Source organism: Urtica dioica, chromosome 7, assembly GCF_054948205.1.
Source record: "Urtica dioica subsp. dioica isolate 48M chromosome 7, U.dioica_male_clone48M_v1_H2, whole genome shotgun sequence".
Taxonomy (NCBI): Eukaryota; Viridiplantae; Streptophyta; class Magnoliopsida; order Rosales; family Urticaceae; genus Urtica; species Urtica dioica.
This window is the reverse complement of record NC_142762.1, coordinates 43665438-43737526: the sequence shown is the minus strand read 5'-3', so window position 1 is coordinate 43737526 and position 72089 is coordinate 43665438. Positions and strand designations below refer to the sequence as shown.

Genomic DNA, 72089 nt, shown 5'->3' with positions numbered 1-72089 from the left:
CCCAAAATGGACGAGTCGAGAGAAAGCATCGACATGTGGTGGAACTAGGACTCACACTCCTTGCAGAGAGTTCAATGTCTATCAAGTTTTTGTGGTATGCTTTTTCTACAGCATGCTTTCTATTAAACAGATTGCCCAATTCAGCTCTAAACTACAAGACACCATATCAACTAGTGCATAAACGAAACCCTGACCCTAAATTGCTCAAGGTCTTCGGCTCTGCTTGTTTTCCACACCTGAGAGCATACAACAACAACAAGCTTGATTTCAGATCTGATTTGTGCGTATTCTTAGGCTATAGTGACTGTCATAAGGGCTATCGCTGCCTTCACTCTTCTGGCAAAGTCTACATAGCAAAGAGTGTCGTGTTCAATGAGCTGAGTTTTCCTTTCAAAGATGGCTTTCTGTTTACAAAACAAATAGACACTCAAACTCAACCACAGCTATCCCAAAACACAATTCCCTTGCCTATACCCACTCCAACTATCTCAAATCAGTCACTCCTGAACAACACAATCCCAAACCTAGAAAATTTCTCCACCAATACAATTCCTACACCTAACCCATCACCTACTACAGAGTGTCAACAGTCTCCAATTACAACAAATGACACTCACTCCAACTCTGAGACCACACTACCACTTGCACGATATTCAAATCAACCCACAAACAACTCATCTCTTCCAAAAATGTTTCGACCAGCCACATCATCCACACACCAAATGTCAACACGAGCCAAATCATCCATATACAAACCAAAATCCTTACCAGACCATATTGCTCTCATCAACCATGTCTCTGTTGACGAGCCTTTCACTGTTAAAGAAGCAATTACTGACTTGAAGTGGAAAAATGCCATGAATGAAGAGCTCTCAGCCTTAGCCAAAAATAATACCTGGAAGTTAGTCCCCTATCACGCAGATATGCCTCTTGTCGACAACAAATGGGTATTTCGTGTCAAATACAAACCCGACGGATCGATTAACAGGTTCAAAGCTCGACTAGTGGCCAAGGGGTTTCAACAAACACCTGGCGTGGACTACTTCGAAACTTTTAGCCCGGTCATCAAAGAACCCACAATCCGCATCATTCTCATTCTGGGGGTCACTCGAGGTTGGGACATTCAGCAAATCGACATCAACAATGCGTTCCTGAATGGAGAGCTTCAAGAGACGGTGTATATGCGTCAACCCGACGGATTTACATACCCAAACAAGCCTACCATGGTGTGTAAGCTGATCAAAGCACTGTACGGTCTCAAACAAGCGCCGAGGGCGTGGTACGATAAGCTTCATCGGTATTTGATCTCGTGGGGGATGCTTAACTGCAAGTGCGACACGTCTCTGTTCTTCTACAACAAAAATGGAGTCACCTTGTTCTTGCTCGTCTATGTTGACGATATTCTGGTCACCGGCAACAATTAACAACACATCCTACGTCTCATTGAAGACCTCAATTCAGCGTTTGCCCTAAAATCTCTGGGGTCTCTGGGCTCGTCAAGTCACTTTCTTGGCTTCGAATGTGCACGTGATTCAACGTCACTTCGACTGTCTCAGACAAAGTATGCCTACGATCTCCTAGTCAAAGCAAATCTCGCAGAGTCACAACCGTCACCCACACCAATGGTCTCTTCCAAGTCTATCAGCGCGACCGATGGAAGCCCACTGTGCGAAAATCCCACCATGTATCGCAGCTTGGTCGGAGGGCTTCAATACCTTACCCTGACTCGACCTGATCTCGCCTTTGCAGTGAACAAGCTTAGTCAGTATCTTCACGCTCTAACTGATACCCACTGGAAGGCGTGCAAGCGAGTTTTGTGTTTTGTAAAAGGGACACTTGTCCATGGCTTAACATTTCGACCAGCCTCACGACTCACCATCGAAGCATTCTCCGATGCGGACTATGCGAGCTGTCTTGACAATAGACGGTCCACCACTGGCTACGTATGCTACTTTGGTGGAAATCTAGCAGTCTGGTCAGCGCGAAAACAGAAGGTTGTGTCTCGCTCAAGCACGGAATCTGAATACAGAGCCTTAGCTCAAACCTCTACTGAGGTTCTCTGGCTTCAGTCATTACTCGCTGAGCTCAACGTTCCTCTGGACTCTCCGACGGCAGTGATCTGGTGTGACAATCAAGGAGCTGGGTCTCTGGCGTCCAATCCGGTGAACCACGCTCGAACGAAACACATCGAAGTGGATGTACACTTCATTCGCGACCTTGTGTCCAACAAGACGATCGACGTCCGATACATCCCGATCGAGGAACAACTAGCAGATATCTTCACGAAGCCTCTGCCTGAGATGAGGTTCCATGAACTCAGTCAACGGCTAAATCTTCAACCCAGAGAACGTTCAGCTCACATGGGCGTATAAGGAAGAAAGAGCGATGGATATATTGCTGGTGTGTACATTACGCTTAAATTCACGTGCAAGGCATGTGCCGACTTAACTTCACACGCTCAAGCATGGGAATGCACATATCAGCAAAATATCTCATTGTTGTTACATATTGTTATATCAATTAGATCTAAATAACTGTAATATATATACCTGAAGATTTTCAGTCTGAATCAATGAGAATAATATTCACTCATTCAACAAATCAAGATCTCCAGATTTCTCTCTCTCTCTCTCTCTCTCTCTCTCTATCTCTCTCTCTCTCAACAAATATCTTCCGCTTATATTTCTTCACTCTGCTTAATCCGCGGGTGTCAGATTCGAGGAGGTGGTCCTCTGTTTGGAAGTTGGACGCCATACATTGACGGGTCCTTGTTTGGTTGATGTTTATGGTCGTTGATCTTGGGTTTGTAGGAGTTATTCTACAGTTTCGAGATAATGAGATGCTTCGGTGTATTTCAACTTGGTTCACACTTGCGATTAGGTCTCGGTGATTTTTAGGCAACACCTCATTAAAATGTTCTAATCGGTTTAGTTGTGGGGTTTCATTTTTTTTTTTTTTTTTGTAATTTGGTTTTAAGTTAGTAGCTCTTTATTTTGAATGAAATATCTCTGATTAAAAAAAAAACACCAGTTTGACCCAACCAAAGTCCCAAAATTATGAAATAAATCAAGTTATTTATAATAATAATATTATAGATTAAAAATTATTATATTCTAGATTCTAATAAATTAATCTTGATATCTCACTTTCCAGAAGTAATTCTTAGATTCTTATATCTACCACATATTGAAGTCGACAATTAAATAGTATAAAGCAAAGAAGGAATGTGTTTTTATAAATTTATTTATCAAGGATATAATATATTATAGAATATAAGATACCAATTGGCAATCATATATGTTGGCTGCTCTTTCATACGAATCGTGCATCTGAAATAGGATAATATTATTGTTATTCATATCTGTCGTAAGAATACTATAAAATTATATACTCAAGCAACAAGCCAACAAGCATATATGCGCTTAGACACATATTTATATATAGGATATAAAAGAAAAGTAGAACTTATTGTTCGCAGAAATATTTTAACTGTTCATGGTAAAGAAGAATGACGTTTTTGTCCTTGAAATTACAGTATGTTTACGATATTTGCCATCAGATATTATAAAAGGAAAAACAAAAAGGAAAAGTTGAAGTAAAATGTCATTTTAGTCCTTAAATTATAATACATTTAAGATGTTTGCCATCAGATATTAATATCTATGATATATTCTTTGATTTAAAATACAACTTAAAATATCTTGTTATTTTTTCTGTTTTCCATGATTTTTAAGAATGTTGATTATGGTCTTTTCCATAACATAGTAATTATATATGTAACATGTCGTTAATTAAATTTATAGAACACCACGCAGCAACGCGCAGATATAGGACTTGCATTTATATATTCTTGGATAATAAGATTTCAGTTTCATCATGATTCATGAATGACATCAAAATAAATTATATATAGAAAATAACTCAAAATCACCCTATTCCAATTGGTACATATATATAATAGCCGAACCTTCCCAACCTACCATGCCGTGTTCGACAGTGACCTTCTTCAACTTCTTGATATTACGGTATTACCTGGTGTGCGCATATTAACGTCATGCTAGCAAAAGTTGCTAACATAAGCATGACATGACATAGCCTTAAATGGTTGAAGAAATGACTTCTAATATCTTCTTAAACTTAATCTCTCAAATATCTTATTTAGCTCTTTATTTCATAAATATCCTTTCTTACAGCTATTCCTTTTTTTTTTACAGTTTTATTTTACTTATACATTTTTACTGTTTATTGCTTCATTCACCGTTTTATATATTATCTTATGGTCTCATTTAAAATAAGGTAAAAATTGTATGAAAATTGATGGTAAAAAGATATTTATGAAAGTTCTAAAAATTTAAGATATTCAGAAAACTTAAATATTAATCCCTACATGTTTCTATCAAAGCTAAATTCAAAATCGGATATAAATTTATTATAATAATAATAATAAAAATAAAGGGACTCCCTTTTCAATGTGGTCCAGTTAGCCCGTACCCGTTTGTTTCATATTAGTTCATTTATCAACCTCTAACCCATGTCGTTTTATGTCTCTCTCAATCTCAATATTATTTAGATGACGTGTTATAAAAAAGAAAACAATTTTATATTGATGCTGGCAAGCGTTTGATTGCCATTGTATGTTTTCTGTCTGGTTCAACGTACCTCAATTGATCTCTTCTTTTGATAAACAACAGCGACGGATTAAAATCTTGCACGAGATTGGGGTATCTCGCATGAGATCTCGTGTTTTAAAAGAGTGCGAGAGAGGTACATTAATATCTCGCGAAGTGTGTTAAATCTCGCGATATCTCGCGCCATTTCTCGAGTTCTATTTCTCCTCATTTCTCGTTCGTTTAAAAGCTTTGTCTGTTCGTTTATCCCTCATTTCCGCTTCCTTTCCGCAAGAGAAGAAGGAAAGTTGCTGCTGCATTTCTCGCACGACTGACGACCAAATCTGCGTCAATCTCCTCGGATCTCGCGCGAGAGCTTCATTTCTCGTTCAGTGGATGCCATTTCTGCTCAAATCTCGTCGTGTACCGCCGACTCCGCGACGTAAGCTTCCAAAATCTGATTTTTTTTTAATGGTTGTTAATGAAATTATAGTGTACGAAGAAAAAGACATAGATTTTGATTTTTGAGTATTTGTTCACTTGATTTGATATGGATTTATTATAATCCGAATTTAGGTAGTAATTTGAATAATTAGATGTTTTTGTTAATGTTGATGTTGTTGTTTTGAAATGGTTTTTTTTTATCCGAATTTATATATTTATCTTGTTGATTTAGATGTAATTTGTAATTAATTTGATCTAAATGTAATTAATTTCATGATTACTGATTACTTGTTTGATCTAATTCTCAATTATTCGTTATTGTTAATGTTATTTGAATAATTACATGTTGTTGTTAATGTTGATGTTGTTGATTTGAAATTGGTTTTTTTTTATCCGAATTTAAATCTTTATTAGATGTAATTTTTAATTAATTTGATCTAAATGTAATTAATTTCTTGATTATTGATTACTTGTTTGATTTAATTCTTGATTATTCGTTATTGTTACGTTGTTCATTATTGTTAATGTTGACATATTTTGTTACTTCAGATTTACTACTTGAAGAATGAGTTTGGATCCGGCCCGAAAATATTGTACGCCCATTGAGGGAAAGACGAACGCTTTTGTGTGCAATTTTTGTGGCAGAGATGAAAGGTGGAGGTGTTACTTTTGTGACAATGACTGTGAACTCTATTTTTTTTACTATGCTTTGGTTTGTAGTACACTTATTATATTTTGTGTTGTTTTGTGTGATAACTCTCTATTACGTGTATCTTTATTTTTTTTTCTTTATTTAGATATTAGTGTGACTTTGTTTGAGAATTCTCTATTACATGTGTATTGATTTGTACTCTATTTATAATTCTATGTGTGAAATGTTGAAAATTTTATTTTAAAATTTAATATTCAGTAAAAGTGAAGGTAAATCGTACTGGTGAAATTATCGTTACGAATGTGATTTACCGGTAAATACCAGACTTACCGATGGGGTATTTAGTGAATAAATAAATATAGTGCTACAAAATAAGATTATCAAAGCATAATAATAGTAATTATCATTTTTTAAGAATTATGTAACATATTTTAAGAAAATATTTTACGTGTATCCTATTTAGTAACTCTATTTAGAATTTTATGTGTGAAATGTTGAAAATTTTATTTTAAAATTTATTTTTTTGTGTATCCTAAATTTATACAAAATACTAATTAAAATGTTGTTCAAATACCACGCGGAATACCCTTTTTTGAGCAGTATATCTCGCGAAATGCGGTTTACCACACGGTATGAGATACCCCGAATGTTCATCAAATACCACCATACGAGACGAGATATCCCAAAAATTAGAAGTGCGGTACGATCGCGAGATGCGAGATTTTAATCCTTGGTACGAACATTGACGAAGTCAGGAATCTCATTAAGGTTTTGCTTGAAAAAAAAAATGAGTGGATGAATTAAGTTCAATGGAAGAGAAAAGAAAAAAAAAAGTAATAAACTATAAATTGTTAAAAAATTATTTGATATAGTATAAAAAAAATATTATGATTCATATTTTTATTTTGTTATAGATAAAAAAAAATGATTCATGTTTATTATACTAACATGATTATATTATCTTTATATGTACATAATAATTAGAGATTAATTAAGATTATCTTTGTAATTTACTTAACTTTTTTTTCATCCATCCAAATTGAGAAGAATAGATTTTGGTGGTTCCTTGGAAAATCAATCCCTCCAAATATCTTCATCTTTATTTTGATTCACTTTATCAAACATCACAATGGATTAATTTTTCATAGTTCAATCTCTCCCTCTTAATCCATCCTTAAATGTTCCCTCTCAAACAAGGTTTCTCAAAATCCAACTCCAAGTAACGTGTATCATTTGTCCATACAAAATATTTACGATTCATGTATCAAAGAAAAAAAAAATTGTATTATAATTGAACATATTTGACGTTTGAAAAGACTGCATACGAGTCGTTATGTCTTGTTGCAGGATCAGTTACGGAGTCATCATTGAATGTAATTACAAAAAATGTGACTAGCAAAATGTGGGCAATTTAATCTGGGTAGGGAAAAATTATCATTAAACAATGTTTAATTAATATTGCTAAATATACACTAATTAATATAAACAGGGTAATTTTTTTTTAAATGCATATAGGATTCCATTAGAATTAAGGTAAAAATTAAAAAATACAAGAGAATTACAAGTTAGATAGACACATCACTAACTTAACCAAATGTCATCCTAAATACAAATGATCGCTCATTATGTGCATACTTTCGACAAAGGAAGAACATATAGCATAATCTAACACGAGCACACATAAAGCTCTTTCTAAATATTCATCGTGGTTGATGGAAGAGATCCAAACAACCGAAGTCCAATGATCGTGAAAAGATTATTCTTCCACCTGTATAGACAAAATCCTTACGGAAAATTCAAATGGATAAACTGGACAACGACTAATCCGTTTCAAGACCACAAACACAACAACCACATGAAAGTAATTAGACCAAAAACATATCCAACTCTAAGAACATAAACAATCCTTATGACAAATCCAAAATAAAATTAACTTTAACTACTAAAAATCCCAAAGTAACTTTATCACCCTCCAAAATCTAACCCATACCCACACCCACACCCACACAAACACGTGCCCTCACCGCGAGGGAATGCAAACCCGAGATCGGCGTTAGCCCGGGAGCCAACACTCAACACCGTCGGGGGCTGCGACGGTGTCAGGAGGCATCAATCAATGAAGGAGCATCCCTGGAACATGACACTGGGACGGGGCGCCTGAGATCTACGACCCTGATGAGGATGAACTTGAGCTCGAGGTTGTCGTTGTAAAACCCCGAAACTTAGCCATCAAGAAATTAGAAATTTGTGATGTGAAATTATAAATTTAGATTATTATTTATTATGGGAATTACTCTCTTTATAAATTACTTGGAAATATATTTCTAAAGTAAACTTATGTTATATAAAGAATAGCTTGAACTACATGATTTGTGTATACACTTTTACAAACGTCGTGTATGTGTATATAATAAATCAAAGAATTTATGGTCAGGATTAAGTTTTGATTTCTTTTCCATATTATTTGGGATAATTATATTTTATACTTTAGGAATCATGATGTGTTTTCTTTTTCAATGAATTAATATTATGATATATGTATAATATTTATTTTATATATAGGGAAAGTTAAAAAAAAAAAAAAAAAAAAAAGGAAGTCATAACGTACTAATGGTATCATGGAGCAATTATGACAAAAATATAATTGTTTTCAATTGCTTAAGTTATGGGATGGTTTTTGACGGATTGTCCTTTTATTTTGGGAAGAAATCAAACCTTTCCAATTCTATATTTTGTTAACGTCTGACTTCCTTAGCATTAATCCGAGAGAATTAATGTATATATAGCTTTATAGAGAAATAGAGTTGTTTCAAAATGATTCCTTAATTATTTTGTCAGACTATTCCTCTATCTCTCTTCCCCTTCTCTATGTTCCATCTCTCACTTTCTCTTCCTATTCATATTTTTTTAGAAAAAAAAACCCTAGTGATAAGGTAGTCTATCTCCACGTATTGACGTTTTCTAGCGTTAGAGATGTATCTCTTCCACCAATTAAGAGGTACTCTAACTGACATGTAACTCTTTGTTTGTTTTCTTCTGTGATAATATCAGTTAGTACGTATTTTTCTTCCTATGAACATTTTTTTTTATTTAAATAATTATTTTTTTCTGATTTGAAAGGGGTTTTTGTATACATTGGAAAAACGTCATCTTTTATAAGGTACGAAAATTATTTTGATCTGAATTTTTTTATACATTAATATATAAGATGTTTACAGTACGTTTTAAAAATTTTAAGACTTTTCGATGAACGATTTTAATTCTAAAAATCATTTACGATCGGTACGCAAGCATAGTATCTTGTTTTTGAAACAGCGTAGGTATTGATTTTTTTAAAATAGCCAAAAAAGCGTTTTTTTTACTGAAATTTCTATACGAAATTATTTTATGTGTTATTTTTGTACGATACAAATTTGGTGAATTTTATATTAAAGAAATTATGTGTATGAGTGCTTTTTCGACATATGCGCAAATTTGTCTAGTTTTTTTTTAAAACTAGCTTTTTTTACTCATCATACCATTTAAATCGTTTATAATATTTTTAAAACTGATTTTGTTCTTTCTACTTGAGAAGAAAACGTTTATATTATTATTTTATATTTCTTGGAATATTTGCAGAATTTGTCTCAACGGTTTTATTTTCTCGAGATTCCATAGCTAAGGGTATTTTAGTAATTTCACTTAGCGATCGATTCTGAATTCTTCCAGAAACCTTTCCGTCTAGAATAGTAAAAAATTTTAATGGGCATTAAGTGATATCCTAATTGTTAATCTTTCCTATTAGGTTTTGAACCAAGTAGAGCGTTTTAGCCGTTCACGATCAAAGATCGTAATTTCAATTCCCAGGTGAGAACGATCTCACTACAACACATATTAGTTTTAAATAAAATTATGATGGGTTTTGTGATTCATGACGTGGTTGTTTGATAGTATTATGTGGTTTTGTTTATAGTTATAAGGCACGTGATACATGATATGATATGCATAAGTACGATGATATGATTTATGAGTTGTTATATATTATGCGATGATTACATGTCTACTTTTATGAATTTTAGCTTATGATATGTTATGATATGATAAATGATGATGATGGGGTAATAATGACATGTTTTTAAATTTATATGACATTATGTATGTTGATGTTTGCGCATGTCTTTATGCTAAGTAAATTTACGTATGATGTATGAGATGCTAGTTAACGTTTTCTGTTGACCTATGTTATGTTTCATATGCATTGGTAAGCTATGTCATGTTATTTTTTTAAGTTATAATCATGTCACGTCTGATGTTATGTATGATGGTTATCTATATTACATGTCATATTTGCATGTCACCTAAATAATAAAGTGAAAAGATAAGCAACAGAGTCGTACCGCCTCGAGTTACGGAGGTCTTCAAGGAGAATTTCCCGAGCCGACTTACGGGCCCAAATGGGGAAATTTCTCAGATGTTATAAGTTCATAAGATGGAGCAAAGTATGGGACCTTGCAACCCCATATCTTTGTTTACAAAGTGTACACTGAAATTGATATGACTACTCTAGGGGAGCCCCGAATAAAATATGATAAGATTTATGTTAAGAAAGACCTTTTCACCTTTAGAATGAAAATACTAATAATCGGTTCATGCATTGCATTACTCATCTTGTTTTGTGAGTTTTATATTGTTCTCGCTGAGCGATAGCTCATTTCCACGAAAATTTTACGTATGTGTTGTAGGTAAACAACTTACTGCTAAGTGATGAGTATGGACCAGCGGCATCGATAGCAAGAGGGTCGGGTTATGGTTGCAACTACGTAAGAAAGACTTTCGCTAATTAAGCATAAGATAAATTAGATTTAATATAATTTCTAAAATAAAGTGTTAATATAGATTAAGTAGTATGTTTTAGCTTCTTTGTATCATTTTATCCCTAGCTTGATTAACAAATTTATTATAATTTATTTTCTATTAAGTTAGTATTAAAATACCAGTTTTCAAGTAAAGGTCAAAATATTTTCAAGTCAATGATTTACCACGATCAAACTTAAAGTTTAGTTTTTATTCATTTATTTGTTATACTTTTGACCAAATTATCTTGATAAGGACTAGTATGATTTTATTGTTTTATGGTATTTGAGAATATATGTATTCGAGTAAAAAATATATATAATCCGCGAATTTCAGATTTCGATTTTGTAAGAGTATTATATGATAGACGGTCTGGGAATCCGGGTCATCATGGCGCCGGGCAGGGGAGGGCGGCGGTCCGGTGACTCAGGGGAGGGCGGCTGCAAAGAAGAAGAAGGGTTTAAGAAAAAACCCTAATTTTAAAAAGAGACCATGTTTTTAGAGAGAGAACGATCTCCTGTAATTGGGACTTTCTAAAGAATAAAATATCATATCCCGCCATCCGGGCATGTGTTTTTTAAGGGTGGGTCACCGGACGCGCCTTAGACCAACTCCACCCGATTACACCATTTTCTACTCTATTTTACAGTACATGTCACATCAAACACTACCTCATCTCCAACCGAACTCTATTTTTTTACACCAAATTGAAATATTAATTTTATATTCCACTTTCTCTTATTTATTTCTATACCCTTATATTTATCTAATATCTTCCAATTATATCACTTATTCATTATTTCCATACCCTTTATTTTAATGTCTTTTTTTTTTTAATTTTGCATTTCGACGTCGTTGTAATGTTATTTCGTTTCGGTATTAATATTAATGTCATTTTAGTTTTTCCTAAACTCCAAATGTCAATGTAGTATTTTAAAATATTGTGGTCTTTTAAAATATTTAATATATATAAATAATTTTTGAGATAAAAAAGAAATACTTTTATAAAACAGTGAAAATTGAGTTAATAATAAATTTTTTAAGGACTAAATAACAAGTGAAAATTGATTTGGCGTAATGAATAGTAATGCATCATATATAGCGCAAAACAATAAATGAAAAGCACTTCACGCTATATTAGCGTTGTATATCGCGTTCGGGTGGAGTGAATCATAACACCAAATCACAGTTATACAGTACGGCTGGAGTTGGTCTTAGTCTCTACACTCGCAATAATGAGTTATTTGATAATACTCACTCTCTCACAAACGTGTTTTTTCATTTCTTTGCGTGTACTTATTCAAATAATTTTATTTGAAAATAACAAAAATTTGAAATCACACATTCTTTTTATGATTGTTTATAAGGATTAACATTATTTTTTTTGTTGTGTTAGTAAAAAGTATTGCTTAAAACATTCAAAATCCAACAAATTGAATGAGGGATAAATTAGGAGGTAAATTTTGAAAAATAAATCTTAGGAGGGATAAATTTAAAATTTTATTTTTATTCAAAAACATGCATTTCAATTGTCCTCTCTCAATTATGTACACTTAGCTCAACCAGCTCAGTAGACAGTACATGCAGAAAAGAGTTCAATGCATATGGATATAGGGTCCTTAAAAATTATTACAAATCCTAATAATTATTCTAATAAACAAATTCCTTACACACATACATAACTACTATACCAACGGAAGCAAAACCCAAATTGATAGAGAATGGTACGATGCCGGTCACAGCAGTCCATCTTGAACAAAGCCGGTGTAATCAATTAAATAAAAGAAAAACAGAAATGAATTCAGCAGCAATAATAATTAATTAATATTGCACAACAATAACAACAAACCCCTTATGATCTTCTGAGGCTTGTGATGTTGATGATGATGATGTTTATGGGGCGAGACGGTAGTGACCGTCGGGCATGTAGTGAGAGGCGTCCATGTAGAGAGAAGGGTTGTGTGAGTGAAGACCATCCATGACCATGAACTGCATATCCTCCGAGGGTTTCCAGTGCCTTTTCCTTTGGTTTATGAACCAGTTGTTTATCTGCTTCTGGTCAAGCCCTGTTGATTCTGCCAATCCAACTTTCTCCGTCTCCTGCAATAAATCCTCTTTATCGATCACAATTTTTTTTTTTTTGTACATATAACTTGAGACTTTTCATGTGTATAAAACAGCTAGTTAAACTTATTTAGGAAAAAAAAAACATTGACTATTTTGCTAAACGTTCACTAATTATAGTTAGAATACAGATTATTAGTTCGCACCTAAGGGCGGAGCCACTAGAGGACCACTAGAGGACGAGGGGGGCATGAATTATTAAAAATTATGATTTTTACCCTAGATTTTTATAAACTTTTATATTTTTAGATTTTTAAATTTACCCCCTGAATTTTTTTTCTCCTAGCTACACCACTGTTTGCATAAAAAAAAATACACCATTATGTCATAACGTTTTCATTGCTACCAAAAAAAAAATGTTTAAAAAGTAATGACGTGACTTATAATCATAGTCCTAAGGAGATTTATGAATTTTATTCTACTCTATGCTATTAATTTTTTTTTCTTTTATGCGGTTTATGTAGAGCATGAATCCCATTCTTTTTATAATTTTTAATTTTATACTAATACGTTAACGATATATGAGTCATTTTAAAAACTAGTTAAAGAAATAAAAATTAATTATAATCCTTCTAAAATAAAGTTATACTATTTTTTCTTCTTCTTTTCTTACTCATGATTCACAAGAAAATTAATCATGGGGCTTTAACCGATTCAAACGAAATGTTCATTAAAATTTCAAAGTCAAATCTCATTATATTCAATCGACTGAAAAAGATTTGAAATATATATATTCTTAAAACCACCATTATCATTTTCTTGACAAAGTTATCTAAATTGCATTCATCTCATCAATTGAGTGGGAAAGAAAATTACAAACTACATTCTACAAGCTACAATTATTATTTTCTTAAAAATTTATATTGAATCCCATTAACTAAACTTTTTCATTAACTTCATACGTTAAAAAATTTACTGACTTCATTTTAGAAGATTAAAAACTACAGTTAACATTCTAGACCTCGTCGCAAAGGTCGTAACATCGATGATAAGATGCTAAGAGAATGGAGTTAAAATTGGTCAATATAGAAAATGAAGATTCAAAATTAGGTTAGAGGGTATTCTAGGAATATAGAAATATGTTATATGACATTATGTGGATAAATTTGTAAGCACATAATAATTTGACTGGAACTTTAATATAGACAAGGCCAAATTCCTAATTTGCCCTAATTTTTTATTTTGTTGGGACTTGAAAGTAAAAATGAATCATGAGAGAGAGAGAGAGAGAGAGTGGTAGTACCGAAGGGTAAGGCCATTTGTAGTGAAGCTCCCACCAAGAGAGAAGCTTTTGGCGGGCGTCTTTGGGGAGTTTGCCTTTCTTCTTCTTCTTGGAGAGCTCTTGTTTGAGTCCACTCAAATAGCCACTGTACTTCCTCAGAAGATGGTTCTTCAACTCTCTGTCCTCCGCGCGTGGGTCTATCTCCGGAACCTCACTCTCTCCTCCGCTGTTCTCTTGCTCTTCCTCCGACGAACACTTCTCCGCCGGATCATCTGTATCATTATCGTACACACACACACACACGCTTTCAATTCCCACAGAGGGTTCTTTTTATCTCTCTCTCTCTCTGCAATAAAGGGGTTCTTCAAAGTGTGAAGTGACACAAAGTAACTCTCTTTTGTTATAAACGATCGAGTAAAAGTTGTCTATCTCTCTCTTTTGTTATAAACCAGTTCGGTCTTTTCTTCAAAAAAAAAAAAAAAAGGTTATCTATCTAATAAGCTGCATAGTATATTATAATCAACATCAAAACGCCCGTTACTATTAAAGAGGCTCGCTAAATATTGATATTTCATGATTATGATCTGGATATGTTGAGAGGTATTTATGATGTAAATGTTTACCTGTGAGTGCAACACACTATTGGCAGTGTGGTAGTTCATAATTATTGTTGAATAGTGTTAAGAAAACTATTACTTTAAACTTTACCTGGCTTCTATATTTCTATATCATATATTCAGAAAACATGAGAAAAAAAAAAAATTAAGCTACAGGCTTTTATCATAGAAGTTGACTAAAAAACACCCAATATATAGTCTAATCAAGACGTACACGGCCATTACTATATGCATTGATATGTCACAAGATTAAATAGAAAGAAATATAAATTACCACAAAAAACTTAACTTTGAATGAGTTTTCCAAAAAAAAAAAAAAAAAAAAAAAGCTTAATCTGAATGAAGCAAGCATTTGTTGTTACTTCTGAGGGCGCATAGTTTCAAGGCGTATGTACATTAGCTAAATGCATATTAAAATACTTTTATGTATGGATTCTACAACACCTTTAATAAGTTTATATAAAATCTCACATTTCCCGATAAGAGACAATATATGCAGTGCGCTGTGTACACTATAAATAATAAAGTTAGATCATAATGATTATTAAGGTATGGTCTCAAAGTTAAGCTTAATTTTTTTTTTTTACTAATCCAAACAAATGTGTCATGCGATACCAAGTCTGTGTGCGTGACACCTACCTTATTGGGGGCACAAATATTATTCTTCAACTACAAATATATATACAATGTCATAAAATATGAATGCAAGATAAGACAAGGTCATAATGAATTCTAAAGTTTGCGATGACCAAATATTTATGAGAAACTTATATCAAATAATCACCTTGATGAACATATTGAGTTTCTCAATAACATTTTATATCCACCAGTACGGCATATAAGTAATTGCGTAGTTGATTTAGACATGGCATCTGATGCATGACGAATCCTACATATAGGTACCATATTTAACTACATTCTGACGGTAATAGTTAAAATAAGTGTTATAAAAAAAACAATTAAAATAAGCAGATAAAATATCGATAAATGCATCATATGTTAAAAAATGTGCATTTTTTTCAGTCCATGAAAGATTAAACCAACTAGTAACGGGAAAAAAAATATTACATAACAGACAAGCGGGTTTCTAATGTTTGGGATGGCCAAGATTTTATAAAATAAAATAAATAAATAAAAAAATATTATTGTATCATATCCCATAATGAACAATAAAGTTCTCAATTAACATATCCATCAGTACGGCATTTAAGTTTTGTGTAGCAGATTAGATGGCATCCGATGTATGAGGAATCCTACATGGGTATACATTCTGGCAGAGTAATATTTTAAATAAGTGTGATTAAAAAAATTAAAACAAGTATATAAAATATCACTAAATGGATCGTATGAATAAGGTATGCATGCATTTCCCATTAACCAATCCTTACCGGTAAAAAAACCAAAAAAAAAAAAAACTAGAAAACAAATATTTATTCATATTAAAAAGAAAGTAGGTCTAGATTTATATTGATGCAAGAATCTCTAACAACAATGCTGTGTAGAAGGACACAACCTCATAAAGGCAGTGTATGTATAGAAAATAAAAATTTAATCTCTTGTCGTTCTTATTATTATTATTATTTAACAAGTTTCGACACCACTCTAACTAGGTCGTTAGATTTACATTACTTCATGGACTCAGTTAGTTGATTTCTTGTGCCACCCCGACCTAATATAAAAGAAATGAAAGCTCATGTTCTGTATGTGGATTATGGAAATATTACACCAATTTATAGTGCACAAACAGATTTAAAATCTTATATAATCATATCATTATAGTGTATATTAGAGTTTTCCGCAGCACTCGTGAGCAAGTTTAATGGTTAATTTTTATTTAGGGCAATTTAACTGCGAGGGGATTGAACGCACGAACTTCACTTTAAAAGTAGTGTGTAATTACCAACTAAATTATGCTAGAAAATACGTATAATGATTAATTTTTCAACGCTCTTTTTTTTGGGCCTGATCTTCGTTTTGATAACTTTTTCTTCAACAGCAAAGGAATTAATTGGCAAATGAATTAAAAATATTTCTGACAAGCCTTGCACTTCTCAATGGGCCAGCTGCCAGCAGATACTTGAACTCCCAGTCTTTTTTTTTTTTTTAATTAAATCACTATTCATTATTAACCAAGCAATAATAGTGTCAAGACTCAAAACTAGACCAAACAAACAAACCCATGTCTCATACCAGTTAGTGCTACTCTCAGCACCTACACACACTGCCACTATATATATATATATATATATATATATATATATATATATCTGATTTACTTCGTCACGGTCACGGAGCGGGAAAAAAAAAACCTTTATAGAAAAAATCTGCAGCAATTATTGACTACAGTAAGTAAATAATTTAATTGCATTTACATACCAGAAGCAAACATTCGGATTTGACCATTGTTAAGCACATTAAGCTGAGTCTCGATCCTCCGCATGAAGTCCATGGCTTCTTGAATCGGCCTAGTTAGCTCATCCCGGTATTTCACCAGCAAATCGTAATAAGCCTCCTGTTTTCATAACAAAACATTAAATCAATACATAAAAAATAAAAATAAAAATCGAGGAGAACTATATACACATATATATAGTTAATTTACCATGAACTGGTCGAGTTCTGGGTCCTTTGAAGCCTCTCTTGAACTCACAGAAGATCGCTGACGTGTCTCGAAATCCTGCCGAGCGGCCGATAGCCGAGCAACCAGTTCTGGTGGCGCTCCCACCTATATATGTACATACACACGTGTGTAAAAAAAAGAAGATATTATTATTATTATTATTATTGTTATTGTTATTACCTTTTGGCAATCCATGTAAGCTTCGAGGAGATTCGAGTACTGAGGGTGAGACACAATCTTCGACTTGATCGCTTCCACTTCCTTATTGGAGCTACGGTGCTGCTGATCGTTATTCTCCGCCATCTGATGATGATGATGATCGTGCGGCTGAGATTGGTTCTGATGATGATGCTGGTGGTGGTGATTATGGACCGTCTGATTATTATCGTGATCCCGAGGCATTAGGCTTGGGTTGTAGAGATGATGAAACTTCTGAAGATGATGATGAGAAGTCGTGGCTTCGGTCTTCACCACCGGAAGTAGACCGGAATTGAAGCCGTGGTGGTGATGGTGAAATCCGGTGTTGATCGGAAGGTTGTGGTGGTCTTGATTAGGCCGACCATAGTTAGCTCCGATGCTCTGCGAAGCATACGAGAAATTCCCTCGAGGACCACCGCTCTCATCGCCTATCTGGTTGTAATCCTCCATATATATGATAATAATATTAATAATGATAAGACTCTTTGATTGGGTAAAACTGAAAGTACTGAATATAATCTAATTGGAAGACCTAATTAAACCCTAGATCAAGGTATGGGATTAACCTAGTGATTAATCGAAACCCTAGAGGACTGACAGAGCAGGTATAGAGACCCTTCACGAGAGATCATGGCGAGAAATAAGGAGAGAATTAAAAACATAAACAAAATTTGGGGGACTGAGATTTGATGAGGCATATTTCTTTCGTGTTGGTTTTAATTAATACTTCGAGAAGGGGCTAGAAATGGAGGTTACTGCAACGAGGAGTACCATGTGATTATCAGTAATAATAACGTAATTACAGGAATAATATTAATTGGGATTTGGAAGTGTGAAATACTGAGAGAGAAGAGAGCGATTTATCAGAAGCCGGCAAAGAGTTCGTGGTCTTGGCTGGCTGACAAGACTTTCTTTGTTGGAGAAAAAGAAATATTTGAAAAATCTCTTAAAGGGCAATCAAAGCTAGTAGGCCTAAAGAGATAAGGGAACTATACAGTTGTTGAACAATTTTCTTTATATTTATATTATATATTTTCTACAGTTTCGAAATTTGATTCTTTTTTATATTGTAAAAAAAATACTTGGTTCGGGGTTATGTTTTGACATTTTTTATTGAGTTATTTATGTACAGATTACAGAATATGGAAATACCATAAACTATAAATTGGTAAATGATTTCTTGTATAATTATTGCAATGTAGACTTATTGGAAGCTCAGACTATATTCTCGCACGAAATTTTATTTCATGATGTTTTAGCCCCAATTGATTGCTAAACTAACATAATTTTCAGTTAAAAAAAAATAAGAAATTTCAGTTAAAAAAAATTAATATAATAACTATTTATGAGATTTACTACTTGTAGAGACATTTGTAAATCAGCAACCATATCAACTTACTTTATTTAATTTACAAGACTTTATGTTTGTATGTTTAAATTCATAATTATATATCAATTCCAACTTGGAACTTTCAAGTGAATACAATCAATTGTTTATAATTATAATATATGACTCAATCGACATGGTGTATATGAATTGTGTATTGTATAAATTTCCATCACGTTTGTTAAAAAAAAATGAATCGATTTTATGTTTTTATTTAGTACAATTATTTAGATCTCTTCATCAATTATTGTAAATTGCTTGAAAGATTCATATAAATGCCTCAAATTTTATTAATTGAGCAAGTACCTATACCTAGTGTCTTAGATATTAAACTTAAATCTTTGTTTTGCTTGTATTAAAATATTCTTTAACTATGCCATTGGATTTTTTACTCCACTTGTGATTCAATCCTCCTTTTAATTAAAAATTATATCCCTACTTAACCTATGGATTGTAGATCCTAGTAAATGTCTAGGGCTCAGGAGTGTCATTAAAATTAGAAGACTGTAATTACTGTACAATTAACAAAAATTTCGGATTTACTGTACAATAATTCAATTCTCCATCTGTGGTCATAATGACACGTAATTCCGTTTCTTCTTGAATAACGTACGTGATAAGTAGATAGTAAATACATAATGGTTTTAATGACTTTTGAAACACCAAAAGAAAGCAAGAAACTGTCAAATCAGGTTTTATATTAATATCCTTTCAAGAATTATCTCTATTTTAAAATATAGAATAAAACAATGTACCTTTTATTTTTAATTGAGCACATAGCTTGACTCTTTCAAATACTCGTGTACGTTAGTTGATAGGAAAATCCATATAACTTTTATCCGGTGATCATTAAGAAGATAATTTTTCATTTTGCAAAAAAACTAGCATTATTCCTAAACTGATATAGTTAACGATAATTATTGTCTCGAATTTAAAATAATGCAAATAGCCAACTACGAAAAATAATGATGATAAACATTAAAAAAAAAACAATTTGAACAACGTAAAATAACATAAGATTTTGACACCGATATGACTAAATTTATATGGAGGAACGAAATCACAGATTTTAGTGTCAGAAAACAACGTTGAAGAGTCATTGAAGGTGAAGATGATGTGACCCCATGGATTTTCGAGCAAGTAATTGTCTATTTTAAAAAATTCTCAATAGTTAGCAAATGAACCAATGTAACCGAAGACCGCTAACAATATGGAGAAGAAAGTTCCATCGTTTGCACTGCCAAATGACTAACAAAAAATTCGAACTATGAACCCGAAAGATTACTAAGTCATCTTCGAAACACAAAACCTCCATAATATTGTTGAAAAACCATAAGAACTTACACAACCTAGTTGCAAAAGATAAACTAAGTTATCCAAAAACCCCTAACATTAAAGGTAAAACACACAATTTCAAGAAGAAAAAAAACTATATATAATCTTAAAACTAACATCTTCTCTATAAAGTCCACTGCAATAAACAACAAGAAACACCTCCAACGCATACAAGGGTCATGGTGCAACATGCCACGAAGTCCGGGGAGGCGGAGGGAGAGAATCTTATATGGAGGCGTCAAAGGTGTGAACAGATTTGGGGGAGTGACCACCCATAAAATATATCTGTCACGAGATGAAGGAGGCATAATCTAACAAGATGGAGGAGGTGGAATCTAGCGAGAGTGAAGTGCTCCAAAAATAATGATCTAGAAATGATAGCGGAAACCATCATCTCTCCCTAGGCCAGAGAACACCGGAGAGTGGTGTCACACCCCTAGAGAGAAAGTAATGGTTGAGATACAAAAAAATTCAAGATATTTCTATAGAGAAAAAAAAAAGTTGAAAGAGAAAATAGATCTAAAAAAATAGTCACATGCGTAAAAGTTAACCTAAAACCTTTTTCGAATTTGAATATGTAATCAACACACTCAATATTTTATTTCATTGTACATTATATTATTTAACATGGTTAATTTATAATATATCTCTTGAAAAGGCGGTAAGAGAGAATTATTGAAGATTTATGATTAGCTATTGAAAAAAAATTGTATAATTTTGGACTAAAAATAAAAAAATTGGTAAAACATTTTAGAGTAAAATTGAATAATAATAATAATAATAATAATACACCGCACACTGCTAATCGTAATTCTAAAAATAGTTGATGACAAGATTATTACTGAGTGAAATTTCAATAATTTACGTCTACAATTTATTATGGTTTAAGAGTGATCATAACCAACTTACTTTTTAGCTAGATTAGCAAAAATTAACTCAATTTTTTAACTTATGCAGCCTACTCACATACAATGATAGTAATTAATATAATAATCAAACGTTAATAGCTATATGCCCAGGTTTTTTTTTTTTTTTTTGAAGGACTATATGCCCAGGTTGGAAAAGAAAAAATAAAGACGATTTCTTTTGCTTTCTAGAATAAAAAAAGGTAAAGCTCAGCCAAACATTTAGTTGCATAACTAATAGGAAGATAATTTTAATTCTATCAAACGTGGTTAAGATTGTCAATCTCTTATAAATTGAATATATTCCTCTCACATCAAGCTAGTAGTGTCGGCTTATTTCTAATGTTCACCCTTTCGGTATATATAACGAAACAATTTGGTAGTAGTAGACTAGTAGTATATATTCATGCATTCATAACATTAAAATATTAGTGACAATATAATAATTTAGGTAGTTGAAATCCGATCAGCGGGTCAGTTGTAGGGTTTACCATTCTTTTTTTTTTGTTTTTTTTTTTTTCTCTTCGCAACAAGTTCCTTCCTAGTTGTTCCTAATCCTTCCTTTACCAATAAATTGTTATTTAATAATTATTTTACTGTGCTTAGAATTTTAAAAAGTTTTCCAGCCAGCCAAAGTTTTTCACATAAAATAAACACATCAGACACGATAGTTTTATATTTTCTAAAAAAGAAATCAACCGTTGAAAATGATCTGTTGTAACTTTGTCTATATTCAATGATGATTCTGTTTGAGTGAACGCATTTATATTAAATTCAATATTTTTAGTTTTATGTCTGGAAAAAGGGCGTCAATCGGGCTTGATTTACCATTATTGAATTATGGTTAACCAGTTTCTCATCTTTGACTGGCTTATATGGAAATATTATAATAGTGGAGAAAAAATGAACCGCGCTTATTGAGTCCTGACACTCATTAACCTGCTTTTTATTGCCATCGATGTGCTCTCTGATTAGATGGGAATGTACTCGAACAAAGAATCAATAAGAAACAAAGACAAAGCTGTCTGATTTGATGCTCAAACTTTTGAGTCATAATGTTAGAACATTTTTAGCTAAATAAATATTTTATTGGAAAAGGAAAGAAGAAAAATATATACGAAAGAACATCTTCAACAATGGGCGAAATCTGGTTACGTAAGAATTTGGCAGGGGAAAGCGATATCTTGATATTTTGGCGCAGTAATTATTGAACAATCGTAACAAAAGTCTCACTCAACTAAATTTTGGTATTTATTGATTTTGAGCATCAATGCTAAAAACCAAGCAGCCTCAAAACCTATACTGCGAGTAGGGTCAATGGCTAGCATATATAAGACCATTATTTTTTTTGGCCTGTTCGTTCATGTACCATTTTGAATGCGAAGATAGTAACGTATTAATCGGATAACCCTCTATGACCTAAAACTTACCGGTTAACATCAGTTAGTTTAATCTCTTATAATTATAAGTTATAACTCGGTTAACAGCCAATTAACCATTTTTTCTTAGAAAAAATTGACAATTATTTGCGGCCTACAACTTACATGTTATTTGTAAGAAATTTTATTTTCGGCGTGTAATCGTGGATGGCAGTTGATTGCCAATTTCAGTTACCGTTAAACTGGCTAATCAAGATGGCCATATCCTAGTATTATAAATTTATAATGCAGTTATTAATGTGTTGTTACGTTGTATAGCTGATTTTCGGCAAAATTTCAAAGATGTCATGGTTTATGTTGGAGGTAATCCCCCGAGATTCGATTGTAGGATTTTGTACAAATTTTTGCTATTGTTGAGGATCTGTTTTCAATGGTTTCTACACCAATTTCCGTCGTCCGCAATGTGAGTTTTTGACCTTGAGAGGGTTCGTGGGAGTCAAAAGTGTGTCCATTGATCTTGTGAGTTGATCTATATCTTGTTATTGTTCCGCTTATTTGTGTGTGTTACTCACGGATCGTATGAATAAGTGACAAAGCCTCGGGCGAGAGTTTGAGTGAAAGTAAGGCGATCTCAGGTTATGGAGAAGTCTAAGTTGAATTTAGTGGTAATTCTATGTGATATTTTAACTAGTTTTCTTTTCACTAGGCTACTGACCTCGAGACATAGGTCTGTTTGCGCTAAAAATAGATTGATAATTCTATGTGATATTCATTTTAAGCATTCATAAATTTTCTAAAGAATTACATAAGTTTATAAGTATCCGTCCATGATAAAAAGGTTGTTTAGTTCAGCATTCAATTAACGAAAATTAAATGAGATTTCATATACATAAAGATATAAATTGGACATCAGAGTTATCAGTTCTAAATTGAGTCTAACATGAAGTAGCCATGTAACTTCAAATGATAATCTTAATTAATTAACGTTTGGATTATTTTTTTTGCACATAAAATGTATTTATATATTTTACAAATAGGATCTATATGTTGTATATAATTTTGATATAAGTATATTATTTTTATACATAAAAATATAACAAACTTATAAATTATATATACATTACGAAGAATAATTACAATAAAAAGGAAAAAAAATACTTAAGGGGTTGTTTGGTTTGTGATTACAAATTTGTTTTCTGTTTTCTGTTTTCTGTTTCTAATTTTAAATTCTAGAAAACACTTTTAGAAAACATGTTTGGTTATAGTACTTAGAAAAAAATTTAGAATCATGTTTCTTTTTCTTTGAAATTTGTTTAGAAAACAGAAAACAATGAAAATGTGTTTTCTATTTTATCACTCTTATATTTTAAATTAAACTCTAAAACAATTGAATGTAAAACATAATCAAACAACATTTTAAAATATTCTGAAACGTAATTCTAAATCTGTTTTTTAAATTTAAAATTAGAATTAGAAAATAAAATTTAAGAATAAAAAACAAATTTAAAATACTAAAACAAACCCCCTAAATGATTTTATCTCGCTTGTATTTAAACTGTTCCACAACAGCTATTCATCTGTACATATGCTATGGACTTTATATATAATGCATATGAATATATATGTATGTATATATACCACGACATGATAGTGGACACACAACAAATGAGGAAATGATGATTAATGATTAATACCCCTAATGTTTTGTTGCTTATGCTCGAGGCTTTTATTAAAAACAAAAAAAACAATCACATATATAATGCTGTATATAACAGTACTCTAGCTATTCAAACAGAACTTCATCATGTGAACCGCGTAATTATTTAAGACCATTATTGGGCAAAGAAGATGGTGGGAATATATATTGTTTAGGAACTAGGTAGAGTTTGAGATAGACATTGTGAAAATTGTTGGAATGGATGGTTCAAAGAGATCCGTATATGATCAGTGTGACGGTATAAAAGTTCAACGGTAAACAGTAGTGGAAAAAAGAACTGAAAAGATCACTGCGGATGTAAAAAAATATTGTACGTACTGTTGTTGGGTATGACCATTTTCAGGAAAACCACGTGTGAACATTGACACACTGACTAAAAAAATTACCAGCCACGGAGTGAAAAAGATAAACCCCATGATTTGATCGATTTTATTACACAAATGACTATGACTTGATGAAGTGTATGGGATTTTGTTTTCTTACGTACGTAGTCATGCGTGTAATGTACACATATATGTTAAATACATGTACATATGCATAGAAATAGTCCAAGAAAAACATACATAGAAATACAATAAATACATGTTGCAGGACAAATGACCTAGAAAAGTGAGTGAGTGTGTAAAAGATCTTGAATCCCCCGAGAGACCCGCGCTACACTCGGTGGGACCCACTTGAAAAGATGATAAAACATGTCCTTTTCTTTTTTGGTATTATTATATATTTTATGTCAATATGATTATTTTTATGTTTTCTTCTAAAGTATATTTATTATGTTATATCTTATATGTACTGGAGATAGGACATTACTGAAAACAAATAGTGAGAGTTAGTGAGTGAATCAGGCAAGGCATGTTGATTGTGTCATTACACACAGACTGCATTTCGCATATTTCCCATGCATCATGGCATTGCCATTTTCCATCGCACCTCTGCTGCATCTTGTAGCTTTATTTGACCAAGATTTAGGTATTATTTGTTATGTACTACTTACTTTCATATTATATCTTATTATATACAAGTGTCCATTTACTGATAAATATATGTGGTGGTGTAATGCAAAACCACCTAGTATTTATTAGTTTTTAATGGAAAGGGGGCCGACTAGTAAGAGTTTTTTTTCTTTTATTTTTTATTTGTGTGGAGTTTTTATTAGAAAATGGGTAAAATACTTATTAATAAAGTAGAATAACATCTTATTAAATCGACATGAAACTAACACTAAATTTCGATAATCACATAATTTGTGCATGCTTCCGATAAAAAGAAAAACAACGAACACAATAAAATTTGAGCACGCATAAACTCTTTCAAAAAACCCATGATAGTTAATTGTAAGTCCACTCTTGTAAGCCTTCTTGTAAATGGTTCTTATGGGCTAGACAAATTTTTGTCCCAATTTTTTTTTTCGTGAGTTTGAAAATATTTTATGGTCAATTTGGCCAATAGCTCTATAGGTCATCATACTTTTAAAATTTTATAGAATTTCTGGTAAAATGGGAGGATTAACAATAGATACTCCATAATAATTTAATGAGATATTCGATTTAGTATGACCTAAAACTCGTTATATTGGGGCTAGTTGTTTAACTTATACTCACAAATATTTCAGAAATGTATCAATTTTTACTAAGATATCATCAGGATCAACTCCAACCCAGATGTCATGGATGACCCTTATTAATAGTCACTGGTGGCCGCGTATTTAAGTGAATGTCCGTACGTATTTTCAGTGGATACCCGTATGTCTTAGAAACATCACTAGTTATTTATAAATATAATATACCAAGAATAAAGGTAACAAATATTGTAAGAATAAATTTTTATAGTTTTTTTATATGAAATAATTAAGTATTAAACTTTGTTATACGTTACCCTGTGCTAAAAATATAAAATAAAAAAAATAAAAATTGATATCTTTTTTAAAGAAGCTTAAGACCATAATAAAGTTATTCAAAAAAAACTCTAAGACCATTGTCTACATGACCCAACTGTTTTTGAGTTTTCAAAAAGTGAAAATAAGAAACAAAACTAGAAAATGTGTTTAGTAAGGTGTTCTCGGAAATTTTTTTTTAAAAATTTTGAAGTTGTTTTGTAAAAAAGTAAAGAAAACTGAAAACAAATAAAAGGTGTTTTTGAAAAAAAAAAAAAAAATCTTATCTTCTCTCCTCCTTCTCCTCATCTTCTCTTTTCATTTTTTCAAAAACAAAAATGAAAACTGTACCAAACACTTTTTTCAGTTTTTTCACTTTCTCAAAAACAAAAATGAAAACTGTACCAAACAGCTTTTTGAAAACAACTGCAAAATAATTTTTCAGTACAACTACAAAAATTAGAAAATAGAAAACAAAAATTTTTTGAGTTAACTACCAAACAATAATTTTTTGAAACTTATGTTTCCATTTCTTGAAAACAATTTCAATTTAAAGTCCATGACTATGTTAATTTGGCGACCTTTATCTGGCTTCACTATTTCATGTATCATAGTACCTCCATTAAAACGCTCTAAAACTATATAAATAGAGTTAGAGTTATCTAATGATAAGAACTCAAAAACTCTATATTTGGTGTAATCTTGACACCAAATGAACAGTGTTACATCAAAATTGGTGTAACACTGTTCATCTGGTGTCAAGATTACACCAAATATTTAAGTATTATTATAATCTAATTAATTTAGAATTCATTATTAAAAACACATATTTTAGTTTATCTAATTTTAATGATTATTTTTAATTGTCTGGAGCTTATTATTTCATTCAATAACACTTAAATAATTTAGTATGCTAATTCTTATGTAATTTTTTTTATATTAATTACTTAATCAATAATACGTTATTTTCATATTTATGTTTTAATGGTGTATTACTTATTACCAAGAGAAATGTTGTACTATCTATGTTATGAAGTTTATTAATTTTATTTTTTATAATTATATTATAAATAATTTATTGTTAATTTACACTAAATATTACACATAAATACTAAATAAAATATAATTACATTATTATATATATAGTTAGACATAGAACTAGTAACTAATGAAGTTAAGAAATTTAATCTAAAAGCATATTCTTAGATTTTCTTTAGTGTATAGTTTGGTGTTGTACCATTGGAGTAAAATCAAAATTTAATGTAAAGCCACATTATATTTAATGTGAAAATTACACTAAATATGGTGTTAACATTAAAAATGCTCGTATCGTTCACATATAATCTTATGGATATAGGTAAAATAGAACCCAAGTTTATAATAATGCACATCGGAGGAATATTTTGTGAAATATCCTGTTTTTTCACATTCGTAGAAGCAGTTTAAACATACCCATGATATATTTAAAAAAAACGTGAATAATATCATTAATTATTGTTTTTATTCTACTTATGAATATTTTATCTTCATCATAATAACGTTTTTAATTAGTAAAAAATTTATAAATATAATTAATTGATATATATTATATATGTACCAATAAAACTAGAAGTATGACGTGGCGTGCTGAGTTGTAGGATTCATTGGATATCACATACGATATATGGATATTGGATATCACACAGGTGTGACGTGGCGTGGTGAGTTGGAGGATTCATTTACGATTACTTATGCTTTAGCTTAACTAGTCATTAATGTTAACGTGTGGTTGTATTTAGCCTATTGGCACAAGATATAAATACTTTTGTGCGTCTGTATTGACTTAGTTTAGAGAAATTAAATCTTTCTCTAATTCTCTCCTAAACTTGATAATGTATCAAAGCTCTCTCCAGTGATAGAATCTTATGTGTGAATCTGATCGATCTTTCATCCAATCATTCTTTCTTTTTGATCTATGGCAAACAACTCTACAACAGAGTTTGGCTCCGGCTCCGGCTCCGATCAAGGAGCATCTTCTCAACGAACTACTCCAATCAACATCATCTCGACTAAGCTTTATCTGAATAACTTCATTATATGACGGAAGCATATCTTGTCTACAGTTTGACTTCACGATCTAGAAGAATTTATTCTAGGCGATTCGACAATTCCATAAAAGTATCCTCATCTTGGCGATGAAGAATCTTGTACAGATCATTCCTTGTTCTTTAAAGTATCACCACAATCTCAGGTGTTGGATTTAGTGTGCGTTGATGATATTATTGTTACAGGTCACCCTACCTTTTAAGTTGAGACTGTGATAAAGCAAGTGAGTGCTGCCTTTTCTCGTAACGATCTAGGCGTTCTTAGCTTCCTCCTTGGGATTTAAGTAATCTCATATGGTGAAGGCATGCTTCTTTGTCAAGGCAAATACATCAAAGATCTACTCTGTAAAGCAAATATGAAGAATGCAAGGTTTTCTTCTACCCTTACGACTAGTGGTTTGAAGTTGTCCAGTTATGGAAGTAATGGTATGCATGACGCTCAGCTATATAGAAGTATTGTTGGTGGCTTGCAATTAATCACTATTATGCGCCTTGAGATTGCCTACTCAGTCAATCGTGTATGTCAGTTTATGCACTCACATCTTCAAGCTCATTAAGTTGCGGTTAAGTGCATTATTTGCTATCTCTTTGACACGATGGATTATAGTTTGAAGATCTCTCGCTTAAATCACTTTAATGTCACAGAATTTAGCGATGCAGATTGGAGTGCGGATCCTGATGATCGTCGCTCTACATCTGGTCGTTGTATTTTCTTAGGTTCCAACTTGGTATCTTGGAGCTCTAAGAAACAACATACACTTTCCTACTCATCTAATGAGGCTGAATATCAGAGTCATGCTGGTGTTGTCTCAAAGATCACGTGGCTACAATCTTTGGTATGACAAATTGAGTGTGGTGATGCTTTATGCGAATCCAATTTCACTTGCTCACACAAATCATGTGGAAATGGATTATACTATGTGCGGAATAAAGTGGCTCATGATCTTATTCAAGTCCACCAAGTTCATGTTGCGGATTAACTACCCGATGTGTTGACTAAGCCTATTTCTAGCTCAATCTTCTCTAGTTTGCATTTGAAGGTCAAAGTTACATCTAAGTCCACTTCGATCTTGAGGGAGGCTATTGAAGATCAAGTGTGACGTGGCGTGCTGAACTGGAGGTTTCATTTACAATTACTTTAAGCTTAGTGTTAGCATGTGATTGTATTTAGCCTATCGGCACAAGGTATAAATACATTTGTGCTTCTCCGTATTGACTTAGATTAGAAAAATGAAATCTTTCTCATATTACTCTAAAAAATTAGATGTGTTACAGCAGCCAATATTTTAGAAATAGAGCAAGAACCTTAGAAATAATAGAAATTAGAAACAAGGAAATCACAAATTAAGGATTTAATCCTATATTTAGATTATGGCAAATCTTGGATTATGCTCCCTTCATACTTCATAGAATGAAATCTGTCTATTCGTATATTTCATTTTATTCTGGCAAGTCATCTTCCTGATGGCATGGGTTATTAGGAGAGGCTTACGTGGATCATCAATATCTATATTATTTGTGCTTTCTGGCGTTTTCTCAATCACATCAATATCATGATCATCATTATATGCGTGAGCTGTTCCTGTCAACTCACTAACAAGTTACACACAACTTTCTATACATATATATTATATACATATGTTAATCTTCTTTTTTTTTTAAGAGTAAAGGTGTATATGGTAACGCAAATATATTATTATTATTATTATAGAAGAGGAAGGAGTCTCGAGATTAGACCCAAAGACAAGTCGTCTTTATTTGTATCAACTGTTTTTTTTTATAAAAAAAAAATGTTTCTACAAAATTTTAAATATATTTTTCTCAAATTTAAATATTTTTTGACATTTTTTTATAAATATTTTTTCCACCCAACTAAAATATATTAATTATTTCGCATGAAGCTCTTATATACTGCTTATATTATATATATAAGGAGACTTGGAGAGTTGAATTTTCCTTTACAAAATTGGACTATTCTTTCTTTGCCATTGTTGGCGATTTTACAAGAATGATTGAGAGACTTAGACTTGGAAAAAAAAGCCTTTCAAGTTTCAGCTCAAAAGGACAGCCCGAAAGTAACTATGTTTATAGTTTGATTCAAGTTTTTTTTTTTTTTTTTTTTTATATACAATAATTATTGTGCAAAAGAAATTAAGTCATAACATACGATACATGATGTATGGACGAAAGTCTGAGTCGTATTGCTATAATACTATTGACTACAATTAGGCTGTACTTACAAATTACAAACAATTTGGTCTTATTTTAGGGTTAGGGGCGAATATTCCACCTGGTAGGCTAGCCTTTAATATACTATTTTTTAGGAGATACACCAAATTGGAATTTGAAAATTTGAAAATACTCGTACATAAGATCACATCACGAGTAATAAAAGAAAAAGAAGTTCAATAAATGGGCACAAGATACGACATTAATTTTCTTTGGATCTTTACAAAAATAAATATTAATTAAGAAACATGTGGTGTCGTTGTATGGACAGAGATGAAATCACAAACGTGTAGATGTTTATCCAATTATTGAATGAATTACGCCAAGGCTAAATTAACTAACCGCCAATCAAGTTTTGATTAACGCATCCGATGAGATAAATATATTAATTAAAGAGAAAATAGACACAACGTGGACAAATTATAGTGTCCAATTAATTACTTTGATTGACGATAATAATATAGTGTCTCTCACAAATGACGTCTTTCATTCCTCCAGCTGCTTAGCAATTTGCACATTCACATTAAGGAAGAAAAAAGAGAGGTTAATACAAGCGTCGTTTATGAGCTTTATTAGGTGAAATATTCCACTTTTGCTTGTCTAATTATGACCCAAGAAATAGGTTAAAGCGTCGCAACCAGCTTTGAGTCAATAATTGGGCCCCTTCACTTAGAAATTCGATGATTTAATCACTTCAATGGGAACATATAGTGGAAAGCACTTAGTATTTACTGTATATATTATAAATATTATTATTTAGCTATAATTTTTAGCTTTAAAAGTTTGATTTGATTGAAAGAGGAAAAAGGAGACGTGTAAATGGAAAGATTATAAGATAGATATAATATAATCAGATAAGGGTACTGAGTTTAATTATTGTATTAAGTCTTCTTGTAAATTGAATAAGGCTTGACAACCATACAAGTTCACCATTAGTACTAATAAATAATAATTAAGCTTTTATCACATATAGGTCTCTTGGTCACTCAAATTATTTTATTTTTCCCCATGCTTTCACGGGCTTTTAGATGAAATATAATATAATCATAACGAGCATTTGGTTATTATTATATTATATTTTGATTTCTGTTGTAATCTACCTATTACCAAAAATAAATGAGTTGATAAAAACCACAATACACATAGTTATAACTCACATTTTAGAAGTAACTAACAAAAAATAAATTAATTAAAAAAGGATAACAATCAATCATTCATAGATTAAAAAAAATAGTTATTTTGATTTTTGAACTCTCTCTCTCTCTCTCTCTCTCTCTCACACACACACACACACACACAAAATTATAAATTAAAAATTTAGCTAATTTTATCTGTTTATTTATGATAGTTAGTTTTGGTAAATGTGGCTAATTTTGTAGTTAAAAAAAATAATAGTTAATTGTGGTGAATAACGTACACTACTCTGGAATTCCACAGATATTATACATATCATATTCACTAAAATAAACTGTAAAAAACGTGAGTCAACCAACGAAAATATAGAATTCGACATTAAATAAACCGGAAAATTAAAAAGAAGCAAAAAAAAAAAAAAAGAACTACATGTTACGTGAATAATGAGGAAATGAGCCCCGAAATCAATTTATAAACGGTAGATTCTTCATTAAACTAAGGATTTTTTTTTTTACAAAGTAGTTAATTTAAATTAAGTGTTTAACAAAATTGTCAAGATTTCACAAATTAGTGCATTAATTATAGCCACTTATAATGTATAAAAAAATACTAATATACTTTTAATTGAAAATAATTAATTTAATTTTTCAAAATTTTAATCCATTGCACTTTTTGTATTAATCCACTCTTCGATAAACTAGAAAAAGAAGAAAAAGAAGAAGATATCAAAAATTTTGATCATGTTTTCAAAAAATTTAATCAACTGTTCGATAAACGAGAAAAATAAAAAAAATAAAGAAAAATTATACAAAGAATATCGCTCTTCAACAACAATCTTGGATTGCCTAAAAACCTTGATCGGACTCGGAAAGTACAGACTATGTCCCCTCGCCGGCTTCGATTCCACCGCCACCGATCTCGACCTCGTCATCCTCATCACATCCTCTTTCTCCTCAAACCCGAACTTTTTTCCCTCGCCGTCCATTCTCTTGCTCTTCGACTTGAACAGCAACCAAAATGCCGAAGTTTTGACTCTCGAAGCCAGCTCGCTCCTATCTTCACCAATGAATCTTGAGCTCGATCGGAGAAATAGAATTGCAACTGATCGCGAGCGACGGAACGAAGGCTCGCTCTCGATCATGCTCCAGAATCAATGCCGAAGGAAGACGAAGAAGACAGCGTCGAGCAAAAACACGAGCACGAGGTCCGAAGAGAGATCTGAGAACTCAGGCTAGGGTTTGAGCTTTAGTCGGCATCTCCGACGGCGGCGAATTGGATTTGGTGGAGAGTCGAAATTTTGGGAGCTTGGATAGACACGGACACGTGATTGTTGCGTGTCTGAAGCAGAACGTATGCGGTGAAGGATATTTTTGAGAATTTTTTTAAAATTTTTGGCTACTTTACCTCAATTTTGCAAAGTTGAGCTATTTTGCCAAATCTAAACTTAAAAATGACTAGATAGCCGGATTGCCATTTGATTAATTGTACAATTAGTTTCTATAAATGTGGAACGAAATAATTTATTTTTCAAATAAAACATAATATTCAATATCCTTTTAAATATACAATTATTTAAGAAACCGAATATTTACGAAGACTAAAGTCTGAGTTAAAAAAATTGAATGGCACACCATTGTTTTTGGATAATTTGCTAAACATTTATGTTGTTACGTTGTTTTGTTGGCTCTATTTTTTAGTGCAAGTAGTATGGAAAGATGTCGGATGTTATGTTTCATCTTCTGGATTGACATCTTTCCTTGTGTGTGCAGACAGTATTTCAGGCAAGTTTCCAGTTTCGACAGATTGCTTCGCTGGTGAATTTTTGCTTAGTTATTGCCTTGCTGCTGTCTTCATTACAAGATATCTGCCTCGCTGGAGCCTTCATTGCAAGATATTCTCCGCTGCTATCTTCATTGCTCGAATATTCTCTTTGATGGAGTCTTTACATTGAGATATTCGCTTGAGGCCGGGTAAGGAAACCCGAGATATCTTCCAGGATTGTCCAGCTGCTATAAAAGCCGTGTGCTCTCCCTTAGCAGCTTCGACACTTTTGATCAAACACTCAGAGCTCTTAGACGTGCAAGACCGGCGGACTGGGAGGCTGTGTGTTTTGATTTTAAGTGGTGTACTCTCTCAAACACTATTCTACAGATTGAGTGTATGTGAGTTTTGGGTTCTTGTGCTTTTCGTGATTGAAGGTTCACGTGCTTCTGAAGACTGAAGGTCAACCGAGCCAGGAGGTTGCTCGAAGGGTGGAATTGAGACGGAGCTCAAATTCAGGGGGAGTCCCTGTCTAGGTGATCACTGGTAGTAATAGTCTCTAGGTTTTATTGATTTGTTGATTGTAATCAGATATAACCTTGTGTGTACTATTGACTACAAGATAGTGAAAATCCTTTCCACTGGCAGCGTGCCCCCAGACGTAGGTGTGTTTCACCGAACTGGGTAACCATATCCTGTGTACTTTATTTCTGCACCTTTGTTGTTTATCCATATCTGTGTTCAAGCAAGTTGTCGGACACATTGTCAACACATTGTGTGCGACATCTTGCCCTTGCAACTAATCAGAATTTCAATTGGTATCAGAGCAGGCACCTTGATCTCTTAGGTGGTTTCCTGTATTTTCTTTCTGATTGCCTATTATGGATAGTTCCCGAGAAGGAGGTTCTGTCAATCGCCCTCCAGTACTCGACGGAACCAACTATGGATATTGGAAGGCACGCATGACCGCCTTCTTGAGGTCCCTGGATAGTCGAACATGGAAAGCTGTGATACATGGGTGGGAAGCTCCTGTGACTACTGATGACAAAGGAGCCCGTACTGGAACCAAGCCGGAAAAAGACTGGACCCCCACTGAGGATGAGGCTGCCCTTGGTAACTCCCGTGCTCTCAATGCTATATTTAATGGTGTTGATAAAGATGTTTTCAGGTTGATAAATACTTGCACTACTGCCAAAGAGGCCTGGGAAATCCTCGCTGTTGCCTATGAGGGAACTACAAAGGTCCGGGAACAAAAACTTCAGTACCTCACAACCAATTTCGAAGCTCTCATGATGCTCGAAGACGAAACTGTCGCTGAGTTCAACGTTCGCATTCGTGATCTCGCCAATGAATCTTATTCTCTCGGAAAACCCATGACAGATGAAGATCTTGTTCGAAAAACCCTGAGAGCTTTGAGCCCCAGATTCAAGATGAAAATCACGGCCATTGAGGAAGTTCATGACCTAAAGACGTTGAAATTCGACGAATTAATGGGATCTCTCATGACGTTTGAACTCTCTCTTCCTAAGGTGGAAAAGAAACAAAGAGGGATGGCCCTCAAAAGTTCTGTCCATGAACCGAGGGATCAGGTATATTCAGACTCTGACAATGATATTGATGATACTATTGCTATGCTTGCAAAAAACTATGGCAGGGTCATGAAAAGACTTAATCAGATGAATGGGAAAAATGTCTCACAAGATGTCAAGGACAACTTCCAACAACGTTTCCAGAAAAATACTTATCCTCACAGGAATAGTAAAGGTGGTGAACGATCTGGGAAAGGCAAAGGCATTCAGTGCCACGAGTGTGAAGGATTTGGACATATTCAGAAGGAGTGTCCCAACTTCCTCAAGAGACAGAAAAAGGGATACAACGCTACTCTTTCAAATGAAGAAGATGAAGAGAGCGACTCAGATCAGATAAGTAATTTTGTAGCCTTTACTGCTTCTGTTCATACTCATGAGTCTACTAATGAATTTGGTGAGTGCTCTCAGAAATATGTTCTTGATGATGAACTATCTGACGATGCTATGAATGAAGCCTACAATACCCTTCATACCAAATGGGTTGAGGAATCTCAGATTCTAGACAAACAGGGTGCTCTCATCCTTACCCTGACTGAAGATAAAGCTAGACTTCTCGAGACTATTGTGGATCTAAAGAAGGAAGTCAGTCGTTTGAACGGCGAACTCGAGCACATGACTAAAACTGTTAGAATGCTGAACTCTGGGACTGACAGCCTTGACAAAATCCTCACCATCGGCAAACCCGCGAAGAACATGAAGGGACTTGGATATACCCATGGCGCTTCGTCATCCCAGACTACGTTCGTTCCTCAAAAGCAGACTAGCCAGATGTCACGAAACTTGCCTCAACCATCTGGTAATAACAAATTTCATGACATTTCTCGATATCATCAATCTGGACCAAACAGGTCTCCTGTCAACAGACCTCGCTGGGTATGCCATTATTGTGGAAGAAAGGGACATATTCGTCCTTTCTGCTATCGTTTGTATGGGAGAAATGTCCATCAACACAGGTCCATCCACAGAAATGTCTCTTCTCATCAACAACCTGCTACTCGGCTGGAATGGAGAGTGAAGAATACCTCCTATCGTGCCAATATTGCCTACACCTCTCTGAGCGCCTCCACCGGGAATGACTGGTACTTCGACAGTGGCTGTTCTCGTCATATGACTGGGGATCACACCTTTCTGACCAACATAAAACCTTACTCGAACTGCCATGTTACCTTTGGAGATGGAGTCAAAGCCAAAATTGTGGGTAAAGGTCAATTAAACTATCCTGGTATGTCTTGTTTGACTGAGGCTTTGTTGGTAGAAGGACTCACTGCTAATCTCATTAGTATTAGTCAACTTTGTGATCTGAATTTGCATGTCAACTTTACTCGTGATAAGTGTGTGGTGATTAATGAAGATCAGGATGAACTTATGCGAGGAAACAGATCACGTGACAACTGCTACATGTGGAACCCCGCACCAACCAGCAAGTGTCTCTTGACCAAAGCAGATGAAACCAAGCTGTGGCATGAAAAGCTCGGTCATCTAAATCTCAGAAGTATGCAGAAAATTGTCTCTGAGAATGCTATCATCGGTGTCCCAAACCTGAAGATTGGTGAAGGTAAAATTTGTGGTGAGTGCCAGATTGGGAAACAGGTCAAGAAGTCCCACAAGATGGTGCAACATCTTACCACGTCTCGGGTTCTGGAACTTCTTCACATGGACCTGATGGGACCGATGCAGGTCGAGAGTCTTGGAGGGAAGAGATATGTGTTCGTCTGTGTGGATGACTACTCCAGGTACACTTGGGTTGATTTTATTCGTGAAAAGTCTGACACTTTTGCTGTTTTTGAAGCTCTTTGTAAGAAGGTTCAGAGAGAAAAAGGAGAGAGCATAGGCAAAGTGATCAGAATTCGGAGTGATCATGGGAGGGAATTTGAGAACATAAGCTTTGCTAAGTTTTGTACTGAAGAAGGGATAGCACATGAGTTCTCAGCTCCTATCACACCTCAACAAAATGGAATTGTTGAACGAAAAAATCGAACCCTTCAGGAGATGGCTAGAGTAATGATGTTGGCCAAGAATATTCCACCACATTTCTGGGCTGAAGCTTTAAATACTGCCTGCCATATTCACAATCGAGTTACTATTCGTCCAGGTACTTCCAGCACTCATTATGAAATATGGAGGGGGAGAAAGCCAAATGTGAAATACTTCCATGTTTTTGGTTCGGTGTGTTATATTCTTGCTGACAGGGATCCACGGCGTAAATTTGACCCGAAAAGTGATGAAGGTATATTCCTTGGATACTCTAGAAATAGTCGTGCATACCGTGTTTTTAACAAACGCACTAAGACTATAATGGAATCAATAAACGTGGTGATAAATGATGATAATCATGATGCTACTAACAGTCCTAATGATGAGGATGAAGTTTTTCCCAGTAACCCAGATGACAGGACAGATGTTGCTAACTCCTTGGACGACATCTCCACTGGAAATCCGAATGTCAGGACTGATGCTGATGACAAAGTTAACGACATTGTTCCAGTTGTTCCAGATGAAGGCTCCCCTCCTGAGACTGAACAGAGAGTCCCCTCTCGAAGAATTCAGAAAAATCATCCTGCTCATGAGGTGATTGGCGAAATCAGTGAAGGAATAAAGACTCGTCCAAAACCTTCTGTTAACTACCGGGAAATGATTGGTAATCTCTGTTTCGTCTCTAAGATTGAACCAAAAAATGTTAACGAGGCTATTGATGATGAATATTGGGTCAATGCTATGCAAGAAGAACTGGTTCAGTTTGAAAGAAACCAAGTCTGGGAGCTGGTCCCCAAGCCTAACAATGTAAATGTCATTGGGACTAAATGGATTTTTAAGAATAAATCTGATGAACATGGTAATATAACTCGCAACAAAGCTAGACTTGTGGCGCAGGGCTATACACAGGTGGAAGGTGTTGATTTTGATGAAACCTTTGCCCCTGTTGCGAGACTAGAAGCTATCAGACTTTTGCTTGGCATCTCATGTCACCTGCAATTCAAGCTCTATCAGATGGACGTTAAGAGTGCTTTCCTCAATGGGTACCTGAATGAGGAAGTCTATGTAGCTCAACCAAAAGGGTTTACAGATCCCAGCTCTCCACAACATGTCTACAAACTCAGAAAAGCTCTCTACGGCCTTAAGCAGGCCCCTCGTGCTTGGTATGAAAGACTTACCCAATTTCTTGTGCAGAATGGGTATACTCGAGGTGGCGTTGACAAGACTTTGTTCGTGAAAAAGGAGAATGGCAATCTTATGATAGCTCAGATTTATGTTGACGACATCGTCTTTGGAGGAATGTCGAGCAAGATGGTGGATCTTTTTGTTCGACAAATGCAGTCAGAATTTGAGATGAGTATGGTCGGCGAATTAAACTACTTTCTGGGCTTTCAGATCAAACAGATGAATGATGGTATTTTCCTTTCCCAAAGTAAGTATGCCAAAAACTTGGTGAAAAAGTTTGGCCTGGAGAAATCCTCTCACAAGCGGACCCCGGCCGCTACTCACATCAAACTCACTAAGGATGAGCATGGAGAATCTGTTGATCAAAGTCTCTACAGAAGCATCATTGGCAGTCTTCTTTATCTCACTGCCAGCCGACCAGATATAGCCTACTCTGTAGGTGTTTGTGCGCGCTATCAAGCCAATCCCAAAGCCAGCCATCTGGCTCAAGCTAAGCGAATCATAAGGTACATCTCAGGCACTGCTGATTTCGGTTTACTATATACCTATGATACTTCTTCTACGCTTGTGGGATACTGTGATGCTGACTGGGCAGGTAGCACGATTGATAGAAAGAGTACTTCTGGTGGATGTTTCTATCTTGGAAACAATCTCATCTCCTGGTTCAGCAAGAAACAAAACTGTGTTTCCTTGTCCACAGCTGAGGCTGAATACATCGCTGCTGGGAGCAGTTGCACTCAGCTTCTCTGGATGAAACAGATGCTCGCCGAGTATGATGTTGGACAAGATGTCATGACATTATTCTGCGACAACATTAGCGCCATCAACATCTCAAAGAATCCTGTTCAACACAGTAAGACCAAGCATATTGAGATCAGACATCATTTTATTCGAGATCTCGTGGAAGAAAAGAAGATCAAACTCGAATACATTCACACCGAGAAACAGCTTGCAGACATTTTCACCAAGGCTTTGGATGCTAACCGGTTTGAAAATCTCAGATCCTCTCTTGGGTTATGTGTTATTGATCAATAGCAATTATTGTTTATCGAAGGATTTTGTGGTCTTAACTTTTGCGCTAATCCTTCGCTGACTCTTGTTCGTGTTACTGTTGTGTTATTTCTCTCATGGGCCCATGTTTCTGGTTGGCCCATTCGACTGATTTGCCGGGCTATATTGCCAAGTGTTGTCTCTCAGGGCCCAGGAACGTTCAAGGCCCACTTGAAGTTGCGACGTCGTTTTTCTTGCCATGATCTCACCCATGCAGACGGTTGCTCTTCCGAGAAAGAAGGGGAAGTTATTTCCTGTTTGAATTTCGAAATTTCCTATTCTTCTTCAGTACTCCTAAGATTTGTTTCCCGATTTTGCTTTCTTACCCATTTTGACAGTTACCCTTGTGGCAGTTTCCCTAAATTTTTATTCAAAATGGTTGGGACGAGAAGTGGAATTAGCACTACCACTCCTTCTGAGAAAGCCAAGATGAAGAAGAAACATGTCGCCTCAAAGAAACCTGGGGCTGAGAGTAACATGCATGGTGTCCGGGTTCGAGGTCTAAACCCCAGCATACGCGCCGATGGTCAGGCCGGAGGTGCGAACGCTGGGTTGACGGTCCCTCCTAAGAACCCATCTCTCTCTGCCGCCAGAAGTGCTATTTTGAAGAAAGCTGCTCTTTCCATCGCCGACATCACAGGAGAACCAAGCTCCAGCAGTTCCTCCTCGGAAAAGGGACAAGACATTGCTGATCGCGAAGAAGAAGTCAGGTCTGGAGAGTCTCCTATCGAGAGCCCTCATAAGATTGTTCGAGGTAACCCCAAAGCTCCTAATGCTCCTGATGTTAGTTCTAGAGATGAGATTTCGCGTCCTGATGATCATGAGCCTACACCTGAGGATGTCATTGGTGGCATGATGGGCTTGAACAAAGATGTCTCGAAAGATGTGCCCACATCTTCCCAAAGGGAAAAGAGGAAAGGTGATCAGGTTCAGGAAGCTGCAGAAGACATCCTGGCTTCCCTGAAGAAGAAGACTCAGAGAGATGATGATGTGTGCTTGGCTACTCTTCTGTCTGAAAAGAGGAAGAAGATGAAGTCTTCGGAAGAAAGCTCTCCAGTTGTTCCCATCCCGGCTCAGAAGAAGAAAAAGAAAAAGATGGGCATGATCAAGAAACGTGTGAAGAAACCGGCTCAGACTCCCTTGTCCCCAGTTGTTGAGGATCGAGTGATTGAAGAAGAAGACTCTGTTATTCCTCTCGGGTTGGGAAACAAAAGGTCCGTAGGAGGACAAAAGCTGCCAAAGAATATTCCTGCTGCTCCCATGGATAATGTCTCCTTCCACAAAGAAGACGGTGTTCTCAAATGGAGATATGTCTATCATCGCGCCATTTTTCCTGAAAAGGAACTGTCCACTGAGGCACTGAAAATTGATGCCATTATGGAGCTTCTTCACGACGCCGAGATGCTGAAGACTGTCACTGGCATTGGAGCATTCTATCCGGCGCTGGTCAAAGAGTTCATTGTTAATCTCTCCTCTTCCTTTGATTCTCCAGAAGACCCAGAGTTCAGGAAGGTTTTTGTCAGAGGTCATTGTTTTGAGATCTCTCCTGATGTGATCAACAAGTTTTTGGGTCGAGGGAAGATCATCACTGCTGATCGTGTTCCCTCTCTTGACGTCATCGTGCAAGAAATTACTGGTAATGAGACCAAGGTCTGGCCCTCTAAGGGAACTTTGCCCTCTGCCGAGCTCACCGTCAAGTACTCTGTCCTATATCGCATTGGCATCGCCAACTGGGCTCCCTCCTCTCATGGGTCCAGCATCACCGCAGATCTCGCTCGGCTCATTTTTTAGATAGGTACTCGCTCCTCTTTCGACTTTGGTGATTTTGTTTTTGATCACTTGGCAAAGCATGCCAAGTCTTTTGCAGTAAAGCTTCCCATTGGCTTTCCCTCTCTTATCACTGGGATTCTGCTTGATCAACACAAGAACATCCTGAGGAGCTCTGATGTGGTGGGTAAGCGTCCTGGTGCCCTTTCCTTCAGTCCCAAATTATTTGAAGGGAAACATGTTCAGGATCTTGTCAGACCTTCTGGCGAGACATCTGACGCGCCTGCGAGCAATCTTCACTTGAGTTCCATGACTGAAGGTGTTCAGAGAAAAGTGGTGAAGGAACTCCTTGAAGAGGTTGAGATACTGAAAAAGACAATCGAGACTCTCTCATCCAGGAAAGTCATGTGTGAAGCTCTTCTCAAAGATCTTATTGCCCCGAGCTCTGCCACCTCGTCTCAACCAGGTCCTGCCACTGGGTCTCATTTCTCTGAAGCCACTGAAGACTCTGATTCTGAAGATGATGTGTATGAGGATGATCAGGATACTATTGGTTGATTCGGTTCTGGTCTGTAATATTCTCTGTTCTAGACATCGTTTGCTACTTTTCCTTTTATGCTTCAGACTGATATGTTTCGTTTTGGATGTTTGTAAGACAGCTCTATCGTACTTTTTCTGCTGAATGATATGCTGTTTTCCTAGTTCTCTTTCCCTTTTCAGGCTTTTGTTCCTCCCTCTGTGTTGGTCGATCCTTGCCTTTGGTATCTTTTTGAGGCAATCAGGGGGAGAGGCGTCATGAGGTCATTTATTTTGACTCTCTTTCTGGTTTTGACGCTTGTATGAGAACTGGTCCTGGAAGTGCTTGCCTAAAAAATAGCCAAAGGGGGAGATTGTTGTTACGTTGTTTTGTTGGCTCTATTTTTTAGTGCAAGTAGTATGGAAAGATGTCGGATGTTATGTTTCATCTTCTGGATTGACATCTTTCCTTGTGTGTGCAGACAGTATTTCAGGCAAGTTTCCAGTTTCGACAGATTGCTTCGCTGGTGAATTTTTGCTTAGTTATTGCCTTGCTGCTGTCTTCATTACAAGATATCTGCCTCGCTGGAGCCTTCATTGCAAGATATTCTCCGCTGCTATCTTCATTGCTCGAATATTCTCTTTGATGGAGTCTTTACATTGAGATATTCGCTTGAGGCCGGGTAAGGAAACCCGAGATATCTTCCAGGATTGTCCAGCTGCTATAAAAGCCGTGTGCTCTCCCTTAGCAGCTTCGACACTTTTGATCAAACACTCAGAGCTCTTAGACGTGCAAGACCGGCGGACTGGGAGGCTGTGTGTTTTGATTTTAAGTGGTGTACTCTCTCAAACACTATTCTACAGATTGAGTGTATGTGAGTTTTGGGTTCTTGTGCTTTTCGTGATTGAAGGTTCACGTGCTTCTGAAGACTGAAGGTCAACCGAGCCAGGAGGTTGCTCGAAGGGTGGAATTGAGACGGAGCTCAAATTCAGGGGGAGTCCCTGTCTAGGTGATCACTGGTAGTAATAGTCTCTAGGTTTTATTGATTTGTTGATTGTAATCAGATATAACCTTGTGTGTACTATTGACTACAAGATAGTGAAAATCCTTTCCACTGGCAGCGTGCCCCCAGACGTAGGTGTGTTTCACCGAACTGGGTAACCATATCCTGTGTACTTTATTTCTGCACCTTTGTTGTTTATCCATATCTGTGTTCAAGCAAGTTGTCGGACACATTGTCAACACATTGTGTGCGACATCTTGCCCTTGCAACTAATCAGAATTTCAATTTAGAATCATTGGCTAGTTTTCGATTTCAACATTTCAACTGCCTTGTAGTCCGTGTTATTTTTCGTAAAATAATGACTAGTAGTTAGAGGCTAATCTAGTAAATGCTCTATCTAAACGATAAAATCTCGGACTTTTTCACTGATAAGTTAAAATTGTAATTCCCCGCAGGCTTGCCTAGAGTGATTAGCTTCGAAAAACATCTTAAACGCCAAATATCTTCCAATGGCATTGGTATCAATTAGCTTATCTTGATCAAGATTGACACGACGACTATGACAAGATCAGGTTGAGACATGTGGCCATGATATGCTCTCAAAAGTTTTCTCTATCTCAAAGCCAGTAAGTGTGACATGAGCCTTAAGCGAGCTTATTTTAAAGCCTTGGATACCAAATTTGCTAGCTTAACTAAAACAAATCTAAACTTAAACAAGGATATCTTATAAATGGGTAACGTTTTCTCTCATATGCATATATTGATCCCGAAATCACGTGATCAAAGATCAACCTCCCTTCATCCTCTTATACAAAATGGCACCTAATAATAAAGAAGGTTAAAGTAAAAAAAAAAAAAAAAAACTCTACCTATATAAATTTAGCTGAGTTAGAAACAATATTCTCAAAGCAAGGCTTTTTTATTGTCGAGATTACACAATTGAGAAAATTTGCAGCCTTGCATTTTCATTTCATCTTTGGCCACCCAAAAATAGTCTCACAGTCGGCTTAAGTCGCTTAACGTTTATCGATTCGGATCCTCAACCCAACAACATGCCATGTTCAACACCTATGACCACGATGTTCCTCATCCGTCAATTTTCTAGCATCGCAATTATAAAACCATGCTGAATTATTAAAACTATATAATGAAGATTAAACACTCAGTTATATAAATGGAGTATTTTTCAAGTTTGATTATGTACAATATTATTTTTTCTAAGACGTTGTCCAAAACGTTGATAATTATAAAGGTCATGTAAATTATTATTACATAAAACATGATATTGATGCTTATATTTCATCAAACATGAAACTGTGAATGAAATTATATTACTAAAGTCTCATTCTAATTTCATGTGATAGTGTTTGTAAGATAATTCTCATTTTCTAAGTAGTAACCATGTGAACCAATGTGGGCTAGCTAGTAAGTCGCGGATGGATATGCAAGTATCAAAGTGTCATTGCTACTTTGGTGCAACCTTGCACGACAATAATAGATCCTCGTGAAAACTTTGAATGAAGGTTTTTGATGCGACAAGTCGCATCTAATTCTTGTCGTGTTAGAAAGCACAGTTTGTAGCAGTATAAGCTCATTTTATGCTAATACACTCTAAAATTTTTGTTGTTTGACTTGTATAGTTTTTTCACCCTAACAAGCTAATAAACCTGATTTTGACGAAATCCGTTTATTTATTTAATTTTAATGAAATGCCGTTTTTTGTTACTTAAATTGATGTTCATCCAATGCAAACGTACTTTGGCTGTTTAATTTCGTCCAAACTCTATTAAGATAAAAGGAAAAAAGAAAGAAAGAAAAACTTGTTTTAATCCGCCATCAACAATTGAAAACTGAACATTTGATGGCTATTAATCGATGAAATTTTTATCCACGGTGTAAATGAATATTATATAATTAAACATTTTCCTTAATAGTAAAGTCGAGTAGCTGGTGGACAAAATGTGTGGTTTTGAATTTGGAAATAATACTGCGACATCATTATCTCGTAATTTATAAAATTGGTTAAAAACACTCGTACATCTACCAACTAATTATCACATGTAACCTAAAAAGCTAGGCCTAGAAATTTGGAAAAAAAATTGCATAGTTCCCTGTTGGTAAACAATATACATGTAGTTTACGCTGACATTTCAATCTTCGAACGATGACAACCGGACGTTCATGGTGGCGGAAAAATTGATAAGTGTCATAATCTTTGCCTGAGAGAGAGAGAGAGAGAGAGTTTCAGTTTTTGTTTTAGATGAAACGGTATATAATTTTGTGTGAATGTGAAATAAATAAGAAGTTATAAGAAATAAAACCCCCTATCACTATTTTATTTTTCAACCAAATCTAATGGTGAAAATTGAAATTTTCCAAGAAGTATGCTATGTTGAAGAATAAAAGAAATCTCAAGTAAAAGAAAAAATAATTCCCATTGCAAAATAAAAACCCTAGTTATTGTGCAATTCAAACTATAGCTGGATCTGGACTGAGGGAGTACTGCATTGTTATTCAAAATTAATTGTTTCATTTCAGCTCTTTTATATTGTGCATAATTTTATAAGCTCTCCTTATCTCAGTAGTTTTTTTAGTGCAATCACACACACACACGCGCACACACACACACACACTAACTGGTAATTCAAACAAATCTTATATACGCTAGGGATCATTTAATTGTTCCAAGAATTAAACTGAGAATAACAAATTGAACCTACTGATGTTACCAATGTTAGAATCAATTATTATCATTATAGACACAGACATGTTTATATAAATGTATAGTATTATAACCTACGATGTTTTTACTCGAATATATACAATAAATAATCACTACATATATGTGCATTCATATATATATATATATATATATATATATATATATGTATTATTGGACATATATAGCAATAATATTTAAATAAGATTACATTCATTTTGAATGTTCATCATTGTGATAATGTAGCCGGTGCTGAAATCAACACAACACACACATGTGTGTGTGTGTGTGTGTGTGAGAGAGAGAGAGAGAGAGAGAGAGAGAGAGAGAGAGAGATGTACTGTGTATATATGTACACCATATTCGACTAGATAGCTTGATGGTAATTAATATGTGTGAGGCATTTTGAGAATACAGGCTTTAAAAATGTCAAACATGATCAAATCTCAATATCAAAGAAAGGTGCAACTAGTTACTTAATTCGTTCTTAGCCGTTATATATAACTGATTTTGGCTGTGCTTGACCGCCTTTAAGCCTAAAACAAGGTAAACCATATGATTAGCTCAAAGGAATAGTGCTATAAACATTTTCCATTGCTATACACTTCGACTATTTAAGTAGTGACTTCAATTATATGAAGCACAAATTATATATTAGCTGCGAGTAGTCAAATAGTGTACCCAAAATGATGACATTATAGCAACTATTGTCCTAACTTTGACCGTTTGACGGACCAAAGTCACTGACAAAACGTTTAAATATCCAGCAGCGTGCCTCAAATCTTACGTACGAATTGAAATAAACATAAATATTAAAAATACCTAAGTATCTTAAATTGGTAATGTAAATTATTCTTAATTAATAAATAATGAAGTCACCAATATCTATGCAGGAAGAACCAGCACAAACACAAAGGACCCCACAAATAATGATTATGGAGAGCGGATCTATTGTATAACAAGGAATGATTTTATAATTACATCACCGACTCTGAACGGATAGATACAGTTAGTTAACTAACTAATCAAGCGAAATTATAAAAAAAAATTATAAAAAAAGATGTACATCTTAAATTTCACAATGAAGTATGAACTATAAAGTAGCTAATATTTCAATACAAATACTTCATGAAGTCGCGTTCTTGATTAAATAGAAACATAACTCTGAAAGTTTATTGCATGCGATAGTTAGTAATAAATAGGGCTTTAAATACCGGTGGTTACCATCAGCTTACTTCTTATAAACCCTTTATAATGGTTATTTAAAATCTGTATCCATTTAATCTACTCGTTCGTGTGCTCTATACTATACGCATCAAAACCATCGATATATCACATAGCCATGACTTGTCCACGACGATAATCAAATAAATTTATTTTATAATCATAACCGTAAACGCATTCTGCATATTTTTATCATATATTTAGTCACTAAATTTGGTATAGAGTAACAAACGCCATAATGTTTGAATAAGTCGTGTGAATTATCAGATATTATATTTTATCATTCATATATTTATATTATTGCACATAGTGTTCCGTACCGTTTTCTTTCTTATAAATACAAGTAGTTTATAAACTTTATATCTATGGTTGAGGTTGGACCAACTTTTTTCTATAGCTTAACGTTAATTTTGATGATAACATTACGTAGTAGATATGTATCTCAAATACAACAATATCAAAAATTAAATAAATCTTTCAATTTAATCTCAGATTTTTTATTTTTGGAAAATCTGATCTCAGATTAACTTGTATTAACCTATACTCTGAGATCATTAAACGACCCAATTTTGATACATAGTATATATATATATATATAAGAGAGAATTATAAATATAAATTATATATTTGTTGAGCGGAGAGGCATAGGGACAGAAGTAGAAGGTAATGTTTGTAATATATTAATGAGAAACACGAGGTGTGGTGGGTCCCACAGGCAGTGTCGTTTGGGGGAAATGCGCGCGAAAAGAGCGCGGGAGCTGTTTCCCAAACCCACCAGACCAGACCAGACACACACTCACCACTTTCACTTACAACTCTCACTCTTCTGCTCTCCCTTTTTATTTCTTTATATTTTAGGTTTACAATAACTTTTTTTTTATTATTTATTTCTTCAAGGTCGATATATATAATAACTTTTTTAATCAGTGAAAAAGAAACCTGGGGGACCCAAAGACTCCAAAAACACCTTGCCGTCAAGTCAAACGCAATACTCTTTCCGATTTGACAACCGCGTCAAATCTCTCTCAGAACAATGAAGAAACACCAGTTGGGTGTGTGATTAATTACATATTTACTATTTACAAATCGATATACCTATGCGAGAAGTGATATATGTGGTATACTTATAGTGCACTGGGGGTCCATCGTGGCTTACCATGTACCTCCATGTGGGAAGTAGGGACGCTCCGAGATGGGACGACTTGTGGGTCCTCCTTATTTTCCATCATAGGACAGAGACAGCCAAGAAGTAGAGTAGTATTATATTATCGACTCAAGTCATACAAAAACACACATCTATTTCATATATTATTAAAAAATTATATATAGTTGTGGGTGGTGGGAAGAGGTCTTATCAAATTTAGCTGATAGATGTGATTGTTGTGGGCCCCACTGATCTGCGAAAATGCCTTTTTGGCCCTGGGCCCCGCCATTGTGGAGGTCCCTTTCAATTTTACTGAGTCGTCTGCTTTTTTTTGTCAAGAGAGAGAGTGAGATGAAAATAATATTTGTATAAAATGAAAAAAAAAAATGAGTGTAATAAACATTTATGCTCCGTTTTATTTAGTAATGTTCCTTTCTTCTTATTCCGCTCCCATGTTGATATCGAACAATGCGCATCATTTCATTCCTTCCTTCCTTCCGTGGGTTTACATATCAATTTGACTACTCACTTCAATCTCAATGAATTTTTTTTCTTTTATACGGGGATTTTGTTTTTTTCTATTTTCCTTTCCAGCTTTACAAACTTAAAAAGTTAAATCATCATAACCCACGCCTTTTCTTTTTTTATTCCTTTCTTTCTTTTATTAGATTGTTGGAGAACTCAAGACAACTAATTTTGCCTCTTTGGTGATTTCCTACGCAAACGGGCTTTAAGGACATTTCGGCTCTATGCCGGCCCAAGTGTGTCTCCCTTTACAAATAGGTGAAACTACCCGATATGACCCTTGAATTCGCTAAATGCTTCACATTTGGAATCAATTCTTGGAATAGCTCCCGAGGGCATATGTTTTATTTTACGCCGAGACAACGGCAATTATAACATTCATATGTTTTATTTTTCTTTTTGGAGGTACACATACAATTCCTCTTAATTCCTTCAATCAAATACATCCCATAATTCATTTTACTAACATTATATCTTCATTTTTTTGGTAACGTGAGTTACAAGTCAACGGAAATAACCAACGGCTCGTCGTCGTCAGCCTCGCCTTTATCAACCGAAAAAGTCTTGACCAGCTTCTTAGCCCCGATCACAACCTCCATGACATAGGTCCCATGAAACCCTCTGAACCCGAACTCGCAGTCCGCTCCGACGTGGCCGTGGGCGCTGGAAAGCCACTCTTTCTTGAGCCGCAAGAAACGCTTTCCCGCCTCGTTGACCTCCCCCTCGGCGTCCACGAGGTGCGAGTCGGGGCGGCTCATGAAAAGCTCCCAAAATCCCCACATCACGATCCCTTCCACGGCCGGGTGGGCATAGGCCTCCCTGAGCATGGCCTCGAGATCGTCGGCCCGGACGTGCTCGTTCGCCGACGAAACGTCCATCTCCGTGAGCCAAACCGGGATCCCCAGAGCCCCGAGCCGGTCCAGAGCCGAGCACACCACCGGGCCCACCGGAGCGTCTATGTGGCCCTGAATCCCGACCCCGCCGATTCGGGCCCCTTGCTCCACCAACCCCATGATATGGTCCGTGTACTTTTCCGGGCACGACCTCGGGTCGCAACCGTCCTCGACGTGGTAGTCGTTCACGAACAAAACGGCCTCCGGGTCGAGCCGGGCCGCGGACTTGAACATCTCGGCCCGAGCCTCCTTCCCGAGCCGGTCCATGTAGAACGAGCCGTGGAGCATCTCGTTGTTCACGTCGTAGTGCTTGAATTTTCCTTTGTAGCGGCTCAGGAGGCTCTCGAGCCGGCTTTGCACGGCCGACGAGAGCTCGGTTGTGTTCAGAGACCGGACCCATGGTTGCACCGTGGCCTCGACCTCCCAGAAGATGCAGTGGCCGCGGGCATCGATGCCGTGGCTCTCGCAGAACGCGACGAGCTCGTCAGAGTCTTTGTAGTTTAGGGTCCCGCGCTGGGCCTCGGTCCAGTACCACTTCAGCTCGTTGCCGAACACGGCCCAGTTGAAGTTGTTTGTGAAGAATTTCACAAAGTCCTCGTTGTCGATGTTCGATCGGCTGATGCACGACCCGATCGGGAAGCTGTTCTTCGACTGCTTGATCTTCACGAACGCGCCGGGTATCGTCCCGGGTTCGCCGCCCGAGAATTTCAGGACCACGTCGCGCTTTCGAATCTGCCCCGTGAACCAAAAAAAAAAAAAAAAAAATTGTTACCTGCTAAAGAGAGACTGTTAAGATCATATGGTTGCAGTACCTCTTTTTCATAATATTTTTCCTATTACCTTTTCATTTAAAATAAGAGCAAAATCATCTGAAAATTAAAAAATAAAAAACAATATATTTACAAAAAGGTTTAATTTTTTTTGTAATTCTAGGAATTATCATAATTATGATATGGTTTTCATGCGAGCCTATATAACTTAGGCGACAAGAAAAGAAATATACCAGATCAGTCTGCCTTTTCAAGTGCTTGAACCTCTCGGCTCGGTTGACGGGGAAAATCTGGAGGCCGGCGAGCATGAAGTCAACCCCAGAGGCCGGGCCTTGAACGTAAACCATGACCTTCTCGGCCTGCTTCTCGATCCGGAAGCACCCGCTGATCTCGTGCCACCTGTCGTCGTTGACCTCGACCTGCCCCGCGTTGACCCACTGCGAGTCGACGCCCAGCGCGACATTCACGTTCTGCGGGCCCGCCGCCGGGCCGGGCCCGATGCGGACCCACGCGGAGACCTGGTAGGTCAGGAAGAGCTTGACCTTGTCGGTGATCATCTGGGCGGGGCCCATCCACGTCTGCGACCGGTTCGTGACGTGCATCAGACGCCCACTCAGGGCCTCGTGGGGCCCGAGGCTCTCCCGGGCCGCCGGAGGGAGAATGTGGGGCGACCCGTATTTCACCCCCAGAGCGCAGCTTCCGAGGCCGAACCACCCGTTCGTTCCGCTCGCTAGATTGCTGTTCTCCAGTATGTTCACGCCGTACCGAGGATTCTGATCAACAATTGGAAAGGGAGTTTGTTTAATTAGAGAGCTAAATGGCCAATTGAAATTCATGGATTTGCAAAATGGACAAGGTTTTATCTATTTTTTTGGAAGTGATAAATTACTTGTATAAATCGTCAAAAAATATAATCACATTGTAAAAAAGAAAATTTGACGACTATTTTTTATTATTTTGCTGAAAACTTGAAATTTTGGCTATTTTGTATCGTTTTTCTTTTATTTATATACCCCGGGTCATATATTCATAGGCAGAGTCATATAACCAACCTCAATAACTGGTGGAGGCAAAGGAGGGGTTTTCTCAGCATGCTTCACTATGAAACTATTCACGAGAATATCGGTCCCCGATGGCGGACCTTCGAGATAAACTACCACTCTTGACGGTGAATTGTTGAGCAGAAATTTTCCTTGTAAAAGCGTCCAATCTTTGTCTGTAGCTTGAACACTTCTCAACAACAAACCGAGATTTTTCATTGATCACGCGCTCAAAACTGGCTTAGAACGGAAACGAAACGAAATAGAAAGAAAAAAAGAAAAAGAAAAAGAAAAAAGAACGCTTACTTGGAGATTCCAATGTACTGTTCACGCTGATCGGACATCTGGACCCAGAGAGTGGCACGGATATCGGAATTCTTGACGTCTTTTCCAAATATCCGAACGACGGCGGTGACTTCATACGCAAGTTTTCTCTGGACTCTTCCAGTGATCTCTTGCTGAATCCCGTTCCAGTTCTGGGTTCGCTCGGTCGCGGAAGCGAAGCACTTTCCGGATTGAGGGACGATCTTCCCGTCCCCCATGGATTCGTTGAGGGCGATCTTGCAGCCTCTTCCGCTCCAGTTGTTCAGTCCGTCCTCGAATTTGGGGTTCAGAGTGACGCTTTCGTCCCCGATGGCGATACACGGTGTGCTCTCAGTCTATCAAAAATGTCACCCCAAATCCGATAAAGGCAAAATGAGAGACACAGAACGAGTTTAAAGATGAGAATTACATTACCTCGGATGGTTTTGGACTTGAACACGTCATCGTCACAGATTTTATAAAAAGATCGATTCCCGGAGCTGGTCCTTCGAAATAAAGGACGACCTTTTGAGGAATTTCCGATAACGAGAACTTGCCTTTCAAGTCTACCCAATTATCATCTGCCACAAGAGTTCTGCAGAAACAAAGACCCGGTTAATTTTCCTTTTTTTTTTTTTCTTTTCTTAAATGAGAATAAGATGTGGAAAAATGGCAATTACCTTCCAACACCCATATAATTCGTATTCGAGTTTCCATATTCGAGTTTTAGAGTTGCTTTGACCTCGGAGGTTCCAGTGCGGAGACCAGAGGCTCCGACACGCGCTGAAACCATGTAAGTAGAGCCGTTGGAGATTTTGGAAGTGATGTCTTGTTCCAATCCTTGCCAACATTCGTTGCGGTTCGCGAGGACCACAAAATTGCCGGCTTCGTCGGGATTACTTGCGTACGAAGGAACAACGAACGCGAAGCAGTGATTGGCTTGCCAAGACTGTAGTCCCAGCGAAAAGTCATGGTTTTGTAATATATTCGTAGAATGGCCATTGCTACTAGAACGTTCCATCTTTTCGTCCACAATCTGTATTATATAAAAAATAAAAAAGTAAATATAGATATTTGATTAGAAAGCTGAAAGTGTAGTGGTGTACGCTAATTATAATCTCTTAGAATATTAAGTATTTTGAACGCCTGCTCTTCCACTCACCATTTCATAAGGAGTGCTAAAACAAACCTTTTAAAATATTTTCATCATTCAAATTTTTAAGACTTTGGAACTTCCATCATTTCTGATGGTAATAATAACTCATTTAATGTTCCAATAAAGTTCGAATTACCTCAGAGACTCTTGCACTTCTGGGCCTTATAACCACTGACTTGACGAGTAGGTCAACCCCAGGTGAAGGACCTTCCAGATAAAAAATTACCCTTTTCGGGATCTTCGGCAGCGAGAACGAGCCCTCTAAAGTCACCCATTTATCCTTGCTCACGCTGGCCCTGGAATAACAAACCAAGCTTTTTTCAAACAAACCATTACAAGATCTTATTTAAAAAATATCGACAATATTCTATATTACCTTCCGACGCTCATAAAACTGGTACTCGAATTCCCGTTCTCGTGTTCCAACTTCAGAGTCGCGATGACATCTTCAGCGGAGCCTCGAAGAAGCTCCGAAACCCCGACACGAGCAGCGACTGAATACTCGGAGCCGGAAGAGATCTTGTCGGTGATGTCTTGCTCTAACCCTTGCCAAGTCTCATTTCGGTTCGCGACCACAGCGTACATAGCTTCCTTCGTATTACTTGCGGCGCAAGTCACGACTCTGGCAATGCAGTTGTTTGCGCGCCAAGAAAGAAGACCTTCCGAGAAGTCGTGGTCTTGTATGATACTATTAACACTGTCGGTGATTCCCGGAGAGCTCGTCATGTTTTGATCTTCGATCTGTGCGAAATCGGCAAATCACAACCTTGTCATAGAATAAATTTATATGTACATAAACTAGTGTTTGAAATTTTTAGCGGAACTAAATATTTTTTAAAATGGAAAGTTTGTTTAAAAGTAACCATTTCCCATCTTTTCAAGCAAAGGCATACTGAGAAACCGATTAAAGCAATTAAAACATCAGCGTCCTAATTTTGTACAAATATGGCTAAGCCTAAAAAGTAAATAACATGACTAACAATAGTTACAAACTCTCACCTGTGAATCATCAGCCACGTCACTTTTGCCAATATTCCCCATTGTCATTTCACTTTCTTCTATTCTCTACGCCGACATAGAAAACACAAATGACATGGTAAATAGAAACGTAAGAATTAAGAAAACTAACAGATGTATAAAATGTAAATATTTTTGTAAAATATATACGACTCAAACTCTCACCGGTGAATCATCAGCCGCGTCACTCTTCCCAATATTCCCCATGGCCATTTCAGTTTCTTCGATTCTCTACAAATGGCATAGTAAACATAAACGGAAAAGAAACGTAAGAATAAAGAAACATACATTTAATGTACATATTTTTTTTCATTTAAAAAAAGAAAAGAAAGTACCAGGGAATGCTTTTGCTTGGAACGCTTGTTCTTAGACACTTGTCCGGTGAAACAACACACCGAGAGCTTCCTCATTTTATATGGACTTGAATCACACGAAGAACTCGCTCCAAATTTTTTAATAATGGGTGTGAAGTGAATTCTAAGAAAAGCTTCCCAGTCTTGGAGCGAAACCCAGTAATCAACGCCAATTAGTCCTGTGGAAATCAAAACCGTTGTTTGTCTGGCTGGGTTCAAACCAAACAAAAACAATTAGTTTATAAAATATAAATAAATAAAAAAACCCTAATTTCTGTATAAACAAATAACGAGTGTGACAAGAGACAATTGGAATTACAAAGCCCGAAGCTTGATTTGTCCTGTTTTGCTTTGACTTGCAGGTAAATATGCTTGAATTGGAATATAAGCTTAGACATTGATTGGCCTATATTGCTATAAAACAAATCAATTTCTAGTTAAGCAGTCTTTTACGATTCCTTGCTTAGACTTGGATTGCAAGTCTTTTATTGGATCTTAGGCAAAGTTGGTGACCATGAGCTTTTCAGTGATCATTGTGAATTTTAGGATTTGACAACGAAATGCTGTTTCGACTTTCATCCTCGACTGAAGTCTCTTTTTCCATTATTTTATGTGTGTGTGTGTGTGTGTGTGTGTGTGTGTGTGAGAGAGGCTGGTTTTATTTCCAGAGGATTCATTATCAAGACTAATAGTTGCCTTTGCATTTACTGGTAAAGCAAAAGACCTCGTTAAAATAAAATATATATCCAAATCTAGAGTCAATTTGTAGAACTTTGATACGGTGGAATAAAAGATTTTGATGCTCTGTAATGGACTACAACACTAAATAGTCGCCGCTATATAATCATTTTTCATTTTGCTAAGGAGTTAAATTAAATGATAATTTTAACAAAAAAGACGATTCAACACAACCTAGAACGCCTAGACAAGAAACAAACATAAACACTTAAAGATATCCATATCCCCTTTTAAGTATATTACACCATGTTCAGCGGCAAGTTAAGCTCGGGGCTCGAACACGTCGCAGACATGTTGTGCGGCCAAATTTGAGTCTTTCAAGTTACACTTCTCGTGTTTGTCGGCTACAAAAAGACTCTAAATCGTCTAATAAAGCGGGAAACTTGGGGCGTAATTCAGAAAGCTACAAGGGCTCGAGAACAGAACCCTCGTTGTTCATCGAAAGCTCTCCTCATTCTCAGACGCGATATTTTGGTCGCAGGAAGCGATGCTCGAACTTGAAGACCTCTACTCTGTGCCAGTTGACACACCTCAAACACCTTGCGCGGAAGGCAAATATGCGGTTTTTTGCTCTGTCTAATAACACACTTTAATTAAGAATAGTGGCTTGAAACTCCCTCTAGTTACGGGAGTGACAGAGCAACAGATGTTTCAGCTCTACATAAGTATTGTAGGACCTCTTCAATATGGATAAGGTGTTTATATTAACCAAGGATTGAAATACCGGGGTTACCGGAAGAAAACCGGTCGGTATGTCGGTTTTTGGCACTTGCCGGTAACGGTATGAACAAAACCGCTAGATACCGAGAAACAGCTGATAATCGAAAGAAAACCAGATCGGTTACCGAAACCTCGAAAATCAGGTCAAATTTTTTATTAAAAAAAAAAAAAAAAAAAAAAAATGGGCCAATTTTGTAAATTTTAAAAAATTTCAGCCAATGATCGTGGGCCGACCTTTGAAAATTTTGAAACTTTAAGTTCATGATCGTGGGTGTTAAATAATAGAGGGTTGGTTGCTCCAATGGGTATGTTGAAGTGCAAAACGTGATGTATTGTAATGAAAATATTGTAGACTATTTACATTTTTATTCTATGTTTAAAAAAAAAAATTATATAATGATGCGTTCATTGGATACCCCTCGGTAAATCCGGTATTTTTCGGTAAAACACGTCGGTAACGATAACTTCATCGGTACAGTTTACTCTTACCCTCACTGGATACCCCGGTAAACCATTGGTATCTTTCGGTAATCCAGCAAAATATGAGTCTCGGTACGGTACCGGTAACGGTATTTCAATCTTTGGGTGTGACAATACACAGCACTAACCTCCGAAGTCTGACAACATGGCAAAACAAGGTGTGATCAGAGTGAAACATGTCTCAACATGTGATCAAGTAGTTAAAATTCCAAACTGAAAGTTGAGTGTCAATCTACTCTGTGGGTTTGAAGCGATGAGCTATGTCACAGCGATCCTAGTTGTACAAATAGCTAAAACCGTTAGTCGAGGTCATTGTTAGAATATAGCCTGAACTGTTTTCATTATTGGTGATCATAACAGAGTTATCCTATAAAAGCTAGTCTCACTCATTCATGATTCATGTACTTTCAGTCTGTTAATACTTAAGAACTCACTCTTTCAATATTACTTTTACACACGAGACATAGAAGGAAAGAAGTCCCTTCCTCGATCGATCAAAGGCTGGCATTTTAGTCTAAAGCCTAAACCCCAACACGTTTATTTTATCTCAACAACCTGTACCACGAAAGCTTTATGAACCATAATGTTAGTTTGTCCCAAACCACCAGCCAACTAAGACGCAAGAAGTTTAAATCAAACTTCAAAGTTCAAACCCATCATGTCATTTTTTTTTAAATGACATTAATGCCCCACATTTACATTTAACGGTCGTTTTATATGAACGCTTTTAAACGACACAAAAATGCCACTGTACAAACAATCCTCAAACATAACCAGGCTACACTTACCAATTCAAAATTAATTCAAGAACGAGAAAGTACCTGGATGTACGGCTTGATCCGAATCAAACGAATCGTTTTGATCGCATGAAGGAAAACCGTCGAAATTTCGTGGAGGAAGAGATCGAAGCTAAACGACGACGTTGATAATGCCATTGACGGAGTTATCTCCACCGTTTCCTTTCGCCGGAACGCCCTTAAAGTGACAGTCAAAGCTGGTTAAAGAAAGCGCAATCAGAAAATTAACCAAATATGATGGGCCTGGAATTAATTGGGCCGTAATTTCGATATGATGGGTCATTATGTGTGAACCGAGTCCATTATGTAGTGGTCCAAAGAAAGATTGTAATTTGCCGAAAGAGACGTAAGAGAGGTAATATTAGAGTGCATTATCGTTAGGACTAGAGAAGTATTATTAAATAATTAAAGCAACAAATAATGCAATTTGCTTTCTTTTAATGTCCTACACTTAGAAGACAAATGCGAAGCACAAGACCATGAAACACGCCCCGATGAGATTTCGCCTTTCAATCACCACCACATCCAGGGCATCATTATAATTGTTTAGTAGTATATATAAACTCGGATTAAAGTACATTAATTATGTGTTAATCCTATCGAGTTACACGTTAGCAGACCTAACACGTGAGGTCAAAGCGAAATAGGGAACGATTATCCACATCCACTGGTACGCAAATCTTAAGCATGTGCATATATGCTAATTCTGGAAGGATCAGCACACAATCTTTACACAAATGGTTTTTTTTTTTTTTTTAGCCTCATTATTTACATGAAAATGGTCATGATTTTCCTCACATTTATGGAAAGAAAGAAAAAAAAAATGTCAAAACATGTGTGCTTCGTGTGGACGAGCGGTTGGATGGTAAAATTAAGCCACTTCGATTCGACAATATAAACTTTAGAAAGATAAAGACAAACACAATTTAGTATATAAAAAAAATAAATAAATAAATAAATAAATCTCTAGGGGTTGAAATTGAACTTCTTACACATATTCTGCTGTTTGATATTTATTGCGTTATGAAAACATGAAGTTAATTATTGGTCTGTTTTCGCTATCACGGAAATGAAATGAAAGAAGATAAAAAGGGTTTAAGCTAATTGGATAATAGTTGCCATAAATACAGATTTATATCCTTATGCTGATAGTTTTTTAATGGAACCATAAAGATAAAGCCACCCACGGTGCAGAAAATGCAATGCTGGTTGGTGAACTGATAATAATGATAATTTATTAATATTAATAATGCTAATAACAATAATAATAATAATAGTGATGCGCAATTATAATTAACTTTATCTTACCGTAAGTGTTGTAATTTATTCTTCAATTTTGGATTTTTGGAGATTTAGCTTTATTGTAATCTTAGTTCAAAAATTTTACTTGCTTTAGAGTTGAAAAAAGAGAGCATGTTACATCACTTTTTTTTTTTTTTTTTTAAGTTTGAAGCATGTTACATCACATGATTTTTTAAAAGGAAGGTAGTTTGTGAAATTGTGATGATGTAAAATATATGAATATTAATTAATTTATTTAGTAATTAAATTGTTATTAAAATCAAAGAAATAACTTAATTAAAAAACTTTTTAAACACTGATAAAGTAGGAAACTTAGAAGATAGTAGACTGAAATAGAGAGAATAGATGATAGAGAAAATGAAAGAGTAAAATGTAGAACTTTAATGAAATTTTTCTTCATCATTTTTATATAAAAATTATGTGTACATTAGTCAAGAATTTAGATATAAAATTAATTATTATTCGAGATTTTTGAGCTTACCAGCTATTTACAATTTATATATATAGATATATATATGTTGAACTTATCTAACAGTTATATTCAAGCGCAATAATTATAGTAACACCCCTTCTATATGCATTCTCAGCTAATTTTTTAGTTTTTAAGATCAAATTACAAGACAATAATAATAGATTTTATGAGGCAATATTAAAAGTAATTAAATCAGCATAAAATGGCGTTAATATGCAGCTCAAGGACACGGCCAATGAGGAAAACATTAAAAAGAAAACAGCGAAAGAAATATTACAGCTACAAAGATCGTAGTCATTTGAAATATTGATTCTTGTAAAAGAGTATTTGCCAATTATATATATATGTAATATATAATAAATTGAACAATATATTTTTATCTTTGTTCCAAGGCGAATTTTTTTTTTTTTTGTGAGTTTCAAGCTGAGTATTCAAAATCAAACCATAATCATGGGTAAAACACATGTTCAAGCCATTTACAAGGTACAACGTGTCTACTCTACGTAAAACGATCATCCTATTCATAATAACTTTTTTTATATAAAAAATTTCTAGATGTATTAATAAAAGTAAAGACTTAAATTACAATAATAACGCAAAGTAAATTAAAAAACTTATACAGAAAGAAATAAGATGAAAAATAGATTACAAACAATCATAAATACAACAAAATAATCTGTGGGTTATCCGTCTATGCAAGTACGAAATCATTATCAGATTATTACACGAAAAATGAGTGCAAACATCGATTTTCGCCTGTTGTTTAAAGGGTCTTATCGACTGCGATTTATGTCAAATCTGAATAAATATTTAAAACCATTCCAATTAAAATTAACCGGTACAAAATCAAGATCTAATAAATCTGAATTATTGAAACATAATCAAAAGAAAATACAAAATATGAATAAGAAAAATATATATAAAATACATTATCTTAGATCGAAATTTTTTTATTGGTAGAAATCACCGAAGTTTTTTGTATTTCAAAAAAAGTGACTACACAAAAAAATTGAAAATTCAGGTTTTGTTTGTTAGTTAACTCAAAAAGGTTTTGTTTTCTATTTTTTAATTTGTGTAGTTGTACTGAAAAATTATTTTGCCGCTATTTTCAAAAAGCTGTTTGGTACAGTTTTCATTTTTGTTTTTGAGAAATTGAAAAAACAGAAAAAAAAAAAACTGTTTGGTACAGTTTTCATTTTTGTTTTTGAAAAAATGAAAAAAAATGAAAACTATTTGGTACACCTTTTGAAAAAATGAAAAAAAATGAAAACTATTTGGCGGCTATGGTGAGGCTCGGTGGTGATTGAAGATGGCCGGATTTTTTTTTTATTTTTTCAAGTCTTGCGCGCGGGTGAGGAGAATGAGGAGAGAAGAGAAAAAAAATTAAAAAAACACATTTTATTTGTTTTTCAGTTTTTTTTACTATTTTACAAAACAACTTCAAAAAATTTAAAAAAAAATTTCCCGAAAATTAAACCAAACGCAACTTTCCTTTTTTTTGTTTCCAATTTTTTTTATCTTCAAAAAGTCAAAAACTCTTTTTGAAATGAATAACAAACACAACCTCAAAAATTTTTTTTTTTTTGGATTTTTTTGGAGAGGGAGAGCCCTATTCATAACTTGCATGCACTATTACCACAATAATACAGGTGGCCATCTTAAATCCTTATTTATAAGCTATTATGTACTACATAATTTTATTGGCTAAAAAAAAAAATCAACAAAATTTTACTTTTGATAATAATAAAAATTAAGTGGTACCTAGGCTAGCCTAGTGGTAATTCCACACCACCCATGTGTGGAGGTCGTGGATTCAATCGCCACAGCAACTAAGCTGCCTTAAAAAAAAAAAAAAAAAAAAAAAAATTAAAGGTAATTTGTTTGTTTGTGGGGCAAGAAATGAGAGAGCCAAAGCAGGGAAGCACATCGGTTGCCGCGTGGAAGGATGAGGGCAAGATGGGAGAAAGTGGGTCAAAGCCATCCACCGAACACGTGTGTCCTTCTCGTCACGTGACTGGTTTCTGAGTGGACCGTCCGTACACATTTCACCTCTCTTTTTCCTATTTTTAGTTTATATATTTATATAATCTCATCAACCTTTGTCCCTTGCATTAATGATTCCCTTCGTACTATATCATAAAAATCTACCACATCCCATTCCCACCCCATGCCGCCATTGCCACCGTTAGTTTTCATCCACGATATATTTAATCAAATAAGATTCCATTATACAATTATTTAATTTTCGGCAATAATATATTTAAGATTTCAGTAAATAAATCAAGTATTTTCTGAATATTTGTTTGATATATTTTCCTGGATTCAGCTTCATAAAAAAAAAAACTTATCAACAATGTATATAAAAATACTAATTAAATTAAGATTTTATAATATTATTATAGATATTTTGGTGTTTTGGATAATGAATAAAATAAAAGAGATTTGTCTACTAGCAGCATGTCCAACCAATCTGAAAGGGACTGGTGACCTTACGACAATATCATATCTCCGCTGCGAAGATAAGGAAATAAAAATATTGCCCTGTCTTAGGTTATGTATGTTAAATATGTTAAAGTCCAAGGCTTTGTCTGGAAGCATATAGATAAATATATATATGGGTGGATAGATTAAATTTAGTGGAAGATAAATAAAAAAAGTGATAAATTATGAATTATTAAAAAAAATTATTGGTATAATGTAATGAATAATATATTACATCTTTTAGTTGTTTGGATTGTATAGCTAATTTGTCAATAGCAAATTTAAATTTTGTTAAATGCCTATGATTTTGTTTATTTTGCAAAATAGCTATTAATAGAAATTAACGATTATCAAATATCAAAAATATATTTAATTAAACATTTTCAAAATTATATATAAGAAAACGAGTCATTAAATGAGTTGACCATAACCACGACCCTTCATTCCTTAATTATCTATCTCTCTCTCTTTCTCTCTATCTTCATTAACAATGAGTTTGTCTCTCTACTCCAATTTTTATACTTCACTGTGACGTTGTCCTAATATCTTAGATTTATTCTAATGGCGATTTTTTAGCAGATTTATCGACATTGTTAGAAACAAATATAAATATACCGTAATTAACACAATTTTACATACGTTAACACAAATAAACCAAAAATAATAGTATGCTTTAGGATCACACAAAATAAACACAAATATATGGATCGTGAAAGTACTTTTGGAAGAATGGAGCGACCTGCGAGGGGGAGTTCAGATCTTGAAAAATAGAGAGCTTCAAAACCTTCATCGGCTCCGACGGAGACACTTAACATAGCTCGTGAAACTTTGACCAGAATCAATATTTTACCGATTAAAAAAAATAGAAATTCAAAGAAATCCATAAACCTATTATATATAAAACTCTTGATTATGACGATGAAGAAAGAAAACTATTATAAAAAAAAAATTGAACGAGAAGAAAACTCTTGATCTATGTGCATTTTTTTCCAAGACGAGAGAGAGAGAGAGAGAGAGAGAGAGAGAGAGAGTAATTCAAATAGCACAAAATTTGCAGCTAGCTTAACAACTTTTACTTGAATATCTATTACAAACATATTTTAAAGTGATTTTTTTAATATCTATTTCAATCAATTTGTTGCTATAAATATAGAATGAATGAATGAATTTTTAAAGTCCTTGTCGTTGTGATATTTGTGCAAACTCGTTCGTTTTATGGGGTTCTCGGCGGTGGAGTCCGCCGACGTGGTCTGTTGTACAAACTCGGTGATTTGCAAGGTGTTTGTGGTGGAGTTTTGCGTCATCGGGGTGACCGGAAATGTATTTTTTCCTTTCCTCTGTTTGCCGCGAATGCACGGTGGGGGAATGTTGTGGGACAATGTTTGAGTATGTGAAGGATAATTTTTTTTATATACATTTAATTTGGTGTTATTGTACTTTTGTTTTGGTGATCTTTGTTTATTGGTTTGTTTTGGATTTGAGTTGGATTAGCCGTCATTCACTTTCCCAATTTTGATTTTCTATTAGGTTTTGTCTATACAAGTTGAAGAATCATATTTTTCATGGTCATTGGATCACAGTTGTCTGGAACTTTCTATCAACCATTATGGGTAATTTGAAAGAGCCTTATGTGTGCTCGAATTTTAATATGATGTTTCTTCCATTTATCGAAAACATGAATGAGATGGACGATCACTTGTATTTAGTATTTGATTCACTTCGACTTAAGTCAGTTGTGTACCTTGTATTAAGATGTTATTCTCATATATTCACGAGTGTTTTATTCCAATTCTAATGAAAGTTTCATGCAATTTTTTCAAAAAAAGAATATAAATATAGGAAAAAAAATTCCTACAATTACAATATAGCTCAAAAACAAAATTCATAATTATTTATAAAAAAAAGATGAAAAGTGTATCATAAAAAAAAAAAAAAAAAAAAACTGAACCACTAGTTCTTCCCTACATACTAATACGCAATTGATGACTACATATTTCATTTTAAATTATCACATCCGAGATTTAAATTTGATAAATGATAAAAAAATCACTCCGATTAAAGATCGGTGATACTAAAATCATATAATTTAGATTTAAAACTAATATAAAAAAAAACATCTATAACTTCTTCGAGATCTCCCACGAATCCAATCTTTTCTAAGATCAAAGAGGCAGCTATTCAATTACTATGTCTTGGGGAGAGAAAAAAAAAATTGAAACAATTTTGAGAGACTATTATCCTATTTTGGGAGATGATGTTTTATTTTCGGATAATTATTCAAAATAGACTGTTAGCTGGGATTTCCCAGTCAGAAATTGCGAGTCAAACAATAATAGCAAAGTAAAAAAAAAAGTCATCGAAATCACATCGTTAATAAAGATGATTAATAAGATCGAGTTGGAGAGAAAACGGGCAATTTCAGCGTAAAAGAGAAGACTAGAGCGACTCTCTCGCTTGAAATCTCGCAAGGTATAATTTAACCGCATCACAGTTACCTTTCCAACTCCACCACGGTTAAACTTAATCCCAATTTAAATTATATATATATATATATATATATATATATATATATATACAATAAAACAAAATAGCACCACGAAACATATCTTGAGAAAGCAGTTTGTTTTATGTGTATATATAACCCCCTCACACAGAGACAGAAAACCACTGCCTCTCTCTCTCTCTCCCAATCCCAAACACAAATTCACAAATAAATGTCCGAATCGAAGAGACGACTATTATTATTATTACGATGATGATGATGAACGACCACCACCACAACCACCACCACTCGCCGACGGTCCAGATTCCGATCTTCCAGTGGGACCACACCGTGAGCAGCGACGTGCCTTCCCCTTTCTCCGACTACCCGTCGCTCCACCGCTTCCTTCCCTCCGTCGCCGACGACGCGATCTCCGACGACTCGGACTCCGTCTCCGACGCGTACTCGTGCGACCACTTCCGCATGTTCGAGTTCAAGGTCCGGCGGTGCTCGCGTGGCAGGTCCCACGACTGGACGGAGTGCCCGTTCGCGCACCCCGGCGAGAAGGCCCGCCGCCGCGACCCCCGCCGCCACCACTACTCCGGCACCGCCTGCCCGGACTTCCGCAAGGGCTCGTGTCGCCGCGGCGACGCCTGCGAGTTCGCTCACGGCGTTTTCGAGTGCTGGCTCCACCCGGCGCGGTACCGGACCCAGCCGTGCAAGGACGGGCTTTCCTGTCGCCGCCGCGTCTGCTTCTTCGCCCACACGCCCGCCCAGCTCCGCCTCCTCAGCCCGCCCTCCTCCGGCGACCACTCGCCGCCCGAGAGCCCCAGGTTTTCGTCCCCTCGCTCGCTCTCCGCCGCCGTCAGGGCGCTCCAGATCTCTTCCTCGCCCCCGGCGGCGTGGGGGTTCGGGGGACGGAGCGCCGCCGCGTGGGAGGAGGAGGCGCCGATGGAGAGGGTCGAGTCCGGGAGGAACCTCCGGGCCATCATGTACGCCAGGCTCAGCAAGGAGAATTCGCTCGCCGGTGCTTTGGATTCCTCCGCCGCCTCCGCCGCGCCGGATGTTGGGTGGATCTCCGAGCTCATCGACTGATCGTTTTTTTACGTTCTCTTCTTCTCTGAGTACGGGGTTTCGTTTTGTCTGACATTGTTGTGAATACACTTTTTTTTTTGTGGGAGATTTTCCTTTGTTGTAGATAGGCCGGCGATGGAGATTCTCTGCTACTGAAGTTCACTTCTTTCTGGAGATTTGAAATGGAATTGCTTTTAATTATTATTATTGTTTTTATTTTGGTGTTTGTATAGATATGAAGAGTATGGCTACTATGTATTTTTCGTTTTTTTTTTAATATTATTGTCATCAGATGATTTTGTTTGTATATATCCAATCTGGTTTATGATCAATGAATATAAGTTTTTAGCTTCTCCAAGAGCTTCGTTCAAGTTATTATTACTTTTTCATTTTTCAGTGAGATGATGGATAAAAGCTGGGTTTTGTCTTCAAGCAATTGCGATGCTGGTAAAAAAAAAAAAAAAATGATAGTGGGTTTCGTATATATGTAGAAATAGATTTTCCTCTTATCCATTTCAAGGCAAACAATCTCTTTTCTGGGTATATTTAGGTTCATTAGATTTCCTTTGATGGGACCATATCCGAGAAACTTTGTCTCTTGAAGCTTCACTCCTAAGCTCATCATTATTATTATTATTATTATTATTATTATTATGGAGCACTGAAGAAGATTAATGATAATGTATGTTAATAAATACGTTACAAAAAATGTATGGAAGTGGAATTAGAAAAGACGGTCAAAAATCAAGATCAATATTTTTAATATAATTAAGGGATCTGTCTGTTAAAAAAAGCAACATCATATCTGCCATAAAGAAGAATATCTCGATTTATCTGCAACGAGATTAGATTACTGACGTGGATTTCGAAATGATAAATACCCAGTCCTTATCTCCTCGTGATCTTTTAGCTTATCCAGTTTCTGCCACTTGTTTTATTTTTACGTTTCTTTTCTTTTGAATTATAAATTATAAATAGTATATTTATAGACAGAGACTCAAATGAGTAAACACAGGCCGGTGGGCTCCTTCCACTAAAAATCTATGGACTCGGCGTAATTGTTATGTTTTGATGGTAAATACCAAATTGATGATAATATATAATAATAATAATAAAAGTGATAATAATCGCATCTACTGTTACGTTTTATTTATTTATTTATTATTATTATTATTATACTTTAAAAAATACCATATCACTGGTTTAAAATATTCATGAGTAGTTGTTTAAAATAATATCACTGGTTTACTAGTTCCTCATCAGTATATATAGACTATTAGAGTCTTAATAAATACATAATTCCACGTTAACATAGCAAATTATATGCAGTTTTACTTCCTTTTATCCTCCCTTATTTTCAATCATAAAAATTGTTGAGCTCAATTAGATCTTGATTTTAAACCGTTACATGGAGATAAACTCAACAAGATTTACATGTTGTGAGGCAAGAATGCTAGAACCATTGGTAACCGCATTGATGTAATGTATGATTAGGTCTTGTTTATTAGCGTACATTATACATATAAATTTTTGTATATATTTGTCGCTGAAAATTTGACAATATAAGAATTAAACGATTACATGTTCAATTTCAATGATAAATCTATAAAATTGATGGAGGTTAACGTGGTTTGTCTAATTCCTCGTAGAAATTTAACTCAAGAGCTTAAATAATGTTACCAAACCTATATGGTACATGCTAATGCCAAAAAAAATTGAACACCACCCAACGAACTCTTTGTACCATCTTTAGTTATTAATGATTCCAACTTATACCGTGTAATAAATATACATGGGCTGGGATCGTTGGTGTTCTTTAGAGAAATTTATCGTTATTAATGCACGATAGTGACTCGATCCAAAAATACAAATTATTATGAAAAGTTGTATGATATGATGAACGTAGTTAAATTAACTAGTTCTTCTTGGGACTCATGACCTTCATAATACACAGATTCTCGGCAAAAATGTTGGTCTTATTTATGTGGCGGGTTGGTAGATTGATTAGTTATGTTATGGTGAACGCTTAAATAGTAGATTAAACTAATTAAAATAGTCAAATAGCTATCAATTATGCCTAAATTAAACAACTCACACATAGCTTGTGTTATTTTCTTAATTATTATATAACTAAGTTAAACAAATTAACAGAAAGAATATTCTAAATGAACCATATATCTAGCTCTCCATAAATAATAATTAAAGGACCTCGACATGATTTCATATCGAACTATTCTCGAGTAATACATGGTCTTGTGACCTTGTTGGTAATTTGATTGATAATTAGTGTTATTAATTATCACACTATTTTTACGTTAGCATATATAAGTAACCTACTGGTTACCGTCTATTACATATAATTATGGAGAAAAATTAGTCAAATAAGCCCATAGTTTTTTTTTATATTTTATTTTATATATATACATAATTTTAAGAGCTTAATTTATTCGTCCTTTTAGCGGTTTCAGTATGGCTCGTTTCCGTTGTCTTTTGTTTCTTAACTTTTTATTATATATATTATAGTATTTATTTGATTAATTCTATGACTTTAGATTTTTGTTGTCTCTAAAATTTTTTAAATTATATTTGCAATCATATTGTAAACATATATTATATTTTTAATAATCCACGCCGTCAGCGGATTAACAAAGAATACTCAATTAATAAATAGAGAATGGCGAAATTCCGTATAATTCAACCAAGGAGATAACACATGAATGACATGGTCATAAGAAATTGGAGTAATCCAATTAGCTCCAAAACAAAAACAAGAAGAAGATAATTGAGTTGGATATATAGATGATGTTTTCCTATTAATTGGATTTTGCACCACAAATATATGGAAGCACGTTTAATAAAATTCAGATATTAGGTTGCATGTTAACATCAAGAGAGAGTGAACAGAGAGAGCATGCAATGTATTATATAGACCTCGTCAAGGAATTAAAGCAGTATGGTAGTGATGTGGTCGTTATCGAAGGGATTAGATTTTGAGGACATTTGTGTTTGTCGATATACGATCCTTTGATCAATGTTAATTATTTACGCTGGGGTTGGTTGGTAATCTATTTATAAATGTCCCCTGGGGATGAGTTGTAAATTGCGTTTGGGTTTGGGTTTGGGTGGTCGACTTTGTAGTAGTTGTGTTAATTGATGTCGATGTAATTAGACTCATCTACTTCTTTTTTCTCCATTATAAATACTTGTCTTTTTTGTCCTACCCATCTTTTTGTTTTGGGTCAAGCGGCTAAATGGCCAAATAGAACTTAAGGATTTGCAAAATAGCCAAAGTTTATCAAGTATAAGCAAAATAGCCAAGCTGCGATTATTAATCCAGGCAGGATTAAATTTAATCCACACAAAATATCGGGATTAAATTTAATCCAGGCAGGATTAATTTAGTCCAGGGATGAGAGTAATGGCTATTTTGGTTAACCTAATGAAACTATGGCTATTTTGCAAAAGCCATAGTTTGAATTGGCTAGTTCATGCCATTTTTCCTTTTGTTTTTGTTTTTGGATAACCGGTGAACAATGTGAATGTTTTAGTAGTGTTTTTAAAATTCACACCATATTCGCAAAATTCTACTGAATTTTTTTAATTGTATTTTCTTTTTACTATTATTATGAACCATACAAGAATTAAAATTCTATTATTCTTTAACTCTTACTTGTCAAACCATCAATATTTCCATATTTCTGTAATAATGAATATTTGAACTTGATTTGTGATTTTGAAAATAATAATTTGTTACTCTCTCTCTTTAGTTTTTCTCCATAGTTAATTAGCCATCAATTATATCCTCGAGTCTTTGATATTGGGTGAAAAAGACTTAACGTAGACTCATGTAAAGCATTGGCGTCCTTGATGAAAGAGATCGGAAAGATAGGTGATGGGCATTTTTTTATCGCGAAGGCGTTGTTGAGTGGTTAGTCAGAGTGGTGTGTCTCCATCGAATGTTCACGGCATGAGATTGATGCTTTGTCTCCCTCGGTGTTTTATCGTTCAATTTGATATGCTCGTTGGGTTGGCTTTAGTTTGTATTTCTCATTTCTTCTATTACGAATTACTGGTTGTAGTTTGATTGAAGATGGATAATACATCTTTCATGATCTCGATAATTCAATAGACTTTAAGAAAAAATCGTTATAGATAAACAAAATATCGTTTGAGTTGTGAAGCTCGAATATTTGTTTTTCTTTTTCAATTTATTAACTTTAGTTATTCAAAAGAGTGGAATATATGCTCAAAATTAGGTTTTGTGTCCAAGTTGACACACTCAACTATTTGTATCTTCTCACTAGTCAATTATTCTACATTTTTTAAATGGAAGCTATTTGCATATGGTTTAAAATAACTATTTATTAATCAACCAAAAAATTATTTGGTTCGTATGACATTTGATGGAAACATCAAGCACTGATAATGTACAATAATGCACATCATCCATAAGTTCAAAATTTAATTGCATTTTTAGGCTATGGGTCCACATTTGTTTATTGTGTCTATAAATGATAATGAGCCTGCGATAGTGCATTGTTAAGTTCGGAAATTATTTTGAATGGGCCTGAGTTCCATCAATAAAGGTCTGCCATTTTCATTGGTTTGATTGTCAAGTCTCAGGCCACTTCATTGTTTATCCGCAAAGAATAGCATGGTTTGTTTGTGCCATTATTATAAAGATAAATGCAATGATTCTTATACGCATCGATAAAGACAAAAAAAATAACACTTTGTAACTAACTGCTATGGTTTATATACCCACCAAAATGTGTTAAATTGTTTTTATTTGTAATGAAAGAAATCGTCTTAAATTCAAAATGCGATAAGCTAGAACATCTGGTGGGCCAAAACAAACTACACATCCATTAATACAATTTATTTTAAGAAAACTAGAAAAAAGAAAACCATTCATAAACCCTAATTCATTAAGTAGTAGTACTCCTCCAATACATATGATTCTCTTCTATTTTCTCCATTATATATAGGACACATAGCTAGCTCATGAGTCATGAATGCCATTATTTATTCTAGCTATAGTTTGATCATTAATTTTGCTTGGGATTTTGAAATTCTTGTTTCAATGGAATTGGGACTCTCAATTTTCGGTACTTTCAACGGTAAGTCTATGAATGGGATACATGAGTGCTTCACTTGCCAATGTATATATAAAAATTATATTATATATATATATATACACGTTCTCGGTCTACACGCTCACTGAAACCAAATAAATTCCTATTTGTATCCATGGTTTACATAGGATTCATCACTGGCTCCTCAGAATATAGTCCATTTCCATTACTCATTTTGTAGCAGAGGCGCAATATTGAGACAATCTATAATGGCCCAGGTTTATTTATTTGATTTGGCCTACAACAATTGTGCTCTGTTCCACAAACTTGCTTTTTGAATTTTAATCATATAAAAAAAAGTAAACAACTCATCAGTCTCGAAATTAAACGCTTTTGACATCTTTCGGGGAAAAAAGGACACTATTAAGGAAAAAAGTAATGTTTTCGTAAAGACTATGGGTTTAGAGCTTCAGGTTAATTTCGGTTCATTTTTATGGAAATGCATGGTTGATGGTTAATTGAAATTAAATTATTTGTGCTTGCGTTTTCTAAATAGTAAGTACAAGCAAAGGTTTAGGTGATGTTTGGTACGTAACTCAAAAAGAGTTTTCCACTTTTTGAGTGAAAAAAATAGGAAAAAAAAGTGGAAAGCAGTGTTTGGTTACAATATTCGGGAAAACTTTTTAAAATTTTTTTGAATTGTTTTGAAAACCGGGTGAAGGAAATTGAAAACAGGTTGGAGGTGTTTTCCGAAATTTTTTTCACTTTTTTGTCGCGTGTAGTACCTATCCTCTGTCATTATTGTCGAGCAACAGAAAAAAACAAAAAAAGAAACGCAGAAGAGAGAGAGAAGAGAGAGCGAGCGAGAGCGAGAGCTAGAGGAAACGAAAAACGCAGAAGAGAGAGGGAAGAGAGAGCGAGCGAGAGCGAGAGAGCAGATCAGCGAGCGAGAGCGAGAGCGAGAGAAAAAGAAAAACGCAGAAGAGAGAGAGAAGAGAGAGCGAGCGAGAGCGAGAGCTAGAGCGAGAGAGTAGATCTGAGGAATTTGAGAGCAGATCTGAGAGAGCGAGAGCGAGAGCGAGAGAGAGAGAGAGAGAGAGAGAGAGAGAGAGAGAGAGAGAGAGAGAGAGAGAGAGAGAGAGAGAGAGCGAGAGAGAGTCGCCGGAGAGTCGTCGGTGTGTCTTCTCGGTCTTCTTCTCCGGTCGTTCTTTGGTCTCTGCAATTTGGTGAGTCTTTTGTCTTCGTTCTCGGTATTGTTATTTAGTCAATTTTCTTCGTTTTCGGCTGCATGTTTTGTAGAAACCAACAGAAGGATTTATGTTTTATTCTCGTTTCTTTTTTTTTTTCGGGTTTGTTGTAGATCAATTTAGGGTTGCACGGTTGCTGTGGATTCGCCGAGGCTTTCGTGGATCTGCTGAATCGGTGAGTGGATTTCAAATTTTTTTGTTCATGTTGTCGTAGCTGTGATGTATTGTTTGAGTAAACTGTGTTTAGGTAATAGAGTTGATTGGGTTGGGCTGTTGTTTTGTTCTGTTGTTAGTTCGGCTGTGGCTATGATTTGCTTTGTGATATGTAAGCGTGCTAGAATAAAGACTAATCGAAAGTGAAACCCAAAATTGGGGATTTGTGTTCTTGAATCTGAGAGCTAGGGCCTTGGGTGTTTGTATGAGCTTGACTTTGTGTTTGGTTACTGAGAAACTGGAGACAAGTTTGGTCGGGGTGTGTTTGAGAATTAAAAATAATTTGCAGACTTCCTTATTTGTCGTGAAACATAGCCTGAATTATTCTTTGTAGATTTTTGTTGCAAGTAATCACATGCTTACTTTAAATGTAATTTATTTATCATGTACGATCCGAATGAAATCCCAAAAACGCATGTTTTGAAATTGGCTGTCTATGTTCTGATTTCATGTTTGGTTTGATATGCACATGAATTGTTGGTCTGAAGTATTTTCAGTGTGACGTTGTGTATTTTTCTGATAGGTAGGTAGTGAATTTTTTTTTCGTCTTTTGTTATACTATGTTTATATGGTTCAGTTCTGTGAGAAATGGGTGACGGCGCTCATTGGCCGGACGCGGCTTTGGCTAAGTTCATTGACCTTTGTCATGAAGAAGTCCAACGCCGCATGGGACCAGCTCAATTTGACAAACGTTCTTGGATGAAAATTGAGCTGGAAATGGTCGGTACGTTTGGTAACGCCTATAAGGTTGATAAATTGAAGCAAAAGTGGCATCGACTTAAAACTACTACTAAGATCTTCCAAGGACTTACGGAAGCCACTGGTTTTGGATGGGATACGGACACGAATACAGTGACTGCCGATGACGAAGTTTGGGATACGTATATACAGGTATGTTTCTTTTTTTTGTGTATTTAGTTTATATTTGTATTTATTTGTTTTATATCTGTGTCTTTAAGAATCAGCCGGTGTGTAATATTGTTTGAAATTGTGTGAATTAGATATAGGTATGATTTTTGGATTTGTTGCTCGAATTAGGAGAGGCTATGATGAATTTGGGAATTGGTGAGGTTTGGTTTGGAAATACATTTGGCTGTGTGACTTGTTTTGGCCGTGTGACCTGTTTTGGCCGCGTGACCTGTTTTGGCCGTGTGTTATTTGGCCGTGTGACCTGTTTTGGCCGTGTGACCTGTTTTGGCTGTGTGATTCATTTTGACTGTTTTGTGATAATAATTCTGAGCCTCAACAACTGAGATGGTTGATTTGATAAAAATTCTGAGCCTCAAAAACTGAGATGGTTGATTTGATAATAATTCATGTTGTCTTGTTAGCCCCGTGTGACCTGTTTTGGCCGTGTGTTATTTGGCCGTGTGACCTGTTTTGGCCGTGTGTTATTTGGCCGTGTGACCTGTTTTGGCCGTGTGACCTGTTTTGGCCGTGTGTTATTTGGCCGTGTGACCTGTTTTGGCCGTGTGACCTGTTTTGGCCGTGTGACCTGTTTTGGCCGAGTGACCTGTTTTGGCCGTGTGACCTGTTTTGGCCGTGTGACCTGTTTTGGCCGTGTGTTATTTGGCCGTGTGACCTGTTTTGGCCGTGTGACCTGTTTTGGCCGTGTGACCTGTTTTGGCCGTGTGACCTGTTTTGGCCGAGTGACCTGT

General features: G+C 35.3%; 4 protein-coding genes across 4 annotated transcripts; 1 reads left to right on the top strand and 3 right to left on the bottom strand.

Moving 5' to 3' along the window:
• Positions 1-12118: 12118 nt before the first annotated feature.
• Positions 12119-18247, bottom strand: KNAT1 (homeobox knotted-like protein). Its single transcript, XM_089621278.1, has 5 exons — positions 17300-18247; positions 17102-17224; positions 16876-17011; positions 13904-14154; positions 12119-12636 (listed from the first exon to the last, which is right to left on the bottom strand). The coding sequence occupies exons 1-5, from the start codon at positions 17765-17767 to the stop codon at positions 12430-12432; spliced, it is 1185 nt and encodes a 394-aa protein (XP_089477404.1). The 5' UTR covers positions 17768-18247; the 3' UTR covers positions 12119-12429.
• A 13872-nt stretch (positions 18248-32119) lies between these two features.
• Positions 32120-32501, bottom strand: LOC149391911 (uncharacterized). The gene is made up of 2 exons (XM_089620074.1): positions 32170-32501; positions 32120-32123 (listed from the first exon to the last, which is right to left on the bottom strand). Exons 1-2 carry the CDS (start codon positions 32499-32501, stop codon positions 32120-32122), a joined length of 336 nt encoding a protein of 111 aa, XP_089476200.1.
• Positions 32502-48071: 15570 nt separating this feature from the next.
• On the bottom strand, positions 48072-53640 carry LOC149391910 (endo-1,4-beta-xylanase 1-like). The gene is made up of 11 exons (XM_089619359.1): positions 53333-53640; positions 53163-53228; positions 52980-53045; positions 52357-52721; positions 52126-52276; positions 51505-51860; positions 51260-51419; positions 50828-51180; positions 50534-50711; positions 49715-50254; positions 48072-49443 (listed from the first exon to the last, which is right to left on the bottom strand). The coding sequence occupies exons 1-11, from the start codon at positions 53405-53407 to the stop codon at positions 48316-48318; spliced, it is 3438 nt and encodes a 1145-aa protein (XP_089475485.1). The 5' UTR covers positions 53408-53640; the 3' UTR covers positions 48072-48315.
• Positions 53641-62913: 9273 nt separating this feature from the next.
• On the top strand, positions 62914-64254 carry LOC149391909 (zinc finger CCCH domain-containing protein 23-like). Its single transcript, XM_089620605.1, has one exon. The coding sequence runs from the start codon at positions 63093-63095 to the stop codon at positions 63915-63917; it is 825 nt and encodes a 274-aa protein (XP_089476731.1). The 5' UTR covers positions 62914-63092; the 3' UTR covers positions 63918-64254.
• The last annotated feature ends 7835 nt before the right edge of the window (positions 64255-72089 follow it).

What these genes read in the sequence shown, in the direction of transcription:
- KNAT1 (XM_089621278.1), bottom strand. Translation starts at nt 17,767, where the DNA reads ATGGAGGATTACAACCAGATAGGCGATGAGAGCGGTGGTCCTCGAGGG. An exon ending in CTTACATGGATTGCCAAAAG is followed by an intron (nt 17,225 to 17,299) that starts GTAATAACAATA and finishes GTACATATATAG; the next exon opens with GTGGGAGCGCCACCAGAACT. An exon ending in AATCCGAATGTTTGCTTCTG is followed by an intron (nt 14,155 to 16,875) that starts GTATGTAAATGC and finishes ATAATGATACAG; the next exon opens with ATGATCCGGCGGAGAAGTGT.
- LOC149391911 (XM_089620074.1), bottom strand. Translation starts at nt 32,501, where the DNA reads ATGATCGAGAGCGAGCCTTCGTTCCGTCGCTCGCGATCAGTTGCAATT.
- LOC149391910 (XM_089619359.1), bottom strand. Translation starts at nt 53,407, where the DNA reads ATGAGGAAGCTCTCGGTGTGTTGTTTCACCGGACAAGTGTCTAAGAAC. An exon ending in CCAAGCAAAAGCATTCCCTG is followed by an intron (nt 53,229 to 53,332) that starts GTACTTTCTTTT and finishes TGCCATTTGTAG; the next exon opens with AGAATCGAAGAAACTGAAAT. An exon ending in CAGTACATTGGAATCTCCAA is followed by an intron (nt 50,712 to 50,827) that starts GTAAGCGTTCTT and finishes GTTGTTGAGAAG; the next exon opens with TGTTCAAGCTACAGACAAAG.
- LOC149391909 (XM_089620605.1), top strand. Translation starts at nt 63,093, where the DNA reads ATGATGATGATGAACGACCACCACCACAACCACCACCACTCGCCGACG.